Raw genomic sequence first — 72,089 nt, 5'->3', positions numbered from 1 at the left:
GAAGTATATTTAAAGGTGTGACCAAAATGATTAGAGGGAAGGTGCAATTTGAAGATTTTAGTAAAAAAAAAAAAAAAAAGGCAATCTAGCTGATAATAAACTTAATTCAGCCGTAAGGAAGGAATTGAGTCTACCTTTATATAGTCGAAAACTTTAATTGGTTGGAACTGTTTTTTAAATCCAATAAACTTTAATGTTGTACTATTTTCATTTTCTGCTTTGTGATTGCATGAAAGGGAAACATCTGGTGATTACTTATCAGAGTAGAAGACTTCATTCTTCCCATCCAAAATGGCCTGGCTTGCCTCTGATTGTGGCATTTTGGACAATTTACTTAATATTTTGGGTGGTTTTAATTTTTTTCTAAATATTAAATAAAAGACAATAATGCTGACCTATTACTTCACCTGAGGTTGAGGTTGTGAGAGAAATTGAATAGGATCAATCACACAAACTTCAAGAGACACAATTTGAAAATCAGATCTGTAAATCTGTACCCATGAAAGCTAAAACAAATTTCTTAGCATTTCTGCATTTCTATTTCTGATTTGTAAATTGTGGAATAATGGAGCCCAAGTCAGCGTTGTTATGAGAATTAAAATAGGTGATTTATGGAAAGCATCTGGTACAAAGTAACTTCACTTAATAAATTAAGTATTAATGCTATTATTTTAATCAGAAAAGGTAGAGACCATGAACGGTCTTTGTTACTGGAAGAAATTCCTTAAACAGAGGATGTAATTATGTGTTTGGTAAGTAGTCAGATGATAATTATTGGGTTTTGGCCTTAAGACTTTTGCTAAAGAATTATATATATATATTTATTTATTTTTTTGCTTTGTGACTTATTTTGAGTAGAGAATTGAGCTCTTTCAGAACCATTCTACTCTACCACAGTTCTTCACTGTTTTTTCTGCATTTTTCTGTCCACAATATCATTTTCAATTGGGATACCAGATGTGTAATAACTCAACATATTTATTATCTCCAGGAAGATAACTGTTCCATGTCCTCCTATGGAAGAATGAATGTTTTTATTTGACACATCAGTTTTAACAAGACAAAGAAGTATTCCCTTCTATATGCACTAGGTACAAGATGAATGAAGATAAATGCAGACAGTTTTAGACATCCAGGAATAAGCACAGTCAGAATAAAAGGGTCACTTCCATTTCTAAGCTTAAGAAGCTAGCAAGTCCACAGTGAATAATTATATACTAAAGAAATGGGAATTATTAATGGTACTGTCTCTCTTTTAGCAATTTAATTGTCTACTAGAAGACTATCCAAAGATACTATATTATATTCTCTAGTTTTGTACTTCTTTGCCTACTGAAGCTTTTATAATGATTTACATTAGTAATAGGTTTTCTCCAATTCACTTAATTTAATCATTCTCAATTTATTCTTATTTTGATGGAAAGCAATTAAATAGGGTATAAATCCCCTCCCCCAAACCAGAACTCTTCCTTCTATAGCCACAAATGTATGACAGTATACCCTTTTTCTCAGAAGTCCTTTCTATAAAATATGAACCAGAAACTGTAGCCCTACCTTAAGACAGCAAAGCAATAAATATTGCAAAACTTTAAAAAGACTATTGTCAAAAATAAGAATAGTAACCCTCTGTGGTACACTCTGTTGTACTCATCTCTGTAGTTTTTTTTTTTTTTTGTATTAAATTCTTTTATTGGTACATTGTAGGTATACAACACAATTACATTTCTCATTGGGAATTGTACCTTTATATAATGCATCTTGGTTCTTATTTTTTCCCCAGTCCTAGCCCTCCCTTCATGCCCTCCACCCTTCCCTATTTACAAAGACTTTATTTCCATTTCTCATCATTTTTTTCCTTTCCCTTCTTTCCTTTCCCCTGTGCCTCCCACTACCCCTACTCCTTTGGACCTTTTCTTCCTATTTTACGTTATTGATTATTCATTCTAATCATTGGTACATTTTAGGTATATAGTATAATGACATTCATCATTGGAAATTTGCACCTTTACATAGTCCCTCTTGGTTCTTGTTTTTCACCCTTGCCCAGCCCTCCCTTCAACCCCTCCAGCCCTCCCTATTTACAAAAATTTTGTTCCTATTTTTCCATTTTCTCATATTAAGCCCATTCCCTTCTATCCTTTCCCTTAGCCCTCCCACTTTCTTCCCCTTTGCCCCTTTTCTTCCTATTTCACATGACCTATTATACATTTAGTCCTTATTTACACTTTCAGTTTCTCACACCTCTTCTCTGTAGATTTAGTCCTCATTTCCAAACCAGGAGAGAGAATTGCATAACCCTTACATTAGAAATGAAAAAACTGAGGCTCAGGGAATGCTGGTAGCTGGCCATGGCCACAGCCAGGATGCGGAGACAAGCTAACCCAACTCAGGCTGTGGGGCCTTAGAAACATCTCATAGCCATCGCTGATCCTTATAAATTAAATTGTGTTGTCATTCTACACACAACACCCCTAAAGTGATACACCAGAGTCCATACTTGCTGGTTTCAATGTTCAAAACTTTACCAGTTATTTCTTTCTTTTTTACTTGCTGATTTCATTGAAGTCTCTGCTCAACTGATAGCTTCTAAGAGAAGCTTTCCTTGATCACCTCATCACAAAAAGCAAGGTTTGACACATTCACCTGCTTTCATTTTCTTCATAGATCTTATTACTTGACATTTCATATTATCTGTTCGTTGCATTATCATTCTATCCCCTGGACCATAGAAATATTGAACAGAGATAGTTTTCTTGTTTTGTTTTATACGGAGACCACTGCAGCAGCTCAACACATTCTGGAGAAATGGAGTAATATATTAAAAAATACTAAAATAGCACAAAAAATGTGAGTCATTTTTAAGCATAGTGCCTGGCATAAAGAATGTACTTAAAAGTCGACTAGTTTATTTTTATAATGGAAAGAGCAATAATAATTTTAGTTTATCTAAAGTGCTTAGAGGAAATAGTGTTAAGAAAAGCCACTACATTCTTCTGGACAGGCCGAAACTGCTGAGATAGAACCAGTACTTCAGATCATTTTCTTAAAAATTAAAAACAACTTATTTTATTTGCAGAAAAACAAAACCATCAATCCTAGCACATTTTAGGTTTTAAAAAGCATCAGTGATTAACGGTTGCCTCCAACTTCACAGGGTAAACTCTAAGCTCAGTTGGAGAGATAGGACATATATTAGAACATACTTCTGCAAGTAGAAGAATAAGGATGGCTTTTAAAATTTTATATCCATCTCAATTTAAAATGTTTTAGACTATATTTTGAACCATTCAAGTCATAGGTTAGATGATATAAAATAATGTTAACTAGAATATTTGATTTGTAAGTATTTAGGATAAATTTCTTTAAAGGAAAACAAAATTATGCTTAACATATTTATATCCTTGAAGAACTGGAATAGTTAATATGTAATAGACTCCAAAAAAGACAACCACATTATTAAATTACTAAAATTACATTCACATTTTGCAGTTTATGACAGCTGCACTGATTTTTTAATTTGTGCGTCAAATTTTCAAGATTGTTTTGGTAAACATAGTGTCAATTGGTTGTCCAGCATTATTTTCCATGGCTTCCCTAATGTGAGTATTTAAAAAGTTAATATAAAAGTAGTATATCTCCCCAATCACAAAAATTTTATTTTCCATGTCCTCACTTCAGAAATGCAAATGTCTCATCTAGAGAAAGCTGACTAGACTCTTTTTAATAACACTTCATGTGATGAGAAACAATCATATAGTTAACTTTGAGGTTTTGCCATGCAGTGGAGGTTGATGTCAAACAGTGCACATTATTTGCAGGAGACACAACTGAATGTGGCTGCCTGGCTGATACAGCTTGTTCTTCTGGGGGAACAGAGGAAATCTTCAGTTGTCAGCTCTGCCACATTATCTGTAGTTCTTCTAAAACTGATGTTGTGATGGTGAATTGGGAATTATTTTTGTTATATATATATTTTTTTCTGTAGTATATAATCTAGAAAATGTATGTATATACTCTGGAATTAAGCTAGAGTTCTCCATTTGTCCTCTCCAATAGTAAAGGGTAAGCCTGTTGGAAGTTGTATTTCCCTTTACATGGGTAAACCTGGTCTACTCTGCAGGATAATGAAGCCAAGGCACATAGAAAAGAACAGCTGAGACAACCCAGCAGCACTGAAGTCCTATTGTTGCCAGTTATACTTTGGAACTTCAGATTGTCTCCAGCCCTTCTAATAATTTGATTATATGAGATATTCTAATGCTTTTAAAATCAATACTCCTTGCTTAATCTGGTTTGAGATGTTTCTTTCATTTACAAATATGTTGTAATTAATATAGTTAGATTTATTATGTACCAAATGTACATTTCCAAGTATATGATTGACAGTTTTAAGAATCATGATGAAAGGAATTTGAGAAATAGTCATTTTTTCCCAAACAGAAATCTGTGTGTAGCCTCCGTCAATAAACACAATAGATGCTGAAGCTATTATCTACCAAACTAAATGATAAAGAAGATGGAGAAACCTGTTTAGGAAAAGGAAAGCAAAGGCATATGGACCTTAAAGTAAGAAATAATACAGATTAAGAAGGGAAAAGTATTTTAAATGGTTAAATGAAAAGTGCAGATTTCTACTAGCACACTCAGCTCTTAGATGGTAAAAGCAAAACAGACACACAAAATTAAGACTGTGTTCATTAAGTTTTATAAGAAGATGATGATAGTGGATAAGAAATATTGCCAAGAAGACATATATATGCTTAGCTATTAGCTATGTTCTAAGAGAAGAATGTGTAGATAAGATGGAGTAGAACCAAAGCAATGAAAGGATAACAAAGACAAATTAGAATTAAGTGTCAGTTGTACAAAAAGAGGTCAGATATTTAAGTTTATATGAATTTCAATAACCTAGTGTTAAACAGAGAAAATACTATGTAGTATTTGTTAAAAAGGAGGGCAAAACATATGCAATATAGGATGAATCAAAGAGTGGTGTGTTCAGGAATATTTGAAAGATCAGCTTCCCAATGGGGAAGTAGTGAGAATCTCCTTCTCATCTTTTCTTTATTTTTACTGACAATGAATTTTCATGCATCACTGTCCTGGACTCCTCCGTTGACTTACAAAGATAAAACCAAACCTTTCACAGTAAGCATATGACATGGGCTTAGAAAAATGCGAAAAACAAAACCAAAAAACGCCTCCAAAGAAATTGCTAAATTGTCCATGTCTGCAATCTAGCTTTCACGATTTACATCTCTTTGATTCTTTCTAGTATGAACCTTAAGTAACTCACTGTTGTTTCCTGTATTTGCCAAGCCGAAATTTGCTATTTCCTTGTTGTTCCTAGCATAATGACAACCCTCTTTCAATAAATGCTTCTACTGAAGGGAAAGATATGTTAAGGAAAAATTTCACATAGAAAGGGGAGTGTCCCTTAGTCCAACTTTTTCTTGCATTGTAATCAGCTGACCCCTACTATGGGGTCATCTCAGATTGCAGTATTAATCATTGCACTTCAATTATCTATATATTCCTAGCATTCTACATTAGACTGTGAGCAACTGGAGGGCAGCCAAGTCACACTCATTTTAAATTCTCAACGACTCACTGGCAATTTGCAGTATTGTAGAAGCTCAGGCAATTTTGGCTAACCTGATCAAAATTCTAACATTACACAATGCTGAATTTTAATAAATACTATAGTGTATTATAATTTGTTTTCTATGCATTTGTCAAAAGAAAGTGCCATATCTGGGGTTTTTATTGTTTAGTGCATAGCATATATAACAGATATTTTGCTCACTTGAATTAAGCAATGGATAAATGAATGTATAAACTAATTAAAGAGAATTTGTGCACATAGTTTTTATTTCTTTGGGATAAATGCCCCAAAGTGAAAACTATTGTGTTGCATAGTAATTACATATTTAGTTGGTACATGTCCATAAATCATCTTCATTCTTTCTACTTCCTGTTCTCCTTGCTCCCTTTTGCCTCCATCTCTTGTATACTTCCCTTTTGTAACAGATCTCTCTTCTTATTTCCTATTGTCTGTCTTTTATTTCAATCTTTAAATTAGTTATACTTTGGGTTTCTCACATAAGAGAAACCATGCAATATGTAATATTTTGTTTCTGATTTATTTCTCTTAATATTGTGGTTTCAGGGTGCATTCATTTTCCTGTAAATGACTCAACTATATCCTTCTTTATTGTAGAGTAGTAAACCATTGTATATAAATGCCAAATTTCCTTTACCCATTTGTCTGTTGATGGTCATATGTTCTGCTTCCAAGATGTAGCTACTAGTAGTGCTGCTAAAAACATGATTATCAATGTATCTTTCAAATATATTTTTTAACTCTTCCAGCAAGATACCTAGAAGACAGATAGCTAGGTCAAATGGAATTTCTAAGTTTAATTTTTTGAACAGTCTCCATACTGATTTCCATAGTAGTTGCAATAATTTGCAATTCCTTTATCAATACAGATGGGTTTCTTTTCCCCCACAGCCTTACTGGCATTTGCTATTATCTGATTTCTTGATAGTAGCCATTCTTTCTCGAGTAAAGGATTTTTGGTGTTATTTTACTTTGAATTTCTATAATGGCCAGAGGCAGTGAACATTTTTTCAATGATTTATTAGCCATTTGTATTTCTTCTAAGAAGCACCTGCTTTTTTAAGTTGTCTATTTTTTATTGGATCTTTTATTTTGGCTGGGTCAATGTTTTTTAGTTCATTAAATGTTGTAGAAATTATTTCTCTGAAGAGTAGCTAACAAAATTTTTTCTCATTTTGTAGGTTGTCTCTTCACTATGTTGATTGTTTTATTTGCTGTGCAGAGATTTTTAATTTGATATGATCCCACTTGTTTATTCTTAATGTTTCTTTTGCAATTGATTTTCCATTCAGAAAATTCTTGCTTATACCTATATCTTCAAGAATTTTACCTATTTTATCTTCTAAGAAATTCAGTGTTTCTGTTTTTACATCTAGGTCTTTGACCCATTCTGATTTGTTTTTTAATATATGGTGAGAAATTTTATATATATGTTAAAGAGGCTGTCTTTTTTCCAGAATATATTTTTTACTCTTTTGTCAAAGATTAGATGGCTGACTTCTAGGGTTGTTTCCGCATTCTTTAGTCTGTTCCATTGATCCATATGTCTGTTTTTGTGCCAGTACCAGGCTGTCTTTATCACTGTAGCTTTGCAATATAACTTGAATTTCATGATTGCAATTCTTCCTGCTTTTCTCTTCTTGACTAGGATTCCTTTTGGTATTCTGGGTCTCCACTGGTTCCATAAGAATTTTAGGAATTTTTTCTAATTCTCTGAGGAATGCTGCTGGTATTTCGATTTGGTCTTGCATTAAATCTATATATCAGTTTTGGCTTTCCAAGCACAACCAGCCAGGTGAAACAAGCAGCTTGAAGCTCCTCGGCCATCCTGGGTCCCGCCCACGGCACGGTGAAGTCCGCTTAGCTGCGCGGGCGCCTCCAAAGCCCAGTGTCGCCCCTGCCCCCAAGCGCCTCTGGCCTTCTGGCTCTTCTGCTACCTGGTCCCACACTACAGTGGCACAAGAGATTATAAAGACCCTTGTCCTGAGCGAAACAAGATAGAGCAGAAGTTAGTAACAGAAAGAGGGCTTCTCAGGCTCCTCGATGAAAACTGAAGCTCAGCAGAGAAGTAAAGAGAATGTCTACAATAAAGGCACACCAGACCACTGTACTTGGTCTGCTGCTGCCTTGCTGAGACTCATTGACTCATATATGAACATGGATTCCTATGTTGCCTACTGTGTCAGCAGAGACATACCCTGAAGGAGGCCCATAATTTTTATTGCTATTTGCAAAAAAGGAAAAAAAAATTTCCTCTTATTTTTCAATTCTTAATTTTTACTTTTTTTACTCTTCAAAGTTTTACTTTTCTTTCTTTTCTTTCTTTTATCTTTTCTCTCTCTCTCACTCATTCTCTCACTGTCCTACATTGCTCTTCATCTCCCCATTTGTTCCTCTCTGCACTGAATTCGGATTTCTCCCTTATTGTTCTTTTCTTCTCTTTTTCCTTCTCTTATCATTAGGTTTAAAGGAAAGTAAACTCCGTATCTAGCCTCCCTGTTGCTGTTAGGTGATTCTATTCACAACTTTGTTCTTTCATTCTGCCTTTTTCTCTTGCCTTTAACAACTTGTTACATTTTGTCTGATCTTTCTGTGTCTTCTGGCCTCACCGCTAACCTTTCCTGATCTTTCTACCTGTCCCTCCCTCCCCAACTCCTTGTAATTACCCACCCCGAAGGGGAAAGATGCTATATTGAAGAGTTTATTCATTATAAACTTATGTTGGGTTGGTCCTCGGTTTTAATTTAACTCACATAGTTAAAAGTTATAACTACCACAAATTGTCATTTTCTTAGCTGTGCTTGATGCTGTAGTATTGCTGACTGTGTCATTTGGGCTAACATGTTGTGATGGATCTAATTAGTTTTCCTTCCTGGTATAAGGAAAATAAAATAGCCTCAGAGTCATTAGAGTCTCAAAACCCAAACACAAGCTATATCTGGAAGACACCTCTGAAAAGCAATCATTCCACAAGGGTTTTAAACACAAGCAACAAAGATACCTACATTAAGCAATTTTGAAATATCAACCCAGGAATTAAACCAAGGACAGTACCAAAAACAAAAATGAGAAGACACTTAAGCAAGGCACAAATGCAGGCTTCCATGCCACAAAAAGGAAATTCTGGGGGAAATGAGATGGAAAAGTCTGACAAACAACCACTTGGATATCCTGAACTGCTAGCACAGGGAGTAACAAAGCAGATGCATGAGGCTCTAGAAAAATTTGAAACAGAAATAATCTGCCAGATAAATACAGACATGGTGAGCAGAGTGAAAGACATGATTAGAGGCTCTAGAGTAGAAACAGAAGAAAATAGATGAGATCAGAAACATGCTGGAAGCCATGAATGCCCAGCATAAGAAAGACATGGAAACCATGATCGCCCAACATAAGAAAGAAATGGAATCCATGAAATAGATTCAAACAGATATTCAGGAGATTAAAAACTCCATTGAAAGCAAGCAGAGCAGACTAAGAGAATCTGAAGACAGAATAGCAGATATAGAAGACAGGATTGCGGTTAAGGACCATGAAAATGGAGATTTCTTAAAGACAGTAAGGGACCATGAGAAATCAATCCAACAGCTGCTAGATGATGCAAAGAAGAATAACATAAGACTCATAGGACTCCACACAAAAATAGGAGAAAGTACAATTGACATAAAAAAACTGTTCACAGGAGTAATAGTAGAAAACTTCCCAAACAGAGGTAGAGAATTGGACATACAGATAAGTGAGGCATATAGAACTCCAACTAGCCATGACCAAAAAAAAATCTACACCTAGACATATAATAGTTAAGATTCCAGAAACCCAACAGAAGAACAACATTCTACAGGCAATTAGAGAAAAGAAACAAATCACCTACAAAGGAAAGCCCATCAGAATCATGGCAGATTTCTCAACACAAACCCTCAAATCAAGGAGAGCCTGGATTGAAGTATTTCAAGCCCTAAAAGAAAATAACTTCCAACCTAGACTGTTGTATCCTGCAAAATTTTCTTTCAAAATTGATGGGGAAATTAGATACTTTCAAGACAAAGAACACCTGAGAAATTTTGTGAACACCAAACCAGCACTCCAAACAATTTTAAGCAATATCCTAGAAAAAGACAGTGAAGCTCACAACTCCATGAGGCCCAGCAGAGAGAAGGCACCATGGAAGGTAAGACACTAAAGTGAAAGGAGGGAAAATAAGAAATAAAAGAGCCAACAACAGTATAACATCATGACAAGGATGAGTCAGTATCTCGCAATTATAACTATCAATGTTAACAGCCTCAATTCACCAATCAAAAGAAATAGACTGACAGAATGGATTAAGAAACAAAACCCAGCAATATGCTGTATACAAGAAACACATCTAACTCAAAAGGAAATCCATAGACTGAAAGTAAAAGGATGGAAAACAGTTCTCCACATGATAGGAACCCAGAAAAAAGCAAGCATAGCAATCTTATATGCAGACAAAGTAGATTTTAAACCAAAACTAATTAAGAGAGTCAAAGATGGTCAGTACATACTTGTGAAGGGAACAATCCAAGAGGAAGAGATGACAATCCTAAATATATATGCACCAAATATGAATGCCCCCAACTACACAAAACAAATATTAATGGACATGAAAAACCAAATAAGCACTAATAAAATTGTAGTGGGGGACCTCAACACCCCTTTATCACAAATAGATCAACTAGAAAAAAAATTAACAATGAAATTCTAGAACTGAACCAAGCTATTGAACAAATGGTCTTAATAGATGTTTACAGAGTGTTCCACCCCACAAAATCAGAATACACATTCTTTTCAGCTGCACACAGATCATTCTCCAAAATAGATCACATGCTAGCTCATAGGACATATCTAAGTAAATGTAAAAGAATTGAAGTTATCCCCTGTATATTATCAGATCATAGTGCAATACAATTGGAATCAATAACACAAGAAACTGCAAAACTCCCACAAACACATGGAAATTGAACAACACCCTCCTGAACAACCAATGAGTGACAGAGGAAATTAAACAGTTTCTACAAGTAAATGATAATGCCAGTACAACATACAGGAATCTGTGTGACACAATGAAAGCAGTTCTACATGGGAAATTCATAGCAGTGAATGCCCATATTAGGACAACAGAGAGAACTCAGTTAAATGACCAAATGCAGAACTTCAAACTCCTAGAAAAAGAAGAGCATAATAAACCCAAAGCTCATACAAGAAAGGAAATTATCAAGATCTGAGCAGAAATCAATGCAATGGAGACTAAGAGAACCATATAAAAAATCAATGAATCAAAGAGTTCGTTTTTTGAAAGAATAAATAAAATTGATAAACCTTTAGCCAACCTTATCAAAAAAAAGGAAAGAAAAGGCTCAAATCCATGCAATTAAGAACAAAAAAGGTGAAGCCCCAACAAATCCAGCAGAAATCCAGAGAATTATCAATACCTACTTTGAGAACCTGTACTCTAATAAAATGGAAAACACAGAAGAGGTGGACAGCTTCCTAGATGCATACCAATTGCTGAAATTAAATGAAGAAGATATAGAAATTCTAAACACTCCAATAACAATGAGTGAAATTGAAAATGTAATAAAAAACTTACCAACAAAGAAAAGCCCACGTCCTGATGGCCTCACTTCTGAATTCTACAAGACATTTAAAGAAGAACTATCACCATTACTCTTTAAACTCATCAAGGAATTTGAAGGGGAAGCAAGGCTTCCAAATTCATTCCTGGAAGCAAGTATGACTTTGATCCCCAAACCAGGGAAAGACCCAACTCAAAAAGAGAATTACAGACCAATCTCCCTAATGAACATAGATGCAAAAATCCTCAATAAGATACTGGCAAACAGAATGCAGAGAGTCATGAAGAAGATCATACACCCTGACGAAGCTAGATTTACCCCAGGGATGCAAGGATGGTTCAACATCCATAAATCAATAAATGTAATACACTATATTAACAGAGTCAAGGACAAAAACCCCATGATCATCTCAATAGATGCAGAAAAAGCATTTGACAAAATCCAACACCCATTCATGATAAAAACGCTACAGAAAATTGGGATAGAAGGTCTTTATATCAACCTGATTAAGGCTGTCTATGAAAAACCAGCAGCCACCATCATACTAAATGGTCAAAAACTGAAAACTTTCATGCTAAAATGAGGAACAAGACAAAGATGCCCACTATCACCACTCCTGTTCAATATTGTCCTGGAAACATTAGCCATAGCAATTAGAAAAGAGAAATAAAAGGAATAAAGAAAGGAAAGGAAGAAGTGAAACTGCCATTATTTGCTGATGATATGATACTTTACAAAGAAGATCCAAAAAACTCAGTCAAAAGTCTTCTAGACCTAATTGACAGATTCAGTAGAACAGCTGGATACAACGTTAACACTCAAAAAATAATAGCCTTCTTATACACAAATAGCAGACCCATTGAGAGAAAAATTTGAGAAATAATTCCTTTTATAATAGTATCTAAAAAAATGAAATATCTAGGAATCAGCCTAACAAAGGAAGCAAAAGATCTCTACACTGAAAATTACAGCTCTCTGAAAAAGGAGATCAAAGCGGATATAAAAAAAGGAAAGATATCCCTTGTTCCTGGGTAGGAAGAACCAATATAGTGAAAATGGCCATACTTCCGAAACTACTATATAGATTTAATGCAATGCTGATTGAAATTCCAAAAATATACTCCACAGAACTAGAGAAAACAGTCCAAAAATTCATTTGGAAGCAGAAGAAACCTAGAATAGCAAAAGAAATTCTAGGCAACAGAGACATGGCTGGGATTATCACAATCCCCAACTTGAAACTATACTACAAAGCTACTGTGATAAAACAGAATGGTGCTGGCAAAGAAACAGACCCGAGGATCACTGGAATAGATGAGGAGATGCAGAAACAACTCCAGACATACTCAGCCACCTCATCTTTGACAAAGGAGCCAGCCACCCTCATTGGAGGAAAGATAGCCTATTTAATAAATGATGTTGGAAAAACTGGATTTCAACCTCCCAAAGATTAAAACTAGACCCATATCTATCACCATGCTCTAAACTAAGATCAAAGTGTATTAAAGATCTAAATATTAAGCCAGAAACACTAAACTTGCTGGAAGATAAGTTAGGTAGAACTCTTGATGACATTGGCATAGGAAAAGACTTTATGAACAAATCTTCAGTAGCATGGGAGCTAGCACAAAGAATCAACAACTGGGATCTCATCATATTACAAAGCTTCTGCACTGCAAGAGAAACTACCAACAGAGCTAAGAGATACCCTATAATGTGGGAAGAAATTTTTAGCAGCTGTACCTCAGACAAAGGTCTACTATCAAGAATATATAAAGAACTGAAAAAATTCAGACCCCCCAAATTCAAAGACCCAATTCAAAAATGGGCATCCAAAATGAACAGACATTTCTCAGACAAAGAAGTAAAAACAGCAAATAAATATATGAAAAAAATGTTCAACATCACTGGTCATTCGAGAGATGCAGATGAAAACAACACTGAGATTCCACCTCACCCCACAAAGAATGGCTACTATCAAGAAATCAACCAATAACAAATGCTAGCAGGGGTGTGGAGAGAAAGGAACCCTTCTCCATTGTTGGTGGGGATGTAGATTGGTGCAACCACTGTGGAAATCAGTATGGAGATACCTCAAAGAACTAGGGTTAGAGGTCCCTTTTGACCCAGATATTCCCCTACTGGGAATCTTCCCCAAAGAATTAAAAGAATCATACCACAGCAATACATGTGCACCTATGTTTATAGCAGCACAGTTTGAATTGCTAAAGCTTCGAAACAGCCCAAGTGCCCATCAACTGGAAACTGGATAAAGAAGATGTGGGGTTTTTTTTTATAAAATAGAGTAATACTCAGCCACAAAGAATGAGAAACTAGAGACATTTATAGCTAAATGGATTCATATTGAGGCCATACTCTTAAGTGAAATAAATAGGACACACATGTCTAAATACCAAATAGTTTCTCTAGTGTGAGAAATTGAAAGTGTAAATAAGGATGAAAATGATTAAAATGAATAACTGATAATTTCAAATAGGAAAAGGTCCAAGGGTTAGGGGATGGCGGGAAGGGAAGGGGAAAGTGAAGAAGGGAAAGGAAAAATTATGAGAAAGAAGAAAAAATGGAATCAAAATCTGTGTAAATAGGGAAGGGTGGAGGGGGTGAAGGGTGCACAGGTAATGGGAGAAAAAATAAGAACTAAGATACATCATGTTCTGGTACAATCACCCAATGATAAATGTAAATGTATTTTATATCTAAAATGTACTTATATATATAAATTTTAAAAATCTATATATCAGTTTTGGCAATATGACCATTTTGGCAATATTGGTTCTGCCTATCCAGGAACAGGGGATATCTTTCGATTTTCTGTTATTCTCTTCAATTTACTTTTTCAACATATTGTAGTTTTTGTTATGGATGCCCTTCACTTCCTTTGTGAGTGTAATTCCAAGTACAGTGGACATTCAAGATAGGACCAGCCTGATATACAAACTATTTGAGTTAATTAGGTTAATGCACCTAATTCTGCCTTTTGTTATCTATAGTGTGTACCCAGGTAAATATCCAAGTCTTAGCTGTATTGACTTACAATCAACTTGTGTTACAGTCAGCCCTTGGGAAGTGATGGAGTATGTAAGTCAAGTGCTTACTGCATTTAATTTTTCTTGAAGATGCTCTGAAAGTATCGTTTTCCTAATTTCCTGCTCCGTTGGTTGATTATTGGTGTATAGGAATGCTATTGATTGCATATGTATATGTGTGCATGTTTGTGTGTATGTGTATGTTGATTTTGTGTTCAGCTAACTTGCTGAATTTGTTTATTAGTTCTAGGGGTCTTTTGGTGGAATTTTCTTGTTCTGATCTGTGTAAAAGATCATGTCATTTGCAAATAAGGGTTATTTGACCTTTTCCTTTTTAATATGTATCCCTGTTATTTTTGCTCGTGACTAATTTCCCTGACTCAGTAACCCAACGGTGTACATCAGGGTCCTAGGAAATCAAGAACCACACAGATCCATAATTGGCAGACAAAGGAAATTATGAAGATCAGAGCAGAAATTAATGAAATAGAGACTAAAAAAAGACAACAATTAAAAGCTGGTTCTTTAAAAGATTAAACAGCATAGACAAACACTTAGGTAATTTTACCAAAAGGAGGAAAGAAAAGACCCATAGCACTGCAATTCAAAATTTTAAAAAAGTGAAATCACAATGGACACTTTTGAAAGCCAGAAGATTATTAGAAAGTACTTGGAAAGTCTGTACTCCAGTAGATTCATGAACGCAGAAGAAATGAGTAGATTCCTAGTTACATATGACCTACAAAATCGAGCCAAGAATATATAAAACCCTGGATAATGTAATAACAGATAATGGAATTGAAGCATACCCAGAAAACTTACTAAGAAAAGCTTAGTACCCTATGGATTCTCCACTAAATTTTCAAGAACTTCAGGCTAGGTCTATTGCCAATACTCTTCAAACTCTTTAATGAAATTGAAAGGAAAGGTGTATTCCCAAAGTCATTCCTAGAAGCTAGCATTATCTTGATTCCAAAATTGGAAAAGGATCCAAACAAACAAACAAACAAAAAGAACTAAAGACCAATCTAATGAATATAGATGTAAAAATCCTCAGCATGATACTAGCAAATGATTGCAACAAATCATTAAAAAGATCATCATGACCATGGAGATGCAGGCTGGTTCAACATTTCCAAATCAATAAATGTAATACATCACATAAACAGGAGGAAGGATAAAGCCACATGTTCATTTCAAAGATGGAGAAAGAGTCTTTAACAAAATCCAACATTCATTCGTGATTTAAAAAACCTGAGGAAAACAGCTATAGAAAGACCTTATCTCAGTTTGAGAAAAGACATTTATTACAAGCCTACTGCCAACATCATATTAAATAAGGTAAAACTGAAAGCATTTTCTCTAAAATCTGGAACAAGACAAAGATTTCCATTATCATTCCTGTTCAATATAGTATTTAAAGCGTATTACATATGAAAGAGGAGAGGGATAAAGGGACACAAACTGGACAAGTATGCATGCACCAGTTTCTCAAAGCACACATAATAAATATTTCATTTTCTATAAAATATAATGAAATAAAGGCAACTTACAGCATTGTAATTGGTTAATTTGCAGCATAGAGAAGTGTGAGAATGTCTGGGGATTGGAAAAATGCATGCATAACTTACTGGAATATTTCAGTTTCAGATGCAATGGGAAATCCAAATGGATAGAAAAATCTAGCCCAGGAGCATTAGTAGTCTATTTCTAATGCAAATTTTGTCTTGTTCTTTCTTCTGTGGTTCAGTAACATCCTGAAATGATTTGCTTCTTTTTCTTGACTTCTGTGATTCATCTACCTGGAATAATCCTATTTTTTTAAACTCTCTTCATTTTCAAAGTTGTATTTGTCCTTCAAAAGCTATTCAGATCTCACATCCTCTCAAATCCATTTCTAGTCTACCCAATGACATGCATTTCTTCTTCTTTTCTAATACTATTTTTGTATATCAGGTAGGTTTATACAGTAGCACTCCACAGTTTAATCTGTACTATGTTTCTTTAAGCATATCATATTTATTTGCTTTATCTACACTAAAATTTGAAGCCATAGAAAGCAGAGCTCAGTTTCTATTTATAATCTGTAGACTATAACAAAGAAAGTTACAGCCAACATATCCAATATATGATTTTTATGGTGATTAGAAATGTAAAACCAGGAATTTTGGAGAAGTTTCAGAAAGGTACATGTAATAAAATGCTATCTGTGTGTTTAATATTAGCTATATTTCAACAATAGATGTATTAGATACATGTACTTGTGAGTGATGAGCAATAAGCTTTGGAAAATGACCTGAGCATTATACAAGTGTTCATATCAAACCAAAATTAGTAACTGTGCTGCGGAACTCACAACTCATATCACACATAATGTAACTTTCTTATGTCATGTGCGTTTTTTAAGCATTTGGAGTCAAACTTATTTTCTTCTTTTTAGCTCGGGGCTCTAATCCTGTATGTCTATGAGCTGCTGAATAGGAGCTCAGAGAAATGTAAGGTTTGTAAATGTCATACATTCATGGGACTTGCATAAATTACCTTCTAGGTTTTCTTTTTCTTTTTTGTCCCCAAATGGTTTATCAAGCTTGGGAAAAATATTATGCATAATTGCTACACCTTAGATTGCAAAATACTATACCAAACTAATCATAGATATTTATAGCCTGCATAAACTCTGTTTGCCCATCCATGGCGAGCATTTAATAAAGCTAGTTCATCTGGAAAGGAAGTTAAATTAAATAATCCAAAATGAATGTGATGCATATTCACAAAAATGTGGTGTTTAGATTGAGCTAACAAAAAGGAAGTCAGGCCTCAGCAAAGACAAACTAGAATTTAGTCTTTCTCTTCCTCTATAAGATATTAGGCTTTTTCCCTACCTTTTGTCTCCGTTATTTTTAGAGCATATTTTGTGTCACATTATTATTAAATCCTCTAAAATCCAATTCATCTCTATTGCATGCTGCATAGATGCAATAAAAAGTTATTCCCCAGTTCACATGTACAAATCCCAAAACAGCGTAAGATTCAAATGAAGATTTGGAGGTACATTTTAATTTTTCAATATGAGAATAAATTTCATTTAAGTGAATATGTATAATGGACTAGCTCTAACTAAATTCTGGTATTTTAAGTATTGAGGTATCAATATTACTAAATTTCCAAAGATTTGAAGAATAACAACATTTTTGTAAGTCTATGAAAAAAATAATACATATAGTTCATTTAACTGGTTTATTTTTCACCACTAGGCAAACTAAAGAAACAATTATAGCATCAACTAATTGTGCTGAGTAAAGTGGTTTTAGCTCATGATTTTAAGTCATAGTACAGGTCTATAATATCTGCTAATCGAAAATTCAGAAAACCCTAAATATGAAAAGAATTTTTGTGAAGTATTTTGTGTCAAAACCTCTTTCAAACTCTCTAATAGGTATTAATGATAGTCTGTTTTGTTACTTTTTGTTGCTAAAAGCAAACTAATGATGTGGATATATTATGTATGATGATTTCATAGTAAAATAAAAATCATCATATATTCCAAAACAATCTAGTCCAAAGTTTCCAGATAAAGGACTTTGAAAATGATAAAGTCATTTTCTCTTTCAAAGCAGCAAGACTACCATTTCCTTACACCTAATCACACACATAGACCTATTTCTATTTGCATATAGTAGATAAGCAATCATTGTGTTGAGGGAAGAGTTGTTGAGAGGAAAATAAAGACATGGCATAATATTTTCATGTCTGTATACTACTCAGATGAGATTTGATCCTAAATGTTTATACAGTTATGAATGAAAAGTTGATAAAACTTTTTTTCCTAAATGATTGACATTTTGGCACCAAGCAGAGTCTTTCGTGTTCCTTGTGACAGAGTGTGGCATAGACCTTAGGAAAAGAGGTCTCTTCAGAAGTTCTCCATTATGGCAGGCACTGTGAAGGCTGACAATCTGGGAAGCACAAGGATATAAGAATCCTAATTTGGCCATAGATTTTACTGCATATGACTCGTGAGCAGAACCACCAGTGGATTTAAAAATGATATACCTTCAGATGACTTGAGCAGCATTAGAACTTGAAAAAGGAATTCTATTGTAAACAGTGACTGTCCTTGATATAAAGTGACGACTCCAACCATGATTTGTGAATCTCTAGGAAACATATCATTGACAAGTCCAAGAAGTAACTGGAGAACATTTTCAGAGGAGCAAAATTCTTGAAAATGTAGGTGTCTTAGTCATTCTAATAGGGATATAAATGTACAAGTGAAACTGATGAGGCCAGGTAAAATTTGAATGTGGTAGGTAGAGACTATTATTTTTCTCATCAATAAGCAACTACTAAGACGATATTAGGAAACATGCTAGTGGTAACAATGCCCCTCAAAATACCACAAGCCATTATCTTCTTTAGCACTATTTTCTCTGTTCTACAATTAAAGATTCAGAACCTCAAAAATATTTATTTGATTGTAAAAGATTTGCTTGTTAAATGTAATTCTTTCCAAATCTATGGTGTATATGCAAATCCAAAAAACCATATTCTTCATTTGCTGTATAATGTCTAGTTTTATTTCCAGTGTTATGCTTCAGGACCTTATTATCTCATGCATGATACATTATTATGCTATCCTAACCATTGTCTATTCTCTCACTTTTTAATACCTGTGATTTCCTTTGTCTGCTGTCAAAATTTCTCATTAGAACTAAGTTTAGTTAGTTAACTCCATTTATCAAACTCAAACAATGGTTCTCATTGTTGGTAGAAATATCACAAATTGTCATTTTGGCACTTACAGTCTTTCTTAATCTGAATCCATCTCATATTGTACACTTTGTTCTTCTTAACATTACCTTTCATTTTGTGATTCCAATACAGATTATTTGCATCTCACCATTACATGAATTCTTGTTTATTTTCCATTCCACACAACTATCCCTTTGGAATGCATAGGTGACTTCTAGCCTCTGAGTATAACACATTCAAAGATTACTATAGAATCAACAAATGTGTCGATTTATTTAGATTTATTTATTCTTATGGAAGCTTCCCCAAATTACAAGAACCATCCCTACAGATACTCTCTTAAACAAGAAGATCCTTAGCACTACTAAGCAAAAAGGTAAATTTCACACAAATACCATAGGCATCAGCAAAGGTGGGTCTCTGGCTATTAATCACAGCTTATGCCACCATTTGTTTTGTAAATTGCTGAATAAACTTTGATGGGTTTGGCATGTGACTATTGGAGTGCAGTCAGGAAATGGCATTCAGAGCCTGGGCTCTGGTGGTGGGATGATATATGGGCATGACTCTGATGACTCCAACCCTTTCTTTTGGACAAATTTATAATTTCTGCAGACCTGGAAGAACATTACTCACTATGATATTTGGCCACTTACAAACTGTGCACTTTAAGTAAGTGATTCAATTCCTCCTTCAATTGCTAGCAAGCAAAGAGGGTGTGGAGAAGTCATTTATTAAATGTATTTCAGGCATCAGGGAAGGTCTGGGACTCTGGAACTGCATGCTACCTTGAAAATATTGACTATTGACAGATAAGGGCAAGAGAAACAGAGGGTTACATGTATCAAAACCAATAGATAGATAGAGGATAGATAGCTAGATGGAGAATTTACCTCTTAGGTGATATTTTCACTAGTACAGTACATCTCTGATGTGAGACTAAGAGCCATTTCCCAGATTGCAGAGACGGTGTGCTCGTGCCATCCCAGGGATTTAAAGAATTGAGAGGCATGTAGAATAGCTGGTGTCAAGCTCTTCTGTTAGTGTGTGTGTGTGTGTGTGTGTGTATTTAGTACTTCTGTGTAAATAACAAGCGTTGAAATAGATTTTCTGAATAAGTTTCAGTAATTTCTCCCATTTGTGTAATTTCTACCTTTCTTTATAATTATACAACGCTTTAGCTTTTTGGCAATATTCAAAATGATGCCATCCCTTTATCTGTGGTTTTCTCACATAACTCTTTGTAGAAGCTCTTTTTTGTCTTGTCCCAGTGTTCTTTCCTCTGTGCATAAATGCTTTAATTCTCTGAGTATTGTTGGGAAATTAGCTTTCGTCTTAATTTTCATCCTCCTTTTTTCACTTCTTCCCCAGAAAGAAGATGTAGAACCTAAATGGCACCTTTGGGGAAAAGATAAATACGAGTCATTTATTCTTTCTCAAGCTATTTCTTTCAAGTCAGCATGTTTACTTGGCAGTTTCAAACTTCTCCACTTCTATTTTCTGCATTATAAGATTCTGTCAGCTTGGAGCAAGACTTTAAGTCTGGTGTAATCATCTCTGTGTTCTTGAATTTGGATCACTATGGCTGAAAAAGCACTTTCTACAGCATCTGTTTAAATACCTATTTGAACTCTCCTTTTCAGCAAACAGGGGCTGAAAGAATGGGGCCGGGGATTTAGCTCAGTGGTTCTGGCACCTGCCTTGCAAGTGCAAGGTCCCAAGTTCGATCCCTGGTACCTGCCCCCCCCCCCCCAAAAAAAAAACTGACAAAAAAAAAAAAAGGTAGAGAAAGTGTTTGATGCCAAACGACCTCAGCATCCCAAACTGGGTTCTCCAACTGTGCCAGCAAATAATGCTTAGTTTAATATTTTGATAATTATATTATGATTGAGATCTGGAAAACTATGAAAATCACGTATTTTAAGTTATTTCATTTAGCTTTTTAGCTCTGATCTTTAAATGACTCTAATAGTATGACTAATTTCAAAAATGCAGTGGTGATTCTATTAAGAATATACTGAGCCCAAATCATAATGCCTGAATCTTTGCCAAAGTACTTGCTTCATTACTAGAAAGTAATAGTGTTTTTAGTACCTTCATGCTGCCCTTAAACTTTAATCTTTCTAATGTTTTGTGAAATCATGTTTACTAATATATTTATGTATGTTCAATTGTCACTTCTGTATTTAATAAATTAGATGGACATGCATTTCTTCTACATACATAAGCATTTTCAACTTTAGTTAATGTAATATATGGCCAGTCATTTTCAACTACATCCATTTCTCCTTATGTTCTATCATTTTAAATAAATTCCAAAGAGTGAGTAATTCTTATTCATTTATTTCATGTATAAATAAATATTTCTTAGAAGCATATTATAAAAATAAGCATAATATAGCCATGTACCTAAATAAATAAGTCATTCATAGAATGACTTATTTATTCACTGTTAAAATGTCCTTTTAAAAATAAATACCTTTTTTTAAAATTACTTAATATGGAAAACAAATTTAGATAATTGGCTACTTTGATATGTTTCTTATGTTGTATTAATGTACAGTTTCCCACTCAAATTCTTTTTTCTCTTCTTTCTGGCTTTTAAATTTGAGGACATTACACAGCTTAATTTTTTTTTTCCTGGTATCGGGGATCGAACTCAGCACCTTGTGCTTGCCAGTCAGGTGCAGCACCACTGAGCTACATCCCTGGCCCCCACAGCTTAAAATGTGATAATTACATTTCCCAGAATAACTTTTCATATGCTTCTTCACCCTATTTTCCAGAAGACAAGTAGTTGCATACACTGTCCAATATAGTAACAACTGGACATGTGTCTTTACCCTTTAAAATCACAATTAATTAAAAACATTTTTCTCATAGTAGAAAACTCTGCTATAGAGTGCTGATCAAGAGAATGTATCTTATTTATGCTCAGTTATTTGGCAGTAGTTCTTCACAGGGGATCCTGTATCATGTCTTCAGGAGCAATGCCATATTTCATCTTTTGTGATTTTAGCAGCACTAGATGACCAACATTTAGTTCTGTCATCCTTTAGGATGTGCAAAATGATTATGTTCTAAAGCTGTCATCTATAAGCTTGCATTCTTATGTAAAAAAGAAATTTCCCCTTATCTATTGTAACTCCAGTGGTATAGTTTATATAAGGTAGAATAAATGCTGATTCTTTCCTTTTATTTGCTAATTTCTAAAATAATGGATTTGACTATTTAACATACTCAAAACAAAAATATTTGATGCTACACAACCTATTGATTTTTTTAGATATGCCCATGCTCCAAATATCCACTTTGGCAAGTGGAAGCTTCCTTACATTGGCTTGACCATTTTATTTATTTCTCAATGTGCAGCATTCATTGGTACTCAATTTAACATTATTTCTAGCTCATTTTATGAAGAGACCAAGAATTGTTTTAAAGGTAAAGTACATCATGTGTTTTTTAAAGATAAAATACGTATGTGTCCATCCTTTCATTTCTAATTAGTCTGTAACAATTTTATTATACCTTTAATACTTTATAGTAGTGTATCCTTCTCAAAAATAGATAAGTCTAATTGTCAATAACAACAGTAATGATGTAATGTAGTCCCTCATTTGCTTTGTCCAATAGTGCAACAAAAGAACTTCAAAAATCAAGCAATAAAATTCTGGTTAAAAATATTATTATAGAAAATATACTGAGAACTTTTAAAAATTTCCTCTGTCCTTCAATATATGCTACAAAGTGTGTTACTATCAAATTATTTTGTTTTTAGTATTCTTGGAGTAGTTTAATCTGTGTAATAATTCCATCAGTATACAGGTGTTGATACACATGATTCCAGTAATAAAAATAGGAATCTTCCCTAGAAAAACTGGGGAATAAGAACCAAGTTTGGAAGTACTACATATGGCAAACTTAGGCAGCTTTCCTCTATATTTGCAAATAAAATGATATCGGTGTCTTATGGACTTAGCTAAACCAAAACCATCTCAATCATCATAGCTAAAAAGGCCAGAAGTATCCCTCTGTTCCCCTCTTCCTTCCCTTAGTCACTTGCTTTCCTGCTCTTGTCTCACTTACTCAATTTTTTTTTTATTCAATGAATTCATTATTAAGATTCTTCCTGTGGTTATCCCCAAAATTTTTAGGCTTCTATCTTCATCATTATAAAATCACTGGATAATAAGTGTCTCTCTTTTTCACAATTTCACAAATGTCTGGAACTAGGACCTCATTGGTTCAGATGTAATAAGCCCTTCCCTGTCAATTTTGACAGGGAGATAAATGCACTCATTGGCTTAGGCTAGACATGTCCACATTAACTGAGAGGTGGAAGAGTGCTTCTTCAGTGGAAATTTCCTATACTTTTAAAATAGATGGCAAATTAATGCTTGATGGCCAAAAACAGCAATTGCCAGGTTCACTTATAAAAGAAGATAATTTGATAATTAAAATTAATTTATGATGCTGTGGAGTTCATCATCAGATCACATAGGTTCACAACTGTTGACACTATATAATTAGAATTACACAGAGCTTTGGAGTTGGAAAGAATGATAAAAAGTACTTTGTCCAGGCTTTTCATTTTCATTGAATGGAACTAAATTCCAGATATTTATCCATAAACATTTATGCTATAAAAATAGATCCACTTATATCACTCCATATATATGATTGAAGGAATCAAAATCAGTATATGATAGAGATAGCTGCACACCTATGTTTATTAATGGCACTATTCAAAATAGCCAAGGTATGAAATCACTCCAGATGCCTATCAATGAATGAATGGATAAAAAACTGGTATATATACACAGTGGAGTATTACTCAGCCACAGAAAGAAGAAAATTAGATCATTTGAAGGAAAACAGGTGTAATGAGCGATCATCAGTTAAGCTAAATAAGCCAGACTTAGAAAGATATGTATCACATATTTCTCTCATATGTGGAATTCATTCAGGAAAATGTTCACATGAATGTAGAAAGGGGACGCTTAGGAAAGAAAAGAGGATAGAGTGGGTAAAAGAAATTTATAAAAGAAAGTGGATACAATTAAAATACATTATTTTCATGTATTAAATGTAACAAAGGATCATATGATTACCTTTTTCAATTAGTTTTTGCTAAAAAGGTAATAAAAATAGAGAGCTGCCTCCAGTGTTGGGGAAGAGCTTTCTGGGCTGCTGTATCACCGCCCCTAGCACCCAGGAGGTAAGCCATGTGGGTGACAGCAGCACACCCCCCTCACCCCCCTTTGAAATGAGAAGAGATGTAAACAAATCTCAAAACCAGACTTACAGATCACCTACAGCAACCCCAAAGGGAAAAAAGAGATGGAACAATCTGGTATTCAACTGCCTGGACTCCCTGAATTGGCAAAAAAAGAGGATCTGGAAAAAAATGAAATCAGAAGTAATTTCTTAGATAATGGCAGAGATTATGCCCATAGTGCAAGACATGATTAATAAATCTAGAGGGGACACAGATAAAAAAAATAGAAGAGCTGAGGAACATGATGGAATCACAACATAGGGAACAAATGGTATCCATAAAACAAATTCATACAGATTTCCAGGAGATTAAAAACTCCACTGAAAGTCTACACAGCATTTCAGATATAGAAGATAAGATTGCAATTAGTGACCAGGAAAAGAAAAATTGCTTTAAAATTGTAAGGGACCATGAGAAATCAATCCAGCACCTTCTAGATGATGCAAAGAAGAATAACATAAGACTGATCAGAGTCAATGAAGAAACAGGAGAGAGTGCAGATGACACAAAAAAACTGATCATGGAAGTGATGGCAGAAAACTTACCAAGCAGGGGAAAAGAACTTGACATATAGATAAGTGAGGCACATAGGACTCCAAATAGCCTTGATCAAAAATTCTACACATAGGCATATAATTGTAAAGATTCCAGAAACCCAACAGAAGAACAAAGTTCTACAAGCAGTTAGCAAAAGAAACAAATCACATACAAAGAAAAACCCATCAGAATTACAGCAGACTTCTCAATGCAAACCTTCAAGGCAAGAAGATCTTGGAGTGATGTATTCCAACCCTTAAAAGAAAACAGCCTCCAACCCAGATAGATGTACCCTGCAAAACTATCTTTCAAAATTGATAGAGAAATAAGATACTGTCATGAAAAAGAACACCTTAAGAACTTCATGAATACCAAACCAGCACTCCAAAAAAGTTTAGACAATATCCTAGGAACAGACATTGAGGATCACAACCCCAGGAAGCACAGCAGAATGAACCCATCTGGCATGATCAGAAATTAAATGTAAAGGGGGAGAACCCAACAAAAAGAAAAAGTCATGGCAATGATAAGTCAATACATTTCAGTTATAACCATCAATGTTAATGGTCTCAATTCACCAATCAAAAGAAATGGCAGAATGGGTCAAGAAGCAAAATCCAACAATATGCTGCATACAAGAAACACACTTAATTCAAAAGGAAACTCATAGACTGAAAGTTAAAGGGTGGAAAACAATACTCCATGTGACAGGAACCCGAAAAAAAGCAGAAATAACTATCCTCTTTGCAGATCAAGTAGATTTCAAACCAACACTGATTAAGAGAGACCAAGAAGGACACTACTTCCTTGTAAAGGGAAGAATCCAAGAGGAAGAGATGACAATCATAAGTATCTATGCACCAAACACTAGTGCACCCAACTATATAAAACAAATACTAATGGACATGAAAAGTCATATATGCATGAATACAATTGTAGTTGGGGACCTCAATAACCCACTATCACAAATAGACAAAAAATAAGAAATGAAATACTAGAACTCAATCAAACTCTTGAACAAATGAACTTAACAGATGTTTGCAGAGTTTTCCACCCCACAAAATCAGAATACACATTCTTCTCAGCTGCACATGGGTCATTCTCCAAATAGACCACATACTCGCACATAGAACATGTTTAACTAAGTGCAAAGGAATTGAAGTGCAAAGGAATTGAAGTTATCCCCTGTATATTATCAGACCTTAGTGCAATGAAATTGGAGATCCATAGCAAAAGGAACATGAAACATTTCATAAACACGTGGAAATTGAACAGCACACTTGTGAATAACCAATGGGTCACAGAGGAAATTAAAGAAGAAATCAGACAGTTCCTTCAAGTAAATGACAATGACAGTACAACATATTGGAATCTATGGGACCCAATGAAAGCAGTCTTACAAGGGAAATTCATAGCAGTGAATATGCATATTAGGAAAACAGAATGAGCCCAATCAAACAACCTGATGCTGAACCTCAAGCTTCTAGAAAAAGAACAGCAGGACAACCCCAAAGCTCATACAAGGGAGGAAATTATAAAGATCAGAGGAGAAATCAATGCAATGGAGACTAAGAGAATGATACAAAAAAATCAATGAAGCCAAGAGTTGGTTCTTCGAAAGAATCAACAAAATTGACAAACCCTTAGCCAACCTTCTCAGAAAAAGGAAAGAAAAGGCCCAAATCCATGCAATTAGGAATGAAAAGGGTGAAACTACAACAGACCCAGCAGAAATCCAGAGGATCATCAATACCTACTTCCAGAACCTATATGCCAATAAGACGAACAACACAGAAGAAATGGACAGATTCCTAGATACATATGAATTACCAAAGTTGAGCGAAGAAGACCTAAAAATTCTGAACAACCCAATATCAACCAATGAAATTGAAAATGTAATTAAAAACTTATCAACTAAGAAAATCCCGGGCCCTGATGGCTTCACTACTGAATTCTACAAGACATTTAGAGAGGAACTACTGCCACTACTGTTTAAACTCTTCAATGAAATTGAAAGGGAAGCAATACTCCCAAATTCATTCCTGGAAGCAAGCATCACCTTCATCCCCAAAGCAGAGAAAGACCCAACCGAAAAAGAGAAGTATAGGCCAATCTCACTAATGAACATAGATCCAAATATCCTTAATAAGAAGATAATGACAATCAGAATGCAGAAGATCATCAAGAAGATCATACACCCTGATCAAGTGGGATTCATCCCAGGGAGGCACGGATGGTTCAACATATGCAAATCAATCAATGTAGTACACTATATCAATAGAGCCAAGGACAAAAACCATATGATTATCTCCATAGACACAGAAAAAGCATTTGACAAAATCCTACATGGATTCATGATAAAAACCCTACAAAAAAATTGGAATAGATGGTCTCTACCTCATATTAATGAAACTATGTATAAAAAACCAACAGCCAATATCATATTAAATGGTCAAAAACTGAAATCTTTCACACTAAAATCAGGAACAAGACAAGGAGGTCCACTATCATCACTCTTGTTCAATAGAGTTTTGGAAACATTAGCCCCAGCAATAAGACAAGAGAAAGAAATATAAGGAATAAAGATAGGAAATGAAGAAGTCAAGTTGTCATTATTTGCAGATGACATGATACTCTATATAGAAGACCCCAAGAACTCCACCAAAAGTCTTCTAGACTTAATAACCAAATTCAGTCAAGTAGCTGGATACAAGGTCAAGACACAAAAATCAATAGCTTTCCTCTACACAAACAACAGACTCACTGAGAGAGAAATAGGGCAAATAATTCCTTTCACAATAGCATCCAAAAAACTGAAATATCTAGGTATCAACCTAATGAAAGAAATCAAAACCTCTTCTCTGAAAACTGCAGCAGTCTGAAAAGAGAGATTGAAGATGATATCAGATAATGGACAGACATCCCCTGCTCCTGGGTAGGAAGGATTAATATAGTAAAAACGGCCATACTTCCAAAACTGCTATATAGATTTAATGCAATTCCAATTGAGATCCCAGCAGCATACTTCATGGACCTCGAGAAAACAATCCAAAAATTCATTTGGAACAAGAAGACACCCAGAATAGCAAAAGTAATTCTAGGCAACAGAGACATGGCAGGGGGTATCACAATCCCCAACCTGCAACTCTACTCCAAAGCTACTGTGATAAAAACAGCATGGTACTGGCAAAGAAACAGGCTTGAGGACCAGTGGAACAGATTAGAAGATGCAGAAACAACGCCAGACACACTCAGTCATCTCATCTTCGACAAAGGAGCCAAACACCCTCCCTGGAGGAAAGATAGCCTCTTTAATAAATGGTGCTTGAAACCTTGGGTTTCAACTTGCCAAAAATTAAAACTAGACCTGTATCTCTCACCATGCACTAAACTAAAAACAAAATGGATTAAAGATCTAAATATTAAAATAGAAGCGCTGAACATGCTGGAATAGAGGTTAGGTAGAACTCTTGAAGACATTGGTCTAGGAAAAGATTTTATGAGCAAAACCTCAGTTGCCTGTGAACTAGTACAAACAATCAACAAATGAGATTTCTTCTTATTAACAAGCTTCTGCCCAGCAAGAGAAACCACCAGCAGTGTGAAGAGACAACCCATAATCTGGGAGAAAATTTTTTTACCAGCTGTCCCTCAGACGAAGTTCTACTATCTAGAATCTATAAAGAACTTAAAAAAATCAGACCTCCCAAATTTAAAGACCCAATCCGAAAATGGACATCTGAAATGAACAGACATTTCTCAGACATAGACGTAGAAATAGCAAATAAATACATGAAAAAATGTTCAACATCACTGGTCATTCGAGAGATGCAAATGAAAACAACACTGAGATTCCACTTCACTCCAGAAAGAATGGGTGCTATCATGAAATCAACCAATAACAAATGCTGGCAGGGCTGTGGGGAAAGAGGAACCCTGCTCCACTGCTGGTGGGAGTGTAGACTTGTGCAACCACTGAGCTGTGGAAATCAGTATGGAGATATCTCAAAGAACTAGGACTGGAAGTCCCATTTGACCCTGCTATTCCTCTGTTGGGTATCTTCCCCCCAAAATTAAAAGAATCATAGCACAGTGATATATGTGCACCCATGTTCATAGCAGCACAGTTTGTAATAGCTAAAACTTGGAAACATGCCCATCAACTGGAGACTGGATAAAGAGAATGTGGGTTTTTTTTTTTTGTAAAATGGAATAATACTCAGCCATAAAAAATGAGAAATTAGAGACATTTATAGCTAAATGGATGCACATTGAGGCCAGTGAAATAAATAGGACACATGTATAAATACTGAATAGTTTCTCTGGTGTGAGAAACTGAAAATATAAATAAGGACTAAAAGGTATAATAAATAATGTGAAACAGGAAGGAAGGGGCTAAAGGGGAAGGAGAAGTGAGAGGGGTAGCGAAAGGAAAGAAGGGAATGGAAGTAACATGAGAAAATGGAAAAATGGGAACAAAGTCTTTGTAAATAGGGAGGGATCGAGGGGTTGAAGGGAGGGCTGGGAAAGGGTGAAAAATAAGAACCAAGAGAGATTATGTAAAGTTGCAAATTTCCAATGATGAATGTCATTATATTGTATACCTAAAATGTACAAATGATTGGAATGTATAATTGATAAGGCGAAATAGGAAGAAAAGGTCCAAAGGGGTAGGGGTGGTGGGAGGGGCAGGGGAAAGGAGAGAAGGGAAAGGAAAAATGATGAGAAATTGAAAAAATGGAAATAAAGTCTTTGTAAATAGGGAAGGGTGGAGGGGATGAAGGGAGGGCTAGGAATGTGGAAAAAGTAAGAACCAAGATACATCATGAAAAGGTACAAGTTCCCAATGAGAAATGTAAATGTATTGTATACCTAAAATGTACCAATAAAAGAATTTAAGAAAAAAAACAAACAACAAACTAGACCTATATCTCTCACCATGCACTAAACTAAAATCAAATTAAAGATCTAAATATTAAAACAGAAACACTGAACTGACTGGAACAGAGGTTAGGTAGAACTCTTGAAGACATTGGTCTAGGAAAAGATTTTATGAAGAAAACCTCAGTTGCCCGTGAACTAGCACAAACATTCAACAAGTGGGATCTCTTCTTATTAAAAAGCTTCTGCACAGCAAATGAAACCACCAGCAGTGTGAAGAGACAACCCAGAATGTGGGAAAAAATTTTCACCAGTTGTCCCTCAGACAAAGGTCTACTATATAGAACATGTAAAGAACTTAAAAAAAAATCAGACCCCCCAAATTTAAAGACCCACTCCAAAAATGGTCATCTGAAATGAACAGAATTTCTCAAAGATGTAGAAATAGCAAATAAATACATGAAAAAATGTTCAACGTCACTAGTCATTCAAGAGATGCAAGTGAAAACAAGGCTGAGATTCCACCTCACCCCAAAAGAATGGCTGCCAACATGAAATCAACCAATAACAAATGCTGGTGGGCCTCTGGGGAAAGAGGAACCTTGTTCCACTGCTGGTGGGAGTGTGGACTGGTGCAACCACTGTGGAAATCAGTAGGAAGATACCTCAAAGAACTAGGACTGGAAGTCCCATGTGACCAGCTATTCCCTTGCTTGGTATCTTCCCCCAAAGAATTAAAAGAATCATACCACAGTGATATATGTGCACAATTTGTTTATAGCAGCACAATTTGTAATAGCTAACCTTGGAAGAAGCCCAATTGCTCATCAGCTGGAGACTGGATAAAGAAAATGTGGGGTTTTTTTGTTTTTTTGTTTTTTTGTTTTATAAAATGGAGTACTATTCAGTAATAAAGAATGAGAAATTAGAGACATTTATAGCTAAATGGATGCACATTGAGGTGATACTCTTAAGTGAAATAAATAGGATACACATATGTAAATACTGAACAGTTTCTCTAGTATGAGATACTGAAATTGGAAATTAGGACTAAAAGTTATAATAGATAATGTGAAATAGGAAGAAAAGGGGCAAAGGGAAATGGGAAGTGGGAGGGGTAGAGGAAAGGAAAGAAGGGAATGGAATTAATATAAGAAAATAAAAAAATAGAAACAAAGTGTTTATAGAAAAGGAGGGACGGAGGGGTTGAAGGGAGGGCAGGAGAATGGGGAAAAAATAAGAACCAAGAGAGATTATGTAAACGTGCAAATTTCCAATGATGAATGTCATTATATTGTATACCTAAAATGCACCAATAAAATTAATTTAAAAAATTTTTAAATGTAATAAAAATAAAAGGTGGTAGCAGCTTTTGTTCATTGAGGACTTAAATCAAGCAAGACCTTCTCTAAATTGTGTATAAAGAGTAATTCATTTATTTGCAAAAATAAACCTGTGAATTCAGTGATATTTCAGAAGGAATAGAACTGTGGCAGAATGTGATATAGTAACTTACTGAAGATTGTGTAAGCAGAAAAGCATCTGAGCACAGCAGTTTAAACTAGCATTCTGGCTCTAGAGCCCATGCTCTTCACCAAATGACACTGTCTGGGTTTTGTTGGAGGAAGGAGGACATGTGTCACTCACAGGAGCATTAGTAATATGTTCTTTGCACCTTTCATTTTAAGTCCTATAAATCTCCCTAAAATTTGTTTCCTTGGAACCATACAGTTTCTTTACATAAGGTAACTACGTCCCTTAAACAAAGGATCTTCGGATATGGTGACTTATTGGAGTAAGTTTTATTGTGACTACAGGAGGCCTATATTCTGTCTTGATATAGCAAAAGCATTCCCAGTACATTTTTTTCCAGATAAACTCAGTGGAAAATTTACTGAGATTTCTATCCTATCTGAAACAAAGGATTACATTATGAGGATCTATTTTTCACTTTAAAAAATTGCAAAGTTTGTTAATATAACCCTTCAGTTGTTACAAATACACCATGGTGCACTAAGAAGAATGTAGTGATAAAAACATAATTTTGAATTATATAGAAGTTCAAATCTCCTGTTTCAAAAGTCAAGAAACATTTCATTGGATTCGTGAGACCTTTGGAGTAAACATGTGAAATGGGATGGATTAGCAACATAGCATGAAGTATTGTATATTTATTTTCAAAATGGATAAAAGAATAGACCAAGTCATATTTATTGAATTGAATTCCATGCATTGATCATTTCATTTTTGTGGTAGAATAAACTCTGAAAACAATTAAGACAATGGATAAAGTGTTGAAATAAAAATATATACACTTTGCCAGGGATTTAGCTCAGTGGTTCCGCCGCCTGCCTCGCAAGCGCAAGGACCTGAATACGATCCCCAGTACCAAAAAAAAAAAAAAAAAAAAAAAAATTATCTTCCTACAGAAAGACCAAATACTTTACTGTTGTAACATAACAGCTATGTTAACTTATTTTGTAAGGCCCTTTATATTAAAGTGGAAGTTTCAGACACTGAGGATTTCAAGGAGCAAAATATACATTTAGAAAGATGTTCTAACTCTAAAGACTAAAATTTTTATTCTTCTCTTATCTGGCATGGGCATAAATTTCAGGGCATATTGGTCAGCAGCCAGCCCCCAGAAGCTTTTGACCATCAACTTTCAATTTGCCCAACTTCTCAAACAGTGATGGCTCTCTGTAAGCATGGTGTTCTCCATGAAAAATTAGTGATATTCATTATAATAATTAATCAGAGCTCTGTTGATTAAAGGTGGGGCCTAAATTCAAAATCCTATGAATTAAAGGCTTAAAAAACTATTACCTACATTTCTCCCAGTAGGAACTCTGGAAAGGAGATTTATTGCGTATTACTTTAAACAGAGACCAAAGGAAAAATTTACTGGTTCAGATTTTCAACATGCCATATTTCTTTCATGGATGACTTATGAAGAATTCATAGTGAAAGCACATGTGGAAGGAAGGAGTATGTCCTCTGTTGTGAAAAGGGCAACTATCACTTTAACAAATACTCCTGTTGGCAAATTGTTAACAGGACTATCACGAAGGGTTTATGTGATGATCCGGGAGATAATTGAGAAATTTGGGATGCTTGTTCTTCTCTACCAAATCTGGCTTATGTTATTTCTGAGCCAAGCTGTTGACCTTTTCTTACTTCTTTTGTTAAGCTCTGGCACCAAAAGGATTATGTATCCAAACAATTTCAGAGAACCTTTTTACCCAAGAGAAAAGAAGGGGGCTTAAATTTATTGAATACTGCTGCATTTAACCTATTTAATTGGAACACGTTAATTAGATCTAATTGCAAAGTTGTTTTAATTGGAAAATCAAGCATTGCACTGATATCGGTGTGCATGATTAAACAAAGTAACTGAGGTCACCAGCAGATTGTGTAAGATTCATGCCTGTGATTGATTAAGTATGAAATTTAATCAATTTAATTTATGTGATTGATGTTGATTCTTTCCTTTGGAAAATGCCTGTTTGTGTCTTATTTTTATCAGGATACTGTGTGAGGAATGTCAACTAAACTACAGTAGCACTTCAATTTGTTTATTTTGGTATAATGATGTGTTTATTTTTGATCTAAGTAATTTTAACATGGCTTTTGTGTCACTAATTAAGATTTTCAAGTTACTCGAGGTAAAATTAGATTTTCTATTAAGAAAATTTAATTTTCTTGGGGAAATAACTCAGGCAACATGGGAAACTTAACCTATTAGTTGCATTAGTGGAATTGATGGTTTATTGCCTTAAAACATATGCCAGGCAGCTCAGGAACAAAGGTATCCCTTTTTTAATCATCTCAGTGACAATATGCTTTATGCTTCCTGATGACTATAAAGATAATTATAATAATAATGAGAAGAAGAAGAACATTTATATAGTACTTATTATGTGCCAGGCATTGTTCTAATTTCATTAAATATAATAATTAATTTAATAATTTAAATTATGTAAATGCATTTCCTTCTGGGAACTTTCTTTCATCCAAGTCACAGTTATAATATCTTCTTATGTGTTGAATGCTGTCTCCAGCACCATTGTGATCATATGTGATTTAGTCACTGAAAGGTATAATTATTAGCCTAGGTCACAGTGTTAATCAGCACTTGATAACATTTTATATTTAAAATTGAGGATACTGACCTTTTCTTGTGATGAAATCTAAACCTTGTATCAGTCATAGATCTCCAGAGAAGATAGAGAGTAGGTGCTTTCTATATCCAATTCTAATGTAGTTGTCTAAAGAGTAATGCTTATTTGTTGCTCTATATTAGTTGGACCTGTCACTTCACTTATGCTTAAAAGAGACAGTTCTCTTAAGGATTGGTTTTAAGGAACTGGCTCAAGTGATTGTACATGTACTGTGAAATTCAACACTTGTACTGAACACAGCCAGGAAATGATGTTGGATTTTGAGTCTAAAATCTGTAGCACAGTTCCATAGGCTGGCAACACAGGCTGCATTCTTGAGATAGAATATCCTCTTCTCCAAGAACCTCAGACTTTGCTATTAAAATCATCAACTGATTTGAGGTGAACTATCTATATTATTGAGGATGATCACCTGTATCTAAGGACAGTTGAGTATAAGTGTTAATCTTACAGCACCACCTAGATAAGTGATTAAAAAACTGAGCATTATACCCTAGTTGAGCTGACACATACATTTAACCTTCACATGCCTTGAATTTATATGAATGGAATGCCCAGTTATCAGGAGTCATAACAATAATTGTATCAGTAAATACAGTGAAATACATACAGTATTGTTTTGTAGCTAGATAACAGTACTGATAACAGCAATAAGCTTGCTATGTTAAATAAAACTCCAGTAGATATTCAAATTTGGCTCACTGGACAGCTTTTCTTACTTTTTGCTTCCTGTCCTATCCATTTTCCAATCTCCCTGGCCATGCAGGAGCTGTGGAACTCAGTTTGGGCCAAAAACACATAAACAGCGGATTGCTGAAAAGAGATATTTTATGGAAAACCTAAGGGTTTTTTTTCCTAAAGAGAAGAAGTACTGCTACACAGATTTTCTACTTCCCCTTTTTCTTGTCTGAGCTAGTAGAGAAATCACTTGCAAGAATGAGGACAGAATCCAACATACCAAACGTATCAGAGGTAAGATGAAGAGGAGCTAGCTTCCTGCAGGATAATGCTGAGTTATGCTCTAAGTAGCCAATATTCTCTTTCATTGCACTCTTTATAAGAAAAAATGAATTCCTTTTTTGAAGCTACTGCAAGTCGTGTTTGCTGTTATTTTTAATTATTTGTGCTTTTAAATTTTTTGTTGTTGGTATCTAATCACAATCCTAACTGAAAGTTTTTATTAGAATTTGTCATAAAAGGACAGTGAATTTACATTTATTGGATATGCAAAGCCAATTTTGACCTCGAACTGAACCATCATCTTTCTCAGTCAATGACTTTTTTATCAGGAGAGGCAATTCTAAAAGAGTCTTAAAGCACGACAACCTTTTTAAAGCAAAATCAAGGGCTCTTATAAGAAGAAGCAAACTTCAGTCATTTGAAGAAAAGTGAATGTACTTTGAGACCATAATGTTAAGTGAAGTAACTCAGATACACAAGCTTAAATATTGCATGGTTTCTCTTATAGGAACAAATATATATATGGATCACAAATAGTGAGAAAAAAAAAGAAAGGAAAAATGTATTGCAATCCAGTGCAGACAGTGTATCTAAAATTGTAACTCAAGTTAGTACAATTGACTTACATGTTTTATATGTGCTTTGGCCTATTAGTCTGGGTTTCAATCTCTATACATAATAATGTACTTTATAAGGTCTTGTAAGATAAATAAATGAACCTGATGCTTGAATAGTAAAAGCAGGGTGGAGGGAAGAGAGGAAAGAAGGGAATTGGAAAGTGTTATGTACATGTACCAATCCCCTATGGTGAACATAATCATTATGTACTACAAACATGTACTAATAAAAGTAATAGAAAAAGAATCCTAATTAACAAATTTAAAAAAGAATAAATAATGTTGACTCTAAGGAATTATGCAATCATCTATATGTTTTTCTGAGCTATGTTACTACTCCTACTCCTTAGTGCATGAATACTTAACTCTAATATAATAATAGAAACTGTTCTATAGACTCTTGGAGGGAGACACTTTAAATTAGACCAAGGGAAAAGAAGATGTGAGAGTTGTAGAAGTCTTTAGAGTATTTTTTTCTATCTATGTGCTACATTAGCATCTAATCATTAGATAGGGAATGATAGCAGTGTGAGAAACATACTACTACCTTTGGCCTGCTTCCATATTATGTTTATTTTGGTGCATTTCCATGAAAAAATATATATTGGATCATTGAATGAAAGACTATCAAGCAAATTAAATGTCCAAGGTACTAGATATAGTCATGCTAGAAATACTTACAGAAGAGACAAAAATAACAGGAGTCAGCCTGAAATGGAAATTTCAAAAGAACATATGTGTATTCTGTGATATTTCAAGGTGTATTACTAAAGTAAATACAGACTTAGCAAAATTGACTTCAAGAACAAGAACTTCTCTTACAATTTTAAGCACAGAAAGTTGTGTATAGGGATTTATATTTTAATTTTAAGATTTTAAGTTATATATACACATATGCAGTGTGTGTGTATGATATAAAATAAGAAATAAGAAAAAAATCTTTGTTCCAAACTTATTCACAATTTTGAACTCTAAATACAGACAGATCTCAGCATTACTATGTGTTACCCTTTGTGTGTTTGGAGTAACTAGTTCTATTATTCAAAGGTATGACCTCAGAGTCAGGCAAGTGACATATAGATCTTCAGTGCTGTGAGTAGTTGAAATGTGGGTTGCAAAGTCAGATTTTGTGAATCTAATGATTTTTCTAGAAGATTTCTTATTTCATGGTTTTCTTGAATAGTAGGGGAACTCTGGGATCACTGGATCTGCTTTCCAAGATGGTATGAAGAGGCTGGAGCTGCTAAGTGCCAACATCGGGAATGGAATCAGAATTCACTTCAGATCCTATAATTTCCTATTTCCTACCTAACAATGAAACCCATAGCCACCTATCATTAATTGAGGAATTTATGGAGAAATAGAGAAATATATTTAGAAATGTACATACTTACCTATGTAAAAAGGAAAACAAAATATAGACCAAAGGGGCCTCATGGTTCAGGAAAATAGGATAATACTTTTTTTTCAGGAAGAGGCTGGAGAATATTACAGCACATTTAATGCCAAATAGATACTGTAGCTAGAACCACACAGCCCAGTATGCTAACCACTCCCCGGTGCCCCCCTCTGGAGCCTTGAAATATGGCCAGTCCAAATTGACATATCTGGAAATTTAAAATATACATATAATTTTGAAGACAGTGAAAAATAACTTTTAAGTTCATCACATATCAAAGTAAAATGTGTGTTCATAATGAGATATATTTTATTATTAAAATTAACCTTGTTCTTATTTTCTTAATGAAATGACCAAAAATTTTAAAATTACTTATTGATATGAAAAGCAAAGGACTCAGATCTGTGTAAATGAAAAATTTTTGGTTATAAAAATACACTGTTGATTTTGTTGAAAAGGTGGGAAAGTCATAAATAATCCCACAAACTATTTCTTCGAGCAGACTTATATATACTTAGCTGTTATGATACAGAAGGTTTGTTTCATTTTTACACAGTAAAGATGTCTTTAAAATATTAAGCAGTTATATCTGATTTGCAAAATAAATAAGGATATGTTTACATGAAAATATTTTAGTTGTTTAAACAGAACTAAGATACTACAGATCTACAAACTGTGATTAGCATGGAATTTCAAATCTTAGGGATTTTTGTAAAGTTATATCATTTATATACAACAGTTATATATTATTTTACATTTGCCGGAAAATATGAGTCAGTACTCTGAATGTAAAAATTACTGTTTTTCCACTGAAATGTATAAAATGTCACAGTAAGTGGAATAAATGGATGGAATTGATAAATTGTGTTACATCAGTCCAAGTTAGGAATATTTGCCAAATAAATTCGTGTCTGGACAAGTTTTGTCAGCAAAAGATTTTTGAAATAAAACTTTTGAGACTCAGAGTTTTTGCAGTTTGAAATTGTGGCTAAAGCATTATGAGGTTGCATTATGTTAATACTATGTTTAATAATTACTAGAGCTGACAAAAGAGTGTACCGTAGTCATGCCTTTTTGGCTTCTTTCTTAATTACTGAGTCCTATGAAAGTGCCATTTAAGAATTATTTGGTTTTAGGATGGTATAAAAACAAGATTCAAAGAATTTTTGCATTAGCAGCAGAAAAAGAAACTTTTTGTGTTAAAATATTTAGGTACCTGAAAATTGATTCGCTTATTTTATCACTTTATCTGTTCTAGCCAATAGACTTTGTTCTCCCAAGTCTTTAAACATCATTGTCATAACTAAGATAAGAAATTCCAAAATAGTGATATAAATTTGTGACCTAAACTTTAACACGGCAATAGGAATCAACCATTTTTGAAACTGTGCTTTTTGTACCCTATATCCATAAATAAAACTTTTTTTTTAATCTCCAAAGAACTGTTAGTATTCATTCCATTAGTAAAAATGAAAGATAATATTAAGTTATCTTGCATCTTGTCTTTGGCATTTAAACATATGCTTTTCATTGTCTTCCTTTTTTTAAGTCTAAATTCAGGCCTGCCCAATTTTTGTCCAAACTATTGATTTCAGTTTCTTTCCAATATGGAAGCAGTCTCTACCTCCATATTTTTCCTTCACAGTCTTGCTCTAGGCCAAGTATCCACACTGCTTTCAAGCTTGTGGTTCTTACTTACTTGCCTCTCATTTTGTCCTAGATCCTTTATTAGGTACTTTCAGATCAGCCTTATCATTGAGTTCTCAATTATAAAATGGTAATCTGTCTTTCAAAATTTATGAAATTTGTCCAAAGTCAGGAATCTGTTACCATTTGGAATTGGGATTATAATTGCATTCTGAAGAAATATTTTCTGAATTTTCTATTTTCTTAATGTTATCTTCTTTCAGGGGAATTGCCATCAATACATTAAATCATTTCCTGTGTTTTCCAAAGAATGCTTTCAATAATTCCAGCCTATGATAATTTATATGATTATGCTGCAGGTTTTAAAAGCTTCACAGGCTTTTTCTTTGTTTTTCTTTGTTTTTTTCCTGTTAGCATTGTTCAATTAGCATCCAACGTGAATGCCTTTTTCTTCTCTTTCTGCTCTAGTTTATCTTATTAGACTCTCCAGTACATGTCAAATGTTGAATAGGTGTGAAGTCAGTAATTTTAACTAAGGGGAAAAAGCATTCAGTCTTTCAGCACTAAGTATGATGTGAACTATCGGTTTTCTGTAGATGACCTTTATCAGGCAGAGGAAGTTCCATTTGATTCCTGCTTTGCTCTGAGTTTTTATCAAAATGGATCCTGGTGGATTTCTTCCGAGAGATTTTCTGTACTTTGTGAAATGATTATGTTTTTCTTTTCCTTTTCCCCCCACATTTCTTAATATGGTAAATTAGATTTATTTTTTAATATTAAGCCAGCCTTGCATTCCTAAGATAAACCACATTGGCAATGATGAGTACTCCTGCTTATGTAATACTAGAATTTTTAAGTTTAAAATAGAACATTTATGTTTGTAAGACATATTGGTTTGCAGTATACTTTTATGGATAGTGGTTATTAGGTTTTGTGTCAAGAGAAGGCTAGCTTCGTAGAATGGATTGTCAAGTATTCATTTCTCCAAAGTATTCCAGAAGACTTTGTGTGGAATTAATATCATTCCCCCTTAGCTGTTTCATAGAAATCACCTGAAGCCATTCAACCTTAGCATTGACTTTGTGGAAAGACTCTTAACAATTCAGATTTCTTTAGCAGATATTGTGCTATTCAATTCAGGCATTTCTTCCTGTGTGTTTTGTAGTATGTCTTTAAAAGACTTTTCTTATTTATGTAAGCATAAAGTTTATCTGTATCATTTTTCATCATACCGCTTATGTCTTTAATTTTTCTAATGTCCCTAGTAATTTTACTGCTCTCATTCTACATATCATAATTTGAGTAATTTTATCCATATTTTCTTATTGAAGAAAGGGTTAATAATTTTGTTGATTTTCTCAGATAACCAAATTTATGTTCCATGGTTTTTCCTGTAGTTTTCTTTCTTTATATAAATAATTTCCGCTCTTCTCTGTATTACTTCCTTACTTCTGCCTCATTTGGATTTCATTTCTTCTTATTTTTCTCATGTTACGGTGGATGTTAACCTTTAATTTGGTTAATTTAATTTCTACTTTCTTCTTTTGTGAAAGGGTCAAATACCATACATTTTCCATTAGGTATGGATTTCTCAACCTCAGCATAGTTGGTATGTATATTTTAGTGTCATTTCGGTCAGAGAAAGAACTTTGTATGCTTTCAGTACTTTTAAGTTTACTGAGACTTGATTTGTGGCCCAAAGAATGTTCTCTATTGGTGAATCTTTGGCAAGCATTTCAGAAAAACGAGTATTCCATTCTGTAGAAGACAAAGAGTGTTTTATAATGTCAAATTGAAAAAGTTGGTTGATTATGTTTTTTAAATCTTCTAAGTTTTGTTGATTTTTGTACATCTATTGCATAAATTATTGTCAAGGATATTGAAATCTTTTGTTCTTATTGTAAATTTCTTTTTGTAAATGAGCTTCTGTTCTATCTATTTTGAAGCTTTGTTGTTAGGTTCACTCAAGAGTGCTACAAGTTCCTGATGAATCAACTTCTTTATCATTTTTTTTTTTTTTTTCAGCACTGGGTATCGAAATCAGGACCTTGCACTTGCCAGGCAGGCATTGTGCCACTGAGCTACATCCCCCAACCTCTTTATCACTTTTTAAAAAGAACTTTTTGTCCCTGGTAACTACTTGATTTGTAACAAAAATTATCTGATATTAGTATTGCAATTTCTGATTCTCTTCTGATGAGCGCTGACATTATATTTTTATTCTTTTCTTTTTAATTTTCTTTGTATTTTTTGTGTTAAAAGTGTGATACTTATAGACAGCAGTTTGCATTTTAACCCAATCTGATAATCTGTGCAATTTTGACTAAGGACATTTAGATCATTTACTTTTAATGTAATTATTTATGTTTAGATTTAAATATTATATTTATTTTCTAATAATCCCATCTGTGCTTCATTCCTCCTTTTGCTTTTCAACATTTTGTAGATTCACCTTTTTATGATTCTAATTTAATTATCTTTTTTATTACTTATCTATAGTTCTGCTCTCCTATTTTAGTGTAGTAACTATCTCTTTGAATATAGGTACAAGAGTGCCTGATCTAGGTTCTTCCATTCAGTATTTTCATGGAGTTCCTAGACAGATAATAAAGTATGAAGTAAAATAAAAGGATCTTAGGGAAGAACCAAAATTGGAAATAACTTAGGTGACTGCTCATATGAAATATGTAAAAGAATCCATAATTTATTTGAATCAGCATTGCAGAATTTAAAGTCACTATTAAGCACTTGTTTATATTTACTAACATTTTTTGCAAACTATTGTTTTATATTACATATTTAAATTGAAGGTATAAAGATTTGTGGTGGAAGCATCCAACATTGATGGCTGGTTGTTTCTTACAGGTTTTCCATTCTTGTTTGATTCTGGTTTGAATCTATGAATTTTATTTCCTCTTCATTTAATCAGAGCATAAGAATTAACTTTCCAGTTCATTCTTTTGGTAAATGTAAAGCAAAATGTCCACTCAGTACTTCATCTAAGTATACCTTTCCTCTCACCAAAGAAGCCTGTCATAGATTCACTTGAATAATGGCAAAGGAATTTATCCAATGAGTTTAATTGTTTGCAATGAGATTTGTCCATTTTCATCTTCCATGCTGCCAGGAATGCTTAACCCAGAAACTTTTTACAAATGTATAATTTAGTTGGTACAATTTCCACAGTGATGCAGTGAAGATGGCAAAAAAAATTTCAGTAAATCTATCTCAAATGTGAATATTAGTATTAATGAGATAAATAACTTACTATCTCTTAGCCTATATAAGAAGGAGGTAAACTAAATCTTATTTCTTATTTCTGTCTCTTTGTCAAGTACTATTACATGAGAGACCCTGTATTTAAAAAAACCATGGTATGAGTGCACAATGCAATGTGAGTCTGGAATTAAGAGTAAGGGTATCTTTGCCTTATTTTTATTCTACAACCAATAGCAATGGCAGAAGGAGGGATTTGCCAAAGACAATTCAGGAGACTGTCAAGAATAAGGAAAGTAAATGTTACCTGGGAATAGAGAACTGATTCTGTACTCCATGACTTCTTTTAGTAATTTATGAACCAACAATGTTAACTCATTGATACAAATTTTTGAATTATAGAGAATCATTGAATATGGCCAAGAAAAATTACATTTTAAAAAACAAACTAATATTAAGCTAGATTTCTTTATTTTTGTGATCTTTGTTTTTGCTTATTTAATATAACCATAGCATTTGAATTTATTCCCATAAATTTTGACAGTGTTCAGTTTTTCACTCTCTTTCCTGCTTGTTGAGCCTTTTCAGAATCTTGGTCCTGTCAACTGTCATGTTAACTTACCCTTTTAGCTTGAGGTCACCTGAAAATATGATAAGCATGCCCTCTGTATCTCTATCCACCAAGCAGATAAAAATGTTTCACAGGAAAGGCCAAGTACTGGTTCACTTTTCTTTTTTTTAAATCAGGGACAAAAACTTGAATAAGTAACCACTAGTACATGAAAAAGTTATATTAAAAGCATTCTATTTTTATATCAGTACCCATGTTCGCTTAAGTTAACAATCTCAGTATGAAGTATTCACATTCATACATATATGTTCAAGATTGAATAGGGATAAGAAATGAGATGAAAGTCAACTGTATTTGTTTTGCAGATTTTAAGGCAAAAATGATGATTTTGCTTTTCTTTTTTGGTACTGGGGATCGAACTTGGATCCTTGTGTTTGAAAGGCAGGTGATAGAACCACTGAGCTAAATCCCTGGCCCTTAATTTTGCATTTTGATGTGTCCATTTTTACCATGTTAAGATTGAAAATAAATGTTAAAATATTGACATATATGGTATGTATCAATTGCTTTTAATGTAGTAAAACTATCTACAGCAAGAGTGACTGGCCTGCTTCACAGTTGGCTGGTGCTTTGATAGTGTTGTTTTGAGCTCTGATCTATCATCTACTCTTTTAAATTGTCTTTTTATTCTAGCATATTCTGCACCCATTTCTGCCTACTCAGTCTTTCAACATACCATCATCTGAGCTCAAGTTTGTCGGGATGTGCTGCGTGAATTATGTTATCCAAGGTTCATTTCACTAAAAATTTCAATTTGTTATACCAGGCACAAGGGAAAGTTAACAACTCAGGAAAAATGAAATTGGCCAAAAGATCTTAATACAAATTTTCAAGGGGAAATATTTTTTCCTACAAAGAGTGAGGACAGAAGGAAATTTTCCTTAGTGTCTTGTTAGGCTAGCACTATTTTTAATCTTTTCTTTATTTTTGTCTTTGTTTGTTATGATTATTAAAGACCACACAACTTCCCTCCCCTGAATGAAGGTGCCTATCTTGTCTTTAAATGGCTATAAAAATGAACCTCTATGTTACATTTTGCCAAACACCTCAGGATAGTTGTAGTGGCAAGTGGTTGTTTTGCTTTTGAGGTATGTTTCTTCAATTTTATCTGTTTTATTAAGATATTTCAGTTCTATTTATCATTCTTCATCTATTTTTAGCACCTTTAATTATCAAAATGGAGAGTGTCAGAGTTCACAACCGTGGCATGGTACAAAGGATGAAAGATTACTCAGTCATTGTCCAATTCACACTGCAAGAAGGCCCAGAGTGACTGCCCTTACCAAGATCCTTCAACATGAGAGAGTCTCATAAAGATAGCCCCAAACTGAAGGTTCTGTGACATTTTATTGATAGAACGAAGAAGCAAGTATAAAGGACAAAAGTAGGACATCTGTGCAGGAATTTATGCGAAAGATATGGGAAGAACAGGGGAAGGTCAGGGTGATCAGTTACATGATTAACCTTAGGACCAAATTAAGTGATAAATCAGAGTATGTGGAGGAGAGGGCTAGAGCATTCATTTCTTAAGGCACTGTGTTTGATCCTACTTTGACTTGTGGGCCTATATGGTATGACCATGCATTCTGGGTGATTTGGGGCTTGCCACTCCAAAAGTCCCTTATCTCTGCATACTGATCTCATACAAAACTCTGGCCAGCATCTCCACCATACAGCATTCTGATGTTGAAGTTTGAAACCAGGGTCTATTTAACTACTGAGTCTACATTAAGTGTAAGAAGATTAATATCTTTCTTGTCATTTATTTCTATTGTGATTGTTATACTATTTTCTAAATGTTTATGTTTATTTTCTCAATTATTCTGTTCAGCTGAATACAAGATTCTCCTTTTCAGCACTTAAAAATCCATATTTGTAGATTTTACTATTGGCCCTAAATTCTACTGGAGCCAGCCTATTCATTTGAAATTGTACTTTGTTTCTTTTTTAATATGGAGAGCTGCACAAATTAGTGTCATCATTGTGCAGGATCCCTACTAATCTTCTCTGTATTGTTCCAGTTTTAGTATTTGTGCTGTTGAAGCAAGCACTTAACTGGGTATCTGTATGTTATATGACCATTTAGTATTAATAAAGTATGTCTAAAAGAATGCACATACATTTTAAGACACAATTCATTATACTTACAGTTTATTACTTAGTTATGTGAATTTCTGACAATATTACTAAATTTATTATTCATAGAATTAAAATTGTTAATTTCAAACATTTGTAGTTATATATGTTCTAATTTTTCATCTGTAAACAATAATAAATATTTAGAGTATGCACAAACATACTCCATTACAAATATCAGGAAGTCAAAGGTAACAAATATAGTAAAGGAAATAAAGTTTATAATCTTTATTTTTTGAAATACTTCTCAAACTATAAATTAGCGCCCTCCTTTGTTTGAGCTATAAGTATTCCATTGCATACACTTGAACAAACATGGAAACACACAGAGAAACTTACATGAAGTGAGACAAAATAGAGATGCGCATTCCACTCTCATTCATCATAATACAAATTTCTTGTGAAAATTATACTTGTAGGAATTTGTATATTTTTTCCATTTTAAAATATTGATAATAGATTTAGAGCTTAAAACAACCTATATAATTCTGTCTCAAAACAGAATTATTTTTGGCAGGCAACAGGACAATGCCAATTTAACTCCTTCACACAAGAATCTTTTCACAATTCAACTTGACCTTGAATGTGATTGCTTTTCTAGCTGCAAGTGCTGTTCTTAAATATATAATGCCTACAGGGTTGTCAGATGGGTGGCAGATCTGAAATGTGCAAAATTAGAATGAGACATACAGCCAGGTGCATAGAGTTTGTGAAGGCCAGATCCAGTCCTGTTGTGAGACAGTGTTAACTGGAATGGATTGTTAGCCAGAAAAAAGTCCCCCACCTTTCCCTCAGCTACACCTAAATTCATGTGGTTAATGCAGGCTCCACTTCTTTGCTTGAGGTAAAATTCATATGAACTACAAATGCTTGATCAGGAATATTTCCCTGGCTTTGCCTGTCAAGGGCAGACCCAAGGAGAGAAAAGCCCTAGGCTAGAAGCATCCTGCCGACCAATTGTTGCCATTCTCAAGCTAAAAAATGAGGAGAAACAGGGCATCATTACATGCATGAAGAACTTAGGTTTTTTGATAATTTTTTAAAGACTTGTCAAAAGTATTGATTTATTGTCTATTCATTTGCTACTAAAGGGGGGAAAATTTGCAATATGGTAGTAATAATCTCTTTTTTCTGTTTTCCATTCAAAAAATACTGATGTTTTAAATAATGATGATTAAATAATGTTGAAATTGGTGTGATTATTTGTGACACTAGGACCACAGGGGTTAGTAGTTTTTTAATGTAGTGTTGCAACGTGAAGTAGAAAGAAACCATATGATAATTCAAGATAGACTTGTGAGAGAGCTAGGGACCTGGATCCAGGTGAGTGGTTCCAGAGAGGATTATGTAGTTTCCCAAAGCCAGAACCAGCTAGTAAAACTGACTGCAGCAACTTGGAAAGATTTTAATATTAGAAAGGTGAAGAATTTTCTTAAAGATCACATGCCAAGATATCACCAAACGCAAAGGGTGATGCTAGTTTATGCTTTCTTGATAAAATGGGAGTAAAACATCAAGAAAGCCAGATCAAACAAAGGAAAATAATGTATTAGATTCAATATGGTGAACATGAGAATAGGTAGCTTGGAATGTACTCATTCCTCCAAGTTTTTATTGTGCCACTCTTTTTTTTAGGTAGCATACAAAGAGTAAGGAGACTTTAGTAAATAGAACTGGACACAAATGATAATATCTCCAGTCTAATGAAAAATAATTAAATAATTATCTTCACATATAGAAAATTAGAGCTATGCTAGGGCTAAAAAGAAGAGTGGGTTTATGAGATATTAAAACAGGGAGAATGTCAGTGGTCTCTCTAGAGGGAGACCGGAGACCCCGGAGAGCACTGACCTTTAAAGAAAGAAAAGGAGACAGCTTGGAAGATGAAGAGCAGTTTATTCTCCTTACACTGTTTGACAATCACAAAGGAAAGAGGTAAGACTTTTATACATATAGGAAAACAGCTTAGTCATTCTGGCTATTGTCTTTTTGATTTTAACATCTGGTGATGACAAGTGACTCTAAGTGACTCATAAAAGCTACAGGCAAATTTACATGTCCCTTGTTTCCATTCACCGATCCATATATCTAAGAGCACACTGCAGCCCTCTTCTTATCAGATGGTGTCAGGAAAGCAGGGCGACCTCAGCAGAAATCAAGCCCACTGGCCCACCACAAACATTACAGATGTACATAGTGAACCGTATCTCTCTCATCATCCATAGAGTCATTGGGTCATGGTCCTCTGACCCCAGACAATGGTTACTAAGAAAGCTAGGAAAACATGTTTTTCTCCCATAAAACTTTTACAACATCTCTTAAAGTTTCCTGGAATTCTTTTAACAGACAGACTTGTGGAAATTCCCAGAATCAACTTCTTAATTTTCTCAATTAACAAACTTCTTGTGATCCTATTCTTGCAACTAGATAACTACAATTTCCCACAGGAGAACATAGGATGAGAATCTAACTCATTGATAGAACACTTGCCTGGTGTGTGCAAAGCCCTGAGTTCAGTCCCCAGCACTGTGAAATAAATAAATAAATAAATAAATAAATAAATAAATAACACTTTAGATATACAAGGAATGCTTCCTTAAAGAGTGAATTTTGAGTGAGATAGAGAAAAATGTAAAAGGATATTAAATACAGAGAATCTGAGGAGAGAAATTGCCTACCAGAGATGAACCCTATATTTGGAGAGAGACTATCAGTTCTGAAAGATTGACAATGTCCACAGTGACCAGAGCTAAAGATTGGCAGTAAGTATAAGAGGAGATGAGGATTCAGCAACAGATTGCTCAAGATCTTATAAGACATGTAACAAAAGCTTATCTGCATTCTAAGAGACATGGAAGCTGGACTTTAAGGGGGACTGGATGTCAGTAAGAGCAGGCGTAGGCCTACTGGTAAGATGGCATATCTGGGGAGTGAAGAGAAGTGATGATGATGGGTTGATCCAGAGTGCTATTGGAAGAAACCAGAAGAAGGAGAAAATATGAGACACTGGGGTGAAAAATTCAATATGCAAAGAGATGTAACACAATCACATAATCCCACTAACACCATCACTAATAGCAACATTTTTCAGGACTTGTTCATATCTAGGGACAGTACATCTTGAAAATAAATATAGAAGAGTCATTCTTTGGCTCAAGTTCAGAACTTTAGTGGCTCTTATTGTGAGAAGAACAAATCTTACCCTAAAATCTGCAGCTACGAGGAGGTCACTGAGAAAGACTTAGCCAAGAGGAAAATGTATGGACAGAGGAAGAACCAAAGCCTTGAATGAAAATTACTTTTCTTGGTGTTTCTTTTCCTGGTGTCTTAGTTACTTTTCCTCATTGCTGAGACAAAATACCTGACACCCAAAGTTAAAGGAAGAAAAGTTAATTTAGCTCACAGTTTGTAGAGATTTTAGTTCATAATCAGCTGGTACTAAGGCAGAGTGGCCCATGTTAGAGGGACAACAATTCATGGTGGCAAAAGAGAGCAAAAGCAGCAACAGACCTCAACAGTATCATTCTGCCCCTTTTATCTCATCCAAATGACTTAGGGTGGTTAGCACCCGAACCCTTAATCCTAGTACCCTTGAGCCTAGCATTGCACCATGAATCAATTCCAGCCTCATATACTCTAGATCCAACCAGCTCTGAAAAAGCTCTACTTCATCCACATGAGGCTTTAGGGGGACATCTAAACACAAAACATAACATTCTGCCCCTGCCCCTTCAAGCACTCATGTACATTCCTTTACATAAAAGCCATTTAGTCCGTCTCTTAAGAGTTGCAGACGTCCTAACATTTTCACCATTGCTGAAAAATCCAAGTCCAAAATCTGCTCTGAAATTTAAGGCAAACTCTTAGCTGCAAGCCCCTGGACAAATTAAAGTTAAACACTTCCAACATTCAGTGGCACAAAATAGACATTTCTATACCAAATGTTACAAATAGGGGGATAAAAAGGAATGGGACCAAAGCAAGACCAAAATTCAGTAGGGTAAATATTAAATCCTACAGTTGCAAGTTGTGAAATCCAAAGGCCTCTGCCCCTACGGCACTTTGCTCCTGTGGCTTCTCTCTAGGGCAGGGTCTGCTCCCTCCTTGCAGTTTTCCTCAGAGGAGGAAATTTCTGGGGTATCCACAATGCCTTTGGCTTCATACTCACACCTTCACATACTGCCCTCTCAGGGGCACACTGCCTGGCCTCCCAGCCCTGCTTTTAAAATCTGAGTGGAAGCCTTCCTGACCCCACAACTCTTGCATTCTTCATGCACCTAAAACCAGCACTATGTGGATGATGCCAAGGTCTGCTGCCAGCTGGAGCAGTAGCCAGGCTTCTTTCTTTCTTGGCTGTAGAGGGTCCAATGCCTATGAACCCAATCCCAGAGAACAACTTCCCTAGGCTGTTGCCATTCTGGAACATGGCACTCTGGGCCTCTCTTCTCAAAGCAAAGTCTTTCATGTTTGTAATTTTAAGGCTAGAGTAGAATCTTGTTGCTTCTTGTGATGCCCTTAGGCCATCGTTTTTACTTTCCTGTTTCGTCTCAGCAATCAAGATCTCTGCTCTTTCTTTGTGGGGCACAACTTTACTGTAACCTCCTTTCTTTTTTTTAGATATAAGCTTTTATTTATACATTTATTTGTTTATTTATTTGGTACTGGGGTATCGAACTCAGGACCTTGCACTTGTGAGGCAGGAGCAGTGCCACTGAACTAAATCCTCGGCCCTGGAACTTTCTTTCTGTCCAAATGCAGAACGTATTAATTCATTCTGCTGGGCTTTTTGCTCTTGATTCTCAACATAAATCTGGCTAAGAGTCCCCACCATAGACGTGCCACCTCCTCAACATTATACTGCCTTGAAATTTCTTCTGCCAAATTAATTAGTCTGCTGCCCTTAATCTGAGTCTCAGGCAGTCTCTGGACATGAGCAAAATGCAGATAAACTTTCTGCCAAGGCATAATACACATGATCTGGAGTCCAGCAGCCAATCTAATCTTTTTTTTTTTGGTACCAGGGATCGAACTTGGGTTCTTGTGGTTGCAAGGCAGGCAGCAGAACCACTGAGCTAAATCCCTGGCCAGCCAATCCGATCTTTCTTCCCAGAAGAAACCTCCTGATCTGGTCTTTACCAGCTTTCTGGTCTTCTGAGCTTTGACAAGAATCTCCCATACAGTTCAGCCTAAGATGCTCTCACTCTGCTCTTTCAGCTGGCATCTCCAAACCTTTCCAAACTCTTCCCACAAGCCATTCCCAAAGGCTTCTGAACCACATGGTCAGATATAGTCACAGCAAGGACCCCACTTCTCTGGTACCAATTCTGTCTTTGTTACTTTTCTCATTGCTGAGCCAAAATACCTGACACTCAAAGTTAAAGGAAGAAAGGTTTATTTAGCTCACAGTTTGTAGAGGTTTCAGTTCATAATCAGCTAACTTCAAGGCAGAGTGGCACATGGCAGAGAGGCAACATTCATTGCAGTGGAAGACAAAAAAAGCAATGGGAGACCTTAACAGTGTCTTCCTGTCCCTGTTGTCTGATCCAGACTACTTAGGGTGGGTAGCATTCACATCCTTAATCCTAGTGCCCCTAAGCCTAGAATTGCCCCAAGAATCAATTCTAGTGTCAAACATTGTAGATCCAGCCACATATTAAAAACCCCCATCTCTCTCGCATGAGGCTTTGGAGGGTGGGACATCTAAACAGAAGCCATAACATCTGGAGTGCACATAAATAACACTACCACCCCAGTATCACATGACTTTGTAAATGCAAATGTCTGATGAAAAGAGATAGAGAATGGTGGTGAGTTATATAGAAGGTTGAAACAGCTTAGACTCCTTCTACTCAATTTGTTTGGTTTTATCAGGAGAGTTATTAGAGATGTGGAATCCTAGACCCAAATTCAAGTCTCCTATGCTAGATTCTTTATGTTAATAAATCTCCCTGCGATTTGCATGTATACTTAATTTTGAGAATATTTGTCACAAACTTTGACTTAAAAGTCAAAGAAACATCTCAGAGATGGGTAAGGAGCACAATGCCTGTGCACATGCTTTGACAAATTGCAATCCTTTTGTTTCATATTCATATGCATATTCATAAAGTATGACATGGAGTATATTTTTAAATATTGTATATATTTTAAGCACTGTTTAGTCCTTTGTTGATTGCTATTTAAAATTGAAATAAAAGTAAAGAGAGCCCAACTTCTAAAGTGACAACAGATGAAAGTAATATTGGTAGCAATGACAAATGAGGGAAAAATATGTCAGAGCTCAAACTTAATAAAAAGAAAACTCTTTCTGAAAAGCTGAGAAAGAAGATGCTGCTAACCATAATTTGAAGACAGAAGATCAAAGGCCTTTTTTCCAAGTCTGTGTCTCTGGAAATTCTTAGAATTTTCTTTTTTCTTCAAATACAAACAGCCCACTGATTGATTTATTTACTGGTAAATAGCAAACCACACTGAAATTTAATGACTTAAAATAGCAATTTATCATCTCTCTTCAGGTTTTCTAAGTTGAATGGGTTCCTTGGAGTGATTCTACTCTCTGGCCTTTTAGGCCAAATGGGACCTGGGTCAAGGACATTTGAGGGCTTGACTGGTACCTCTGTCTAATGTGGCTTACTGAAGGAACCATAGCTGTTTTGGGTTGTCACCTGGTGGTTTGTTGAATGAAATGACCTCACAGGGATTCTTCTTTTCCATGACTTCTAGTTGAACAGGGGGAGGAAAAGAGAGGTGAGGAGGAGTGAAAAGAGGGGACTAGATGGGGGAGGAACAAGGAGTGGAGATGAAGAAAGTGGCAGGAGAAACAGGAGGAAGAGAGGGGAGGGAAAAGGCAATATTGGCAAAGAACACTGGGCAAACTGAATCAGAATTTCCACAGGTAGAACAGAATACATAATCAGTTCAAATTAGAAGCTGTTTTCACCCCTCCCTAAATATAGATTTCATTTGCATCGTCATCTCATCTGCTAAATGTCACTTTTAAAATGTGAAGTTTTAAATGTCAGCTAACAAGGAAGTTTGACTACTCAGCCTCTCCTGTTATTACAAATTCACCAGTCTATTATTAAGGACATTTTAGCAGTTGATTACTGATATTCCTAATTAAGCCTTGGTATGTGCAAATTAACTTAAGGCATAACTTTCTTAAAAATGTGGTATGGAATTTGCTACTTGATTTGGTTGCATATCCTTTTTTAGACTACAGTACTTGAAAAAGATTTGCACAAAAATATAATTGCAATATAGCTGCCAAAAACTTTCTCTGAGCTGCAAATTTCATCCTCCTGTAGACCCTGCTCATGAATTCACAAAAATTATTGCTTTGGATGGAAGAATGAAAAGGAAACCTAAACCAACTAGAAAGCCTTGTCTTTCTAATGAGGTAATCCCAGTATCCCTTTGCTTTTGACTTAATCAAATCATAGTAGGCTTTCTCTTCAACTCAAGCCCCTTAGATGCTTTCTGAAAAGAACTCAATTAATTGCTGACTTCATTGTCACAATCAAATTATCTATTCTGTGAAAAATTTGACTGTAATTAATGTTGTATCATATGTGCATTAATCTCGCTGGCCTTCCGTTCTTTAATGAGACACAAACTCACTACAAAATCTGTCTTAAGAAATAATAAACGGATTGACTCTGCATGACACTATCACCTAATTAATAAAATGGTGACAATTTTGAAATCCCTGTGCTGTGACTTTGCTATTAAAAAAAAAAACAATTTGCACATTTGCAAAGGGACACAGGGAAGGATCTAAAGTTAGCAGTTAGCAACCTTTGATGAAACAAACAAGAGAATAAATGAATCAATACTGCCTGAAAAAATTTTTCCCCAACAGTCCAGGCAATCTGGAAATGCATTAGAGAAAATGGTCTCTGTATTGGAGAAAATAGTCTGTTTATAGTGACATCTAGTGGTAATCATTTTCATGCTTGCCCATTTCTAAATGAATTCCCCAGGAAGATATCAAATACAGAAAAGTTTTTATTTTATTATTTTTTATCAATACAAGCATGTAATTGAAATAATATGCAGTTGGAGTAACAGGAATAAAACTTCATGAATTAGCATCAAGTGGGTATTTGAAGAACCTGTGTTTGAAAGTGGTGGGGGTGAATGGATTGAGGTTGTTTCGATGACAAGGATAATAATGTCTCTCCTCCAACATGAGTATAGTATGGCGTTGAAACATGTTACTATGGATTTTTTTCAATTTTTTTTGAATTAATGAAATGAACCAATCATAAGAATCATAGGAGAGATATCTGTGAAAAATGAATAATCTCATGACAGATTTATCTTAAAGTAAGATACCTGAAATAACTCTATTCTTTAAGGTCTATCTTGCTGAATACTGACAGTCTTTGTTATTCTGTGGTTTCACTGGGAGAACTGGACTTGCTGTGCTACAAACATGTGTCCCTGTGTGTGTGTGTGTGTGTGTGTGTGTGTGTGTGTCAGAGAGTTCACAACATGATTATCCTGATACTTAGGACTTGTTTGTTTAAAAAGTTTTTTAAATCTATGATGGTATTTTAAAAAGCAAAATTTTGAAATAAATAAAATTGAAGTCTTTGAAATAATAGGCAACAATTTTTGAAAGTTATAGGCTTGCTACAATCAAGGGGGTTATAAAATTGCTAAATGCTCCTTGTAGCTACTTCAAAAGAGAAGAAATTTTGACAAGCAGCACTTGTTTTCAGAGGAAGGTTTTGCTTTGCTCCAATCTGACAGTTGTCCTAGGGGAATCCACAGGGAAACCTTTTCTCATTGTTCCTCTTATATATTTTGGATCACTTTAGTACATATGTCATCTATTATGGATAAATGCCTTCACTCAGCATTTTATTCAACTAATATTTATGGACATCCATGTGCCAGACACTATGAATGAGTAGGAAGCAGTTACAAGATCTTGATTCTTGAAAATCTATGTCTTACTTTTTAACCAAAAAGTAATCTTAGCTAATGTCACACAATTTCTGTTCCCATCACAATCCCTGGAACTGTCATTTTACACTTGGCCTCAGTATTCTATGGCATTTACTATAAAGTTTCAGAATGCCCTCAAACTGTATGTTAACTGTGGCTCCTGTACTTCAAGGTGTATAAAAAGTGCTTTGACCTTTAGACCATCTCTTCTCTTCACAAGATATGTCCCTTCCACCCCGACACAGTAAGCATGACTTTAAAAGCTTGTCATTTTACTTTGAACAGAGTGAAGCCATTTTGCCTGTAATTGTCATGATGAATATTTTGAAAGACCAAATGTGACAATAATACATCCAAGATGTACTCAGAGCATTTGGAGAACACCTTCTCTCTAGTCTATATGATAAAATGAAATAATGACTTTTTTCAGACAGTAAAATTTATCACTGAGTTATGAATTAGTCAAACACCTGCATAATTTAAATATGACTTCTTGCCCACAGAAGGGAATTATGGTAAATAGATTCATTGAATTTCTATCCTAAAAATGTGTCTGGGTGTTCTAGGCATTGCCACAGGCAGATTTCAGCAACCTTTTAAATATATGAATTGAAAACGCTTCATACATGTACCTAAGCATAGGAGGGAAAAATGACTTTTTAACATCCATCCACAGGCTTGAATTTGACTGACTTATAAAATCTTCCTAAAGTAACGATATTAAAATTCAGTAAAAATATTCACTGATGCAATATGTCAAACACTTGGTGTACATCTGCAGCCTCAAGAATATCTGTAGTATCCTTCCATTACCTTTGGTTTCATGCATGATGAAAAATGTAGCCTTGCCTTGGGAAAGCGTCACCTTTTCCTGTCTAAAATAAAATCAGTGATATTTTGTTAGTTTGGCCAGAGTCCCTACAGTATTTTGTACAAGGCATTTTGATAGTAGTATACAGTTCATAGTACTTAGCAGTGTGTCGTGTATGTATTGAAATTTATCAGCTATAATTTTAAATATGTAATGGGATATTTATCTTAACTATCATGGCACCTAATGTGTCACATATGCCTGCACTAACGATTGTAATAAATATCACAAATGTCTTTTATTGCTTTACTCAGAGAATAATCAGCCACCTGTAACTCTCCCATCTCTCTTCTTTCTAGCTGTATTACTCTGCTTTTATTTCATTTAGCTGGATGGCTTAAGATGCATAAGTGCAATCTAAATGTTGGTCAGACGATATTCATCTTTCTAGGGCTGACCCAACTTTCAAAATCAGAATGGGCTCTGGCTTCCCATTAAAGGATTCTGTGATTATTCTACCCTCGTGGTTTTCAATTCAGCTTACATACTAGGGGCACAGGGAAACCTTAAGTATATATTTATGAATAAATATTTAATAACTCATATATTATTTAATGTATAAATTAATCATTGATATTTAGTTATAATTAATTGAATGCATTTAAATTTGTATTAGATACTTTATATCATATTTTATGTTACATATATTCAAGGCCCCCAGCTATTCTGATTTAATTGTGCAAAGTGAAACTGGCATAGATGTAGTTTTTCTGAAGGTCACTGCTCCTTCTAATTGTCTAGGCATGGTTGAGAAATATGGCCCCTTGCTCTTTCCCACGATACTTTTGTTTCAAGTGGAGAAGAAAGAGGACATGAACAGCATCAGCCAGTGAGGCACAATTTAAATGATAGAAAATATGTGGATTGAAAAATAAATTTCCCACCTTTGCCTAATTTTCCGACACTCAGCTGCCTTCCCTAGAAATAGTGACTATGACCAGTGCCTTGCGTCTCTTCACGCACATAATGCATTCAGATGTGATTATTTTTTCAGTAATTTCTTTTTGCTCTTCTTCCCTCTTACATATACTTTCATTTGAACAGACTTTTAAAAAAATATTTGATGAAACATATTATTAATTCTTCTCTATATCCAAACAGATAATTTTCTTTCCTTCTTTTTTAAAGAAAGTTTCGATGTTATACTCTAAAGAGAACATAATCCATGTGACCAGTCCTGCTACAATATCAATAGCAATATCAGGCTTGTTAGCACTATTTCACATATCAGAATATACATGGAATAAATAGTTGGAGTGAGAGTGATAGTTACAAGATTGTGTGAATTTGTCATTTTTTAAAATTAATTTTATTGGTACATTTAAGGTATACAATATAATGACATTCATCACTGGAAATTTGCACCTTTACATAATCCATCTTCGTTCTTGTTTTTCCTCCATTCCCCTGCCCTCCCTTCAACCCCTCCACCTCTCCCTATCTACAAAGATTTTGTTTCCATTTTCATGTGTCATTTTTATACTTAACGCCAGATTGATATAGGAGAAATAAAACTCCCAATTTGCTAGATGTCAGATGTGCCGAGTTTATGTCCTCTGAAATCAAAGAATGAATTCCAAGGGACAATAGAGGTTAAGAGTGGGAAAGACTTATTGATAGAGAGCTCCTGAGAGGCAGGAGGTGTTCCCCCAAAATACAAATGCCTCATTTCTCTCAACACAGCATGTCAGCAGCATTTTAATAACTAATTACTCAAAGGATAGGTATTGGGAGTAGTTACTGTGGTCCTAGATGTCCATCCCTTCTCATGATGAGGTTGAAGCCCTTTTTTAATGTTTAAAATTCATTTATATATTATTGTTTGTATATAACGGCTTCATATCTATTCTTCACCCAATTTTGTCTGGTTTATTCAGATTTAATCTATTGATTTCAAGGTTTACTTTATTCCTTAACACATCATTCTTTTGTCTTGAGTTGCATATGGTCATGTTCCATTCCCCATCACACCCATAGAATTGTCTTTATTTTTCTTAAAAGTTTTTATTTGTTTTTAATTGTTGGAATTTCAGATTAATAGAAGGGATGGCTGTACTATAAAAACATTACATATTGGACCGGGGATTTAGCTCAGTGGCACCATGCCTGCCTCATAAGCACAAGATCATGAATTTGATCACTGATATAAAAAAATACATATCATAAATATTTCTTATACTTTTGTTTCACTTTTAAAGTTAAATATTTAGTGAATTTAAAAATTTCCCTAAATTTATGAGTATTTATAAACATTTTTGTATTCTGATATTTCATTTAAAGTATTTACATTGTGTCCTCTGAATTGGATTTAGGTTGAAATACAAAGATTAATACAACATAATAAATAAAATAAGTGTAAAATAAAATAAAATGATAAAGAAAAGAATATGGAAAGGTAAAAGAGAGACACATGGAAATTTAGTTTGCATGCAATGAAATTAAAGATTCCATCTAAAAATGAACCACAAATTTAACCAGAAAATGTTAGTGTGAAGAGGAAATATAACCAGTTATTAAATTCCATTAGATACCATTAAAATTAATATCCTCTAGCATAACTATAAATAAGCACACAGTCCTAGTTTATCAATGAAATAAAAATACTTCCTAACACTGAAAAATTCTCCTCTTCATTTGCCCGCTTAGAAAAGTAGATATTAACTACAGTTTGGAAAACATCTCTTAACTCTGATCAAATTTTATCAATTTGTTTATTTATTATCTTTTTAAAATACTTACATCATGAAACAAACACATGCAATGATGTGCCAGTTCTACATGGGACACCATGTAGATTTGATCAAGGAATAGGTTATTATTATTATTATTATTATTATTATTTTTATTATTACATGTTTGGACTACATAATGATTACATTCATCTTTGGGAGTTGGTGCATGTACATAACACATCTTAATTCATTTCTACATCCTTTTCCCTTCCCCTCCTGGCTTTCTTTGTTATTTTTATTTTTTCCATTCCCCTTCTTTCATCACTTGATTTCTAGTTTTCTCTTTTTAAATTATCTTTGACAAAGATTTTTTTTTTAATCTCAAAGAAAAAAATAAGAAAGTACCCTTTAGATGTTCTCAAAAAAATGTAGTTTCTTTCAACTTAGCTTTTAAAGTACTGAGTAGATGCAAATTTCAAAAAGTATCTTGAAAATACATCTATATTCTTTTGCAAATTAAATGCATTGGCATAGTAGATAATACTTAAGGTTTTCCTCTCCTCCTTGCTTTTGTCCTGCTTCTCCTTATTTGGCTCTTTCTCTGTCCTTTCTTTTCTTGGATACCTACTATGCAGCATTTTTTTTTTAACCTCCGCTTCTCTGTAATTTATTTGTATATTTTAAAATTTGTTGTCATTTTCTGTATTTTTTCATTAACTTGTTCTTCTATCTAATTTATTCATCAGCTCTATTTTCAGTGATGTATCTTACAGCTTTTTTACTCAACAGCTATTTTTAAATTTTTTTTTTTTACTTTTTCAACTTTGTATTTTAAAATAAAGTAAGGCTTACTGAAATTTTCCCATAATTATAATTAAAAATTATAATTCTTAATTTAATAAACTTTGCTTCTTCTTTTACATTGGTATTATAATTCCTAATTTCTATTATTATTTTGTGCTTATTTTCCGGTGTTTGTTCTGTTCCAGTGTTTCTGTAGACTGCATGTTGTACTCACCAAGCGAGCTTAAAAATGGAAATCTAGGACCACTGATGAGATATTTACACATTTGGTGTGTGGTGCTACTGCTTTGTTTTAGGACTTTGTTCAGCATGTCAGTTCTACTGAACAGCACCATTTATAATGATTGTACTTCTCTTTTAGGTTAGTATTGGGTGTGGGGAGCTTAACTCTCTGTAGTTAGTTAATATGGATTATAGAAGGTCATAAGACTAGGCTGCCATTGCTTTCTATTGATCTTAGGGAGAGGACAGGAATGGGACACAAGCAAAGAAAGACCCTGAAGAGAACCACTACTATCCACTCACTCCCTTTCATTGTCAGTTACTCCATAAACGAAGTAAATTTGCAGCAATAAGATTTAGGAGCTGCCCCTATCCTTAGATGGCAATTCACAGTATCTGTGGAATTAGAATGAGCAGGAAGGAAAAATAGATATTCCTGGTCATGACAATGGGGACCCAACATCTAAATTAAGTAGGGCTTTTAACTTGTCTTGGGAAGCTTGATACCTGAAGTGATGCTACTCCAGCAAATGGCAGGTAATGGTTTTCCTAATGCTGACAAAAAAAAAATTAAGGCCCTTTTGTAAAGCAGAGATTTTACTCAATTTCTTTTTTTTTGTTTTGGTACTGGGGATCAAACTCAGGACCTTGCGCTTGCTAGGCAGGTGGCAGAACCACTGAGCTAAATCCCCGGCCCAAAGCAGAGATTTTAAAATTTGAGTGTGCATGAAAACCACCTAAATGGCTTGTTAAAGATTTCTGTTACCCACTTCCAAAGTTTCTGAAAAAGTGCAGTCTGGGTCAGGGTTATAAAATTGGAATTTCTAACAAGTGACCCCTTCCTCATCAAGTTGTTGCTGATATAGAGACTACAGGATGTGAATCAATTATGTAAATGTCTCCTTTAACTGTGCTTCGGTCTTTTCCATCCCTGCCCACAATCACATGTACTCCTTTCATGGCAGCTTACTTGTAGCCATAGCTTTCTTGTGCTTATTTACTTTTGTTTTAATTTTATATTATTTTCATCCTTGATGCTTAGGATTCTCCCTTATATTTGTAGTGTCCTTAAGGTTGATTTTGAAGAGAGAACTAGAGACCATCTTGTTTGTATTTTTAATAAAAACCAGAAGTCCCTCCAAGATTCCTCACTATAACTTTCAGTATTATCTATTTTTTTGATTATATGCATTGTAAAAAATTTGAATAACTCAAAAATTTAGAAAATAAAATTCACCTGCAATCCTTCAAATCTAACACAATTCTTCACGTTTTTGTTTAAATGCTCCTTGATTTGTTTTCCTAAAAATATTTATGACTTAACATTTTATGGATCATGATTTAGGGGTTTGATGTGAACATATGCAAATGAGTTTTCTATTGTCTGAATCAAATGTTAAAATTTAGACTGGTATCTCTGAATATAACTAATGTTTTGCTGAGCAAAAATATTCTTTTAAGATGTTTCTTGTATATTGGATTTTGAAAAAAGAAAGGATTTTTAAGTATGAGGTTTAAGAAATTGACTGTTATGCTAGAAATCAAAACTAAACTTTTAATGTGAGAAGGCTTTGTTTTTTGAGCTAAATATCCTGTTGATATATTTGACTATTATAATGTAAATTTCCAAAATTCCTGAAATCTGTTCCTAAAATATGTTCCTGCAAATAGTGGAGGCATTAAAATCTGCATTTCTTAGGGTGAAAATATATGATACATGTTTGAATAATAGTTGTTACTATCATACTTACTAGTAATAATAATGCCATACTCTTGAAATACTTCCCAGAGCCACTGCTAGTAAGTGATTACTGAAAGCGTATAAGTACTGTTAATGTAGCTTGAAGTGGTGTAAAGTGTACTATTAAATGATTTTGTTTACCTTTCCCATTTGCCATCTGGCTTCTTTCATGAGGTAGCAAACTCTGGAATAAATACACTATATGGAAATTAGTTGGGGCCAGACACTTGACAATAGATTAATGCATGGCCTATGCAAAAAGACACTAATTTACTTTTTAAAATGCAGTTCAGACCATTGTGGATGCTAAATAATAACAACAATGTCAACAGGTAACTTATGAAATACTGCTCTATTATTAGAAGTACTATACTGTGTGCCTTACTTTTTTTTTTTATAAAACATTAAAGAGTTGTCTTATTACTAAGATAGAGGGCATATATGTAAGTCAGTTCATTATTTATTTCATCAGTAATTACTAATTAAAAGCCTAGAGTTTGCTAGGAAATGTGTGAAGAACTGAAGTTATGAGAGAGACAAGTTTTTCTAGATGCTTACAAACCAAAAGAGTGAAAGCAAATATACGCAACAAATAAATAAACCAATAAATTTTAACTTATGAAAATTACATTGAAAGAAAAAAGTAGGGTGATATATTAGGGACTAGGAAAGGGCAGTTAGCAAAGGACCCTTTCTGAGAGATGATATTTGAGTGGAGAGTTACGGGGTAAGAAAATGGCAGCCACATGCTCAGTAGGGCCAGGGGAATAAGTTTAGCAGCCTTGAAATGAGAATGATCTTAGGATGTTATATTTCATTATACTTAACATACTTTGTAGGATTTCAGTTCTTGTATTTTTTAATTGCCATTAATAATATCTGTTTTGATGAATGCTCTGAAAACACCAGGAGAGAGTATATGCTCTGGTTTTGTTAGGTGTTCTATAAATACTAGTTGCATACATGTGGTTGATGATGATTTTCAGTTCTATATACTTGCTGATTGTTTCCTCTTTTCCATCAATTAATGAAAGACAAACATTGAAATCTCACACTGTAGTGGTGGTTTTGACCATTTTTCCTTTTGTTACTGTCTCAGTTACTTCGTCACTGAGACACAATATCCAACATCCAGACCTTAAAGAAGGAAAGGGTTATTTTGGCTCATGATTTGTAGAGATTTCAGTCCATAGTTAGCTGGCTGCAAAGCAGGGTAGCATAGCAGAAGGGCATCGCAGAGGAGAAGCAGTTCATGGCATGGCAGGGGAGGCTCAGGCAGCTTACAGGGAAGGGCTAGGTAGAGATAAACACTCCAGGCCACACCCCAAGGACCATACCTATTCAGACCAGATCCCACCTCCCAATAGCAAGTCAGTCATAATCTCATCAGTGGACTAAGCCACTAATGATTTACAGGCAGCCATGATCCAGTCACCTCCCAAAAGTCTCAACAATGAGCACATGAGGATTTGGGGAGTCATCTAGATACAAACCATGACAGGTACTATCAAACTTTGATTCAAGCATTTTCAAGTTCTGTTTTTAGATTGAAAAAAAAAAAATTTAGCATTATTGTTTTCTTGCCGAATTCACCATTTTATCATTATGTATTTTTATCTTTGCCCTGGTAATGTTTGTAGTTGTGAAGCCTATTCTTTCTGATATTAGTATACAACTGCTCCAACTTCCTCTTCTTTAGTGATAACATAGCATATAGTTTTTGTCATTCATTTATTAGTCTATATATATGAAATAAGATTGCTATAGATGGACAGATGTGGATCCTTTTTTGTTTAGATAGTCATTTCTGCCTATTTCTTATTTATGAGTTTAAATCATTTATACTTAATATAAATATCAGCATGTTTGGATGTAGGTCTGCCACTTTAGTATTTTTCTCTTTATACTTTCAATTTTCATGTTTCCTCTTTTCTATTTTGTTTCTTATTATTTAAAATTTTTGGTACTCTACTGAAATTTTGAAAATATTGCTTTGTATAGTCTTTTTAAAAATTATGCTGCATAGACTTAATTTTTTTGCATTGTACTTAGAATTAATAATTTACTTCTTTAATGTGTAAGCAAAATCTTACCACAATATGCATTTTCACTTTCTTCATTTTATGATGCAGTTTTCATGAATTTCAAGCATTTATGTAGAATATTCCTTTAGAAAATCTCATATTTTTTATTTCAATCATCATGCATTTTTTAAGCTGGTGAGAATAGCCTTTAATATTTACCTAGACCTTTACCATTTTCAAGTTTTCTTACTAGTGATAAATACTTTTAGGTTAGTTAAGTCTGAGAATAGCTTTATTTTCTAAAGAATGTTTTCAGAGCCTATATATTTCTGAAAAGTAGAAGGTTTATTTGTTGTTTTTGGCATCACTTCAGAAATATTCCATTTTCTCTTGACTGCATCTGTGTGTGTGTGTGTGTGTGTGTGTGTGTGTATGTGTGTGTCTGCACGGGCACACATGCGCATGTTTGTGTTACTGGGGATTGAACCTGAGTATTTTAAAATAAAAATTGAAACAGGATCTCACAAAGTCACTTAGTTGCCCGAGATGGGCTGAGACTTGCAATCCTTCTGCCTCGCGCTCCCAGAGTGCTTGGGTTACAGGCTTGCGCCACCACACCTGGCTCACCTCTTCTTATCTTTGACTCATATCATATATTGAGTCCTTTGCTATTGTCCCACAAGAGCCTGAGAATCTTTCATTTTAAAAAATCTCTTTTCATTCTATTCATCACAATAGCTCATTTCTCATCTCTCTTCACATTATTTACCTCTTCTTTTCTCTTGTTTTCATTTTTGATCCTGTTAATTTTTAAATTTTTATTTTCTTATTATTCAGTTGTAAAATACCTGATTTATCTGTGTATATTCTTTCTCTTTACTAAGACTTTCTGTTTTTGTATTCATTATGTAAATCTTTTCATTTGCCTATTAAAGAATGGTTGGATTGATTCTTTAATATGTTATTCTGATAAATATAATGATTCTATCATCTTGGCTGTGTTTTTCTCTTTTTACTGTTTTCCTTTAAGCATTAAGGTAAAATATGCCTGGTTCCTCACATGTAAAGTAATTTGGATTATGTCTTGGCATTTTGTGTCTTGTGTAATGAGACCCTGACTTTTATTTAAATCACAAGAAAAATATTAATTTTATTCTTGCTATCCCTTGGATATGGAATAGACCCCAAAGTCCCACATGTGAAAGGTTTGGTTCCCAGCTTGATGCTATTGGGAAGTAGTGAGACTTATAAGAAGAGGAGCCATGGGAGTCTTAGGTCACTGGGAGCACATCCTTGAAGACGATAGAAGAACCTCAGTCCCTTCCTCCCTTTTTTCGGCTTTCCAGCCATGAGCTGGATAGTTTTGCTCTACGATGTAGTACTGCTGTGATGTGCTGCCACAGGCCTAAAGTGATGACCCCAGCTGACCATGGACTAAAACCTCTAAAGCCACAAGTGAAACTAAACTTTTTCTCTTTACAAGTTTATTATCTCGGGTATGTTTTACAGTAACAGAAAGCTGACTGACATAATTCTTACAGTGGGCAAATGATCCATTTAGATTCCTGAAACGAGAACTTACATACCTTCATTCAACTATGGTTTCTGTGTCATTGCAGATTTCTAAAGTATTTTTAGCGCTATTCAGATTAGTCTGTGAGTGCATTTTTTAGTAGTGCTTCTAGGTCTGGCTGATAGCTTGCATTATGAATGAATCTTCAAAGCCTCGATACGTTCTTGTAGTGAGCTACACACTTGTTCATCTCAGTGGTTAGCCCAGGATTTCCTGCACATCGTTGTGGGGTTATGCTCTCTCTCTCTCTCTCTCTCTCTGTCCCTTTTCCCTGAAATCTCTCTTTCTCCTCAGTTCTCTTGAGCATTTTTCCAAGTCTTCTACTTAGAGAGCCTGGGGTTTAATTCACCTGCTTGTAGACACTTGGCACAACTGGTCTGCATTTGGAGCAAAGAAATGGGGAGAAGAAGCAAGAAAAAGAAGTGCCAATTATCTCTTCTGTGTTATTAGGACCTCCACTCTTCCCTCTGTTGAAAAAGCAAGTTTCTCTCATCCAGTGGCTGCTTTCACTGTGGAAGCCCCTGGGAGCTACAATGTAACAGATACTGGAGAGAAAGAAAAATAGCCACAGCCATTTTTTTCCACTCTGTCTTCTTTTTAAAGAGTCACCTTTCCTAGGACTTTGAATTCATGGAGCTCTTTCTAGCTTCATCCAATGCACAGTTTTTGTGCTGCCTTTAAGTCTAGGCAAGGCAGAATAGAAGAGGGGAAAGTGGGAAATTCACCACCAGTGTAGTGGTATTTTGAATTCTAGTCATGGTCCACAGTGCACTTGCTACCATTTAATTCTTAGAGAACCCAGACCAGTCCACAACTTATGTTTGCTTTCAGTGAGAGAGACCTCCAAACTAGAACTTCTTTCTTGACCTGTTAAATGGAGAATTAAGAAGTGGCCACAGAAATGTGAATAATGTTAACTAGGAGAGATGATGCAGTTGGAACTTACATGCAAGGCCATTATCATAAGAAGCTGCTTGTAGATTATTCTAAAAACAATTAGAATTCACTAAAGGATTTTAATCAGGGCATAGATGTAATACTATTTACCTTATAAACAAATCACTTGTACTGTTGTGTGGAAATTAAATTACGGGAAATTAACATATTTGTTGGTAGTGTAACTATCAAAAATCAACTACATAGAGAAAAATATTTTTTAAAAAATGGGGATAAAATACTTTGCTAAGCAATTAAATACAGAGAAAGAGGAAAACAGAGACAAGCCCGATGAAGACATTTTGGATGTGAATAATTGGCAAAGAGACAATGACTATTACTGATATGGGAAATAGGCAAGGTTCGGAGTAAGTGTATAGGGTTTTAATTTTGTTTATTTTTTGATTTTCTTTCTGAATGAGCCACATGTCACACATTCATTAGACATCCAAGCGGAGATGTCAACCAGGCAGTTGGGTACATTCATTTTTGTTATCACACATCGTAATGATTGTGAACTATCTTGGATAAATTTGGCATAGGTCTTTTAAAACATGCATAAAACACTCAAATTTATTTCCCACAGATATTTATGATGGCCCAATGATACCATATTATTGTGTGTGAAAATTATCTGACATTTAAAACAATTAAAAAAAACATATTTGATGATTAGAAATCATTCTAAGCCAAGCCGAAAGTGTTTAAATCTTATTGAATTACATTAAGATGTGAAAATTGTTCTACTCTTTGGTCTCTTTAATAATCACATAATATGATGCCGTATATTTCTGATCTCTTCGGGTATTTTTTAATATTTCAACAGCTCATGCTATCTTTTTCAGCTCACACTGATGTCTCTCAGACTGGGTGCTGAAAATCTGATCCCTAATCCTGCATTTTTATCTTCAGGTCTCTAATGAGTAACTGCACTCTCTTGATGAAAACCACTCATTGCTTCCTGAGTCATTGTATCACCTGAAATTTAGAAGTGGAATATCTCCTGAATTTCTACTTTGCTGACAAATCAGGAAATACTAGCCTAAATCAGGAAATGTGATTTACATGCCCCCCCAACACATGCACACACACAGATAGATAGATGATAGATGATAGATAGATAGATAGATAGACAGATAGATAGATAGAAAGATAGAATGACCGTATGCATATCTACATACTTTCACTGTAGTGAGCAATATTGGAGGGCCTTCTACTCACTCAATTCTTTCTGTATCTCTGAGGAGGGAAGATGTAACAGGAGCCTTATTCCTCCAGAAAGTAAGAAACAGAAGCAGAGTGGTATGTAATTAAAATGTTTACAACGTTTCCCATGAGATATGAGCCACTGACATTTTCCAGACTGCAAGCCAAGAAATGCTTAGGATTATACAGATGTACTTTGCAATCTACGATTGCCATGCATTGAAAACATAGCTTAAAGCTTTTTCAGCTATGGATTAGGTTGGCTAACCTTTCTTTAGAATTTAGAAATTAAAAGTTAGGCCCGATGAGAATTAATGGCTCATTGAACAGTTCATCTCTTCTCAAAGTAAATTAAGAATCCATTGCTTCTGTTTCATAGATCATACTCCTCTAGAATGTTTTCTCCTCTACCCCACTTTTCCAAATTAAGAGCTTATTAATTGTATCTCCTTCTCCTCCCCCTACTCTCATCTTTGCCTGAGCATTCTACCGTACCCCTCATTGCCACATTCTGGCCCCATTACTGTAACATTCGTAGGATTCGATCAGTGGTGCTAGCCTCAGCTCCTCTTAATTGCCTTGTTCCTTAATTTCTCATAATAATCTCATTCATTCATTCATTCCCTCATTCCCTCAAATAACTATTTCTTGAATAACTACTTTGTTCCAGGCATCCTTGTAGTAATAAAAATATATAAATATTGAAAGTAGACAGGACACCTATTTTATGCAGGATGTATTCTGGTGAGAAGAGGGAACAAACAAAGAACATGAAATAAACAATACTAATATCTATTTGATGGGCACTATGAAGAAAATAAAAAGTTAGGAGAAGAGATAGCGCTAGTAAGGAGAGTAACTTGAGCCTTCAAATTATTCTCCTCACTTTGAAAATTTCTACTCCTTCAAGAATTGGTAGGCTTGTTTTTTTCACCATTAAGGTAATTGGTTCTTCCACTCACAGAGGCATTCATGAGGTCCTTAAATTGCCTGGTGGCTGAAGAGTCTATGATGGAAGGTTGAAGAGTCTGCACTGGAAGCCTGGAGATGGACACCCAGAGGCAATGGTGAAGATTGGAGCTCCTCCTGAGAAACAGCAGCGAGGCTTCCTTCCTTCTTTCCCTTTTTATTCCATCCAAGCTACAAGCCTATTGGTTGGTGCCAAACATACCCAGGGTGGGTCTCCCTTGTTCAGTAATTCCATCAACTAAGCACACCCAGAACTGTGGTAAACCAAACTGCTAGGTATTCTTTCTTCAAGTTGATGTCACAGGTAACTAACACAATACAGTCCTGGTCAACTTGACCAACAGACAGATTTCTTTAAACCCTACTTAGTCTCCAGAAACAATGGCCAGTATATAATTATGCCTAACATGATGCAACTATCCTGCACATATAAGGAAGCACACTAATCCCTCCCCAAAATAAAAGGCAAAGTTTTTCTTTTAATGATTCTTACTTCAAACATTTTATAACTTAAACATGATAATACAGGTTTAACAGTACTGCAGAACCAATATTAAATCTATCAACATTATGTTAACAAAATAGGGGAGAACAATTACAATTACAACCTTTGTTTCTATAACTGGTCCCATAATTATAGCTCATATTTATAAGTACCTTCTCCTGCTATTTATTCTGTAGTCCTGTGGCCTTCAGCAAGTACCTCAGCCAGTCTTACTTTATTTACTGGTTGGGTGATCTGTACCTTCATTCATAATGCTTTTGGGCCATTGGTTGTCATCGCACTTACATTGGGTTGTTGTAGTTTCCCATGTAATGACAGGGCATGCTAATAGTATGAGACATCTTAAGGGATCCCCTGCACTCCAAGTATATTTTTTCTTTCCTTCATTGTGGAGTAATAATCCAGTTTCCCCTTGATAGTCTGGATTGATTATCCCTGCCAACATCAAAACTCACTTTTTAGCTTGTTTACTTAAGGTCACAGGGAGCCCCAAATGACCAGTCTGAACTCTTAGCTTCCAGTTCAGTGGAATCATTGTTACGCTTCTTGGTGCAAGCCATTTCTCCTTTGGAACTGAGATGTCTAACCCAGCAGAGCATAAAATGCTGGAATAAGAAGCAGAAATTTTGCTAGTGAGTCACTATTGTTGGTGGTCAGTGATACCATTTCCCCCTTCCACCCCTTGATTCCTGGTCCCAGGAATCTTGGCTATGAGAGACACAATACCATATAGTGGATGCTGATTCAAAGCATATATAGCCTTTCGAAGAACCTTTCACCAGTCCTACAAGGTACTGCCACCTCGGTGGTGCTGTAACTGTATCTTCAAAAGGCCATTCCATCTTTTAATCAATCCACTCAGTTTTGGATGGGGAGAAATGTGGAAAGACCAGTGAATAAGATAAGTTTAAGTCCATTGCCTCACTTCCTTGGTTATAAGATGAGTTCCTTGGTCAGAAGCAATGCTGTGTGGAATATCATGAGGGTAGATAAGGCTTTCTATAAGTCTAACAATGGTGGTTTTGTCAAAAGCCTTACAGGCAGGGAGGCCAAATCCATTCCAGAAATAAGGGTCTATGCCAATAAGGACAAAATGCTATCCTTTGAATGATGGAAGCAGTCCAGTATAGTCAAACTGCCACCAGGCACAAGCTGATTGCCTCTGGGAATGGGGCCATATCAACGATTTAATCTCTGCTGCTGGCATATTGGTTCTTCAGCAGTGACTATACCCAGATCAGTTTTGGTGAGTGGGAGTCCATGTTGCTGAGCCCATGCATAACCTCTGTCCCTGCCACCATGACCTCTGTTCATGGGCCCATTGAACAATGACAGGCGTGGCTGAAGAAAAAGGTTGGGTACTTTTCAAAGAATAGATTATTCTGTACAGTTGATTATTAATGTTCTCTTCTGTTGAGGTTACCTTTTGGTGAGTGTTTGCATGGGGCAGAAATGCCTTTACATTCTTCACCCATATGGTGAGGTCTAGTTGCAAACCTCTTCCCCAAATATCTTTGTCACCAGTTTTCCAGTCATTTTCTTTCCAAGCCCCTGACCATCTGCACAGATCATTCATTGGCTAGAGCCTATGAATCAGGATATGTCACTCATCTGGCCATTTTTTTCTCCTAGGCAATATGTATGACCAGGTGCACGGCGTGAAGATATGCCTGGCTATTGTTCTTGGCACTTCTGAAGCAGTTCTAGAAATCCTCTTTTGTGTCTTTATTTGTATTGTCTTGGCTGCCTCCATATCCTATATCAATTCAAAACATTTACCTTTCATGATCATTTTGACTTTGGGGATGAGCAAAAGTACATGGTGCCGGATCTGCTGAATAAGGTGGATGAGGACTCATTCTAATGTTTCTATTTGGTAGAATTGCCTTAAATGTTTTTCTGAAAAGCCTTTTCAGGTTGATAGGTATTCATTATTATCACATAACTTCCTAAATCTTGCTCTATTGTCGTTAATTTTTTTCATCTTTTTCTATTATTCACAGTTGTCTCCATCATTGGAAACCATTGCACCACATGTCGCTTCCTTCCTACCCATTTCAATTCTACCTCACCTTTTCTCATCTAGCTTATAGCCAGCTGTTGACATGGTTGGATTAAAATCATGTGGACTGCTGTTATGAATACTTTACGTGCGAGGCAAAAGATAAGTTTTCAGAAGTGTGAAGTAATTTTTGGTGTTGCTATCCTTCTCAGATAACATTGATTATTTATAAGACTATATAAGTGAAAATCAACTTGCCGACAATTTAATTTATAGAATGACTTAATTTTCAACACCTAGCATTTCCTCATTTACGAATATTTTATAGGACTAGATGAGGTTTTCTCTAAAAGCAAATTTTCTTCTTTAGTTTTCAGGACTCAGATTAGGCTACTTCATTTTTCCATAGCCCTGATTCTTTCTTCCTTCCCTCTGCCTCTGTATTTGGACTAACATATCTTCCTACCTCCTGTCTGTTTTACCTCATGCTCTTGCCACAGGTAATAAACCACAGATACAACCAATTATCTTGGGCTAACTTAAGCATGTTTTTGTAGTAGTTTTATGAGAGGTGGTCATTTGGTAAATTGGCTTCAGACATATTTTTGGCCTCCCTCACTCATTGAACTATTGAACTATTGCTGAAAAAAAAAACCTGCCTTTACCTGAAGGATTTCAAGTAATGCTACTTCAGTCATTCAAGGTCAAACTATTGTTTTTTATCTAGTCTAACAAGGATTTATATATATGAATCAGAACAAAACTTCAAAATACTCACCTTCCTTTCTCACCTGTCAAGGTGTATCCTTATAGTTTGAAGGAGAATGATGCATATAAAAACTTCTAATCACATATCCATGAGCAAAGAGGGGTTCCTAAGTTTGATTTATAAGTGATTATTACATCTAGCATTTTTAGCCTATATGGTTTTTCAAAGAGATTGATCTTTCCTGCAAAGCATGAATACAGCACACTTATTCATCATCTGTAATCTTTCAAAAAAAACTCACTGAATTCAAGTTTATGTGTTTGAAATTGTTCTCAGAAAGTTTTCTCTCTTCTTAAAACCCTTGAACTTGCAGTCACAGCTGGACTTCATATGGGAAATGCCATGACTCTGCGGTGGAAAATAGGCGTTCCTTGAAAGTGTGGAAAGCCAGAGGTAAAATCCTAATTTCACAAAATCAAGATAATAAAAATCAGAATCTCTTCTGTGCATTGCATTTGCAAGAGGCTGATGATAAATTTTGTTCTTCCTGTATCACTTCTTCCATTTATCGATTGGATGTTGAGCACATGGTAGCTATAGGCAGCCTTCAAGTACAAATATTTATTGTGAGAATAAAAGAAGCAAAACACAGTCCAAGATGTAAATACATTGTACTCTATTGAATTTAAGTAAATATTACATAAAGAAGACATAACTCATTTTGTGTTTCCCTACTAGATAAGAAAGATTATACAGCAAAACAATGTTAGATATGGTAGTTACCATACACTTAGCATAATGGTTTAAACACATTTTCTCTGTAGGAAATATTCCTATGATAATAGAGCAATGTGAAAAGTTGACTGTGATAAAAATAAAATATGATGCAAGATAATTCAGCATTTATGACACCTCAAATACAACATAATATCACAAAACATACATTAATTCATAATATATATAAACTGTGAAATCTTAATAAGTAAATATCAATATGTAATTCCATAATTTTGGTTATTTTCTAAGATACTAAACATTTAATAAGTTCAGTGTATTTTGCCCCACTCTAGTGCCTCAGGTTTTGAATTAAAAAGCCCTCACATTTTATAATGCCAACAAAAAAAAGCATGAACTTAGCTATTAAAACATATTAATCAAGTGTTTTGTATATTGTCTGAATTCACCCAGTGGTGTGGGTAATATTAACTGTGTTCTGACTGTATGTGAAATTGTGGCAAAAGAAGAGTGTATTTAAAAAATGCTCAGCTATATACTATTTAGGCCCTTTATGAACATCATTAGTGCAGCACATACCACTGTTTACCTTCTTGGGATCCACTAGCTCTTTCTACCTTACTTACAGAAGCCTGCTTTGGTTCACAGTGGATGATGGATAATGATTGTTATAATCAACCTTGACAATTCTATTTTTGGTTTCACATTCCCTCTTGCAAGTAAAAGTGGTCTTGGGGCCACCTGAGTGTTAATGAAGCTCAGGAGAAAGTCTATTGGGGGAGGGGTGCGGCTCTCATGGTAAATCAGTATAGCTGCAAGCTACCCCTCTTTCTACATGTCTGCTGTGAAGAAAAGCCAGTGGTATCTGAATTTTCAGGACCATTTTGAAAGCAGGAGAAGGCAGAAATGAGAAAGAATGCAAGCATGCTAATTATGGAAGAATATAAAGATTTAAAAATTCATTTCTAACATACACTTAACTTTGATTAATTAAAGGATAAAAGTTCTCTGACTCACAAAGGCATTTTCTAATACAGTACTTCTTCCTGAGAATAAACTCTGTTGCCTTTAAGCATGCACAAAAACTTACTGTAACAAAAGTTTTATTGGACAATTCTACCAGGATTCAGGTCCACATATCCAGATTTCAGGAATAAAAATATATAGCTCTTAATATATCCCAAGCCTGCATTATGCTAGAGATATTCATTTACTTTTGTGGCTCTCTTTTTACTTCCCTGGCCCAGTTTTTTCCCCTCTTATTCTCCTCTAAATAGAAACTAAAAATACCCAAAATCTGTGAACAAGGAACCTTGGAAATGTTAGAACAGGATGAAAGGAATTCCAATTTCAGGAAATTTTAAGAAGTCCATCATGTCCGAATCTGTATCTGTAACTGATGATTGGTTTTTAGTCCCTATGAATAGGTATGTTCTTATGTTCACATGTCTACATCATGTAATATAACACCAGAAAACAAAAGTAGTTTCTGCACCATCAGAGATTATCTTCGCGAATCTGATCATCAATGCCACTCTTGTTGAATAGATAATATGCTGGACTGAAGTAGTTAGAGATGTCCCAGACTGTCATCTAGTACAGTAAAGATACATTTGACAAGAACTACCTAAATGCATAAAAAGATTTATTAGATAATGAGATT

General features: G+C 34.8%; 1 non-coding gene across 1 annotated transcript; it reads right to left on the bottom strand.

Moving 5' to 3' along the window:
- Positions 1-44,312: 44,312 nt before the first annotated feature.
- On the bottom strand, positions 44,313-44,417 carry LOC147822967 (U6 spliceosomal RNA). Its single transcript, XR_015444914.1, has one exon. It is a non-coding gene; the product is annotated as a U6 spliceosomal RNA (small nuclear RNA).
- Between the last annotated feature and the right edge of the window lie 27,672 nt (positions 44,418-72,089).

Source organism: Heterocephalus glaber, unplaced genomic scaffold (genome assembly GCF_053883595.1).
Source record: "Heterocephalus glaber isolate CG9 unplaced genomic scaffold, H.glaber_assembly_v1.0 deba00001606, whole genome shotgun sequence".
NCBI classification, from domain to species: Eukaryota; Metazoa; Chordata; class Mammalia; order Rodentia; family Bathyergidae; genus Heterocephalus; species Heterocephalus glaber.
Note: the sequence above shows the minus strand (reverse complement) of the source record. Positions and strands in the feature narration are given on the sequence as shown.